General features: G+C 40.0%; 1 protein-coding gene across 1 annotated transcript; it reads right to left on the bottom strand.

Annotated features, from left to right (window-relative positions):
• Positions 1–19,792: 19,792 nt before the first annotated feature.
• TAB3 (TGF-beta activated kinase 1 (MAP3K7) binding protein 3) lies at positions 19,793–68,759 on the bottom strand. Its single transcript, XM_075719894.1, has 7 exons — positions 68,734–68,759; positions 40,291–40,479; positions 35,360–36,812; positions 32,006–32,166; positions 28,872–28,965; positions 27,200–27,283; positions 19,793–24,278 (listed from the first exon to the last, which is right to left on the bottom strand). The coding sequence occupies exons 2-7, from the start codon at positions 40,390–40,392 to the stop codon at positions 24,130–24,132; spliced, it is 2,043 nt and encodes a 680-aa protein (XP_075576009.1). The 5' UTR covers positions 40,393–40,479; positions 68,734–68,759; the 3' UTR covers positions 19,793–24,129.
• Positions 68,760–72,089: the final 3,330 nt, after the last annotated feature.

Below are 72,089 nucleotides of genomic sequence, written 5' to 3'. Positions count from 1 at the left end.
TATGCAGATCCAGAACAGTAATGCTTTAAACAATCGTCCTTTTAGGAGGCTTAGTAAAATATATAGAACAAATTTAAGCAGCGAAAATCTTGGTGTGTACCTCACATCACAGACTCTTTGAAATACAGAGGGCCTGAAGCAAAGTAAAATCAGTAAGGACAGGACAGCAGAACTGGAGTAAGAATTTTTCAGGAAAAAAAGAGTTTGAAAAAGTAATAAATATTTCATTGCTTTCAATTCTAAAAATAGTTTAATCAATAATGGGAAAGATACCAAAAATTTCTGTAACTCAGTATTGATTTTTATGTTATATTAATCCTTTGAAAGGCACTAGCAGGTCATTACTGAATTAGATAGAAGAACCCTGAAATGTTAAGCACTTTTACCACCCTCAAAAGCTACCTATTTGTTACTCGAGGTCACAGTGACTGCTTATTTTTGGAAAACCATTAGTTCCACACAGTGTGTAAGGAAGAACAGTTCTGGCTGCCAGACAGCAAACCTGAAGTTTCTATTACTGCCTGTGAGGGCTCACACATAGTCCTTTCTGTTTGAAAAGAAAGGGGGTTTTTTTCTACCTTAACATGATCATTTATTAAGTTCTATTATTTCAGCTTTTCAGTTAATCATTACCGAACATCATGCTGTCAGCTGATTTACGACCGCCCTTATTACATTTTTATGTTAAGCCCGTGGCAATTACATGTTGGACTCTGGTATAAATAAATTCTAGACTAACCAGACATGCTGTAAAAGAAAACATGCCAACCAAATACTGTCTCAGTGGCTAAAAATCCCCCCGCCCCTGAGGAAACTTCATAATTTCTGCATTTGCGAGTGTTCACTCCTTGGTTTCCCATACAGACCCGCCAGCCGAAGGACAGCGTGCAGCCTTGTTGTAGCAGTAGTTATGTGGTTGACCCTCGTGAGACTGACGGTTCTGCGCTAGGTATTGAATCCTGCTGGCTTCCTTCTCCGAACGAGGATGTTCTTGGATGCAAGTACCATGTTCTCCAACCAAAGCATACTGAAAGGTCTTCAAGATACAGTGTGGAAAGTATTTTCTTTCGCAGCTGTGTCGTGCCCCCAGTTTAGGTACCCTGAAGTTTCACAGCTCTGACCCTGTTGCCCTGGGCCCCATTTGTATTCAGCACAGAAAGTCACCGCCGGAGTGCAGTCGGGATCTTAGGTGATCCGAGCTAGCATCTGCGCTTGCCCCACATTCCCTTGCAGGGGGGCAATCTGGTCAGCAGAGGGAGAGGGACCGCAAGGCTGCTTACATAGCTGGACACCGAAGTGTCTAAAGTGAGGTGGAGTTAATGTGCATATGCTTTTTTTATATATTTTTGGGGTCTGGGTTTTGGGTTTGTGGTTTTGGGGGGTTTTTTTGTAGCTTTATTGATGCACTTACTACAGTTTCTTTATTGCTTCAGGGCACGGAAATACTTAAAAGCATTAATTTCAGAGTTCTGGACAATACAGGCACTAGTGCAATGTAGTATCAAACCTTTAGCTAGGAAATAAGTGTGGTAGATGCTTAGGCTAGCCTCTAGAAGGACAAGAGTCTAAGTAGTAACTTTATTCTTAGCGGTATTGGCAATTCAGACATGTCTTCATTTCTGGCGATGTTAAGCGTTGGGACATACTGTCTTTATTTCATCCATCAGCTTGGCTAAGCCAAAACACTTTACTGTTGTGCAATGTTTATTTGGCATCTTATCTAGATTAGATTGCCAGCCAGTCTTCTGCTTAAATACATTTTAAATTTAAATGTATGCTTTTTTTTAAAAAAAAAAAAAAAAAAAATTCTATATCCCCTTTTTCTCTTTCAATAGCTCATGTTCACTTCAGTGCCAGTTTTTCATTTCCCTCTCTGCTTCATGACTACACTTTTTCTTTAATTATGTTCTTTTTTTCCCCCTATATTTTCTATCGCTTTCTATTTCTTGGGGAAGAAGGTATCTTCTTTGACTATTAAATATACAGTAGGACATAAAGAACAAGGAAATCCCCAAATTAATCCTTCTACCTAGTTCTGCTTTACAGCTTTCCTTTCAGTTTTTCCTTTAATAGCCTACCAACATCACGATACGTTGCTCCAGATAACCCTTCTTCCTCAATACATGTCAAATGCTTGTGTTGGGGGGGAAAAAGAATTGTTTAGGGAATTTTAAATGTAAGCCTTGACATTTCATATTTTATTTACTAGAAATGCAGACTGCATAAATGAAATTAAGGGGAATGTGCTGGGAAAGGCTGTGCGGCGTTGCAGTGGGCCAAACCCCTAACACTGCTTGGGTGTAGCTGATAAGGTACCAGCAAATAGCTCCAGCTGGATCCTGTGAATAAAGGAGGACTAAATTGGCTAAATTAATTTTGTGTTATTTTGGGGACTTGAGAAGATTAGACCAAAAAAATAATCCTGCCACCAGTGGTTTACTCCTTATTTGTTCTTCTTTTCATGAGGTAGAAGATGATCTGAATGTTAAAAATAGCACGGTATGTATAATTTATTCAACTGGTTTTATTTCAGTTTTTGGTGTCCTAGTGAATAGAAATGAAATATGGTGTAGAGGCTTTATTTGAGGAAAAATCAGTACATGTCATTTGAACTTTCCCTGTAGATAGGGAATTATGAAAAGGATTTCGTGCTGAGTGTCTGCTTTAATAATTCTATAAACTGCAGTAAAAGAAACAGAGTTCCATTGAACCTGAAGCTCAACCACAGCATCTTTTATGTTCTTCCAGTGTCTAATTGCTGTATTTTGCACAGAATCTACTGTGGAATTTTTTCTACTTTCTCTTTGGGGAAAAAAATACGGGGCTTCTGCTCTTTCTGTTGATCTTTCCTAGAGATGATAGGTCTTCAGGTAGGGTTCTTTAAACAGTAATCACTTCTGATAGGAAGAAAGGGAAAATAAATGGACTGCTAGGTATTTGCTATTTACTTTGATGATATTCAGCCTTGTTTTAAATGCCTTGTCATTATGTTTGCGAGATAAAGTAACCTCTGTGTTTTGGCACCAAATTTTGCTATTCATTCTCTGTTGTGCCTGGACTTGTGTCTACAGTACCTTCCTCCTCAGTCCACAGACTGACAAAACAAGTAACAAATAGATTGAAAAGGGTGCACTGAAATCTGTGGAAGATGTGGACACAAAAATGCTTTTTCTTACTGAAAGGAGAACTGAGTATGTGAACACCAAAGAGACTTTTTCCGTTAATACTCTTCACTGAGTTTCCATTGTTGCAAAGGTGGTTTAGACCTGGAAATAAGAAATTGCACTAGTGTTAGAGCTGATTTTCCTGTAATTTTCATATTTTCCTGTAAAATAAAATTGCCTTCTATAAATAAATAAAACTGTATGTTCCAGTCTAATACTTCTTTACTCTACATTGTAATCTATTTAAGTACTATTATTCAGATGATTTGAGAATGTGTATTGAACACTGAATGCTGGACACCATGGTCATTGCATTCTCGTGAATATTCCTGTAAAGGATGTTAAGAATCGTCATACATCAAAATCAGTAGTAGGTAGTTCCAGTAAATGCTTTACTTGTGTTATGTGGATCTACATTGTTTTACGCGGAGTTACATGAATAAGATAAATTCAGATATCTTCAGATGACTTAAAAAAACCACTGGAAAAGGAGCAGTGGAAAAAGAAGGGTGTCTAAACCAACTTGGTTGCCCTGTTAAGGGCTGCTGCCCGCCATTGCTTTTTTTAGTGGACCGTTCTGTAACAGCCAGCCCAGCTCTGTGAGGTGCTGAGTTTTCCAGCGGCCCCTACACTCACTGGGAAGATGAAAGACGCCGGCACCTCACAGGATCAAACCCACAGACAGAAAGGAATAGCAGTATTTTCTCTGAGGCGTCTGACTGAATTATTATGTCCTGTGAACTATAGAAGTGTCATTTAAAATACAGCCAGGTGCTGGGTGTCCCCCGTACTAATTGGGGGGCAGCTTCTCGAACACACCGGGCAACTCAAGTTCAATTCCTTACTGCTGCACCCCCTGCATCAGCACCCAAGTACAGCTGCCAGCACCCTGGCCAGCTGCAGGGGTAAGGCTGCGGGAGCTGTGGGTGTACCTTCTCTTGCCGTGGCCGTACCCTCACAGGTAGACGCCGAGGTACCGCGCTCAATCAAGGCTGGGCGGAGGCTGGCAACACCTCGCTCCGGGTCCTGGCACTCGGCATGGTCCGACTTCCAGGAGGTGCTCTGGAGCTGTCTTCTCTGGTGGCACCTTGCGCACAGGTCTTAGCTTGAGATCTGGTTTTTTGTTTTTTTTTTTTCTTTGATACAGATCTTATTGCGGATATTGTTTTCTTTTTAAATGGGTGTAGGGAAAGTGTAGGCTGTAACATTTGAGGCCCATTTTTGTTATCAAGTCATGATCTAGACCTCGTAGTTGCATAAGCAGATGAAATGAGATTGCCGTTTGTTTTGCCAAATGCTCTAATTCGGGGCAGTAATGCAGAGTGCGTGCCTGTGGCAACCAGGATTTTGGTAGAAGTTTTGAGGGAATGGAGCTCTTTTTTCCTTTGTAGCTGAGTTTTGAAACTTTCTCCTTATACTTTATCCAGAGAATTTTTACTGAAATTGATTTTGTGCAAGAAGCCTTTTTTCAGTCTGAAAGATGCCATTGCAGGCTTGATGCTTAAGTTACGGTTTTTTTGTGAGCATAAACCCATGCACTAACAGTAATAAAATCATAGTTTAGTTGAGCCTGCTTTACACAGGCTCGATCCAAGCAATCTCACAGTTATTTCTGGTTGAGTTGATGTATATCCAGCGTGGGGGTTAACTCGGTTTGAATGGACTGAAGGCAAACATCTTTTACATTGGTCTTCTGTATTTTTTAAGATTTTCCACTTACCTATTTACATTTCATTAAAACTGGTAAGGACCAGCTAATGCATTGTAACTGTCCACAGGGAGGGTTTCATTTTCTTTTACCTTGGTACAACGTAAGAAAAGCTACGGTTTTTTTGTTTCTAATTTTGATGCAACAAAGGATATTTGCTTCCATTTCCAAGGCTTTTGTTACCTATATTGAACCTTTTTTTTGTAAGTTAACACATGTAAATCATAAAGTAGTTAATTTGTATTATACTGGCTTTCAGTGAAGTAGATTTTCCTAACAGTACCTAGAAAGTTGATGCAGGGGGGTTTTTTACCAATACTATGACTTGCTCACGATTATTTTTTTCAGCAGTCGTCTAATAACTTGTACTAAGAATGACGATTGTATAGTGTTGTCGGTTTAATTTTGCTTTATTTGACTGATTAAGAAAACAGTGGTGATGTTTTCCTGCGTGGTGGCCCTGATGTCAGGGCTGGGGTCACATCATGGGCGTAAGAGGTACGGATCCCGCTCCCAGCGGCACCGTGTGCACGCTGTGTGGCTGTGGACCGGTCGCACGCTTGTTTCTGTGGTTCACCCCTCGACGTGGGGAGAGCGGTAATGCTTTGCTGCTGGCGGAGAATATTGTGGGATTGACTTAGCTTCAATGCTGGCCTCTTGGAGGTCAGCTGCTTAACTTCTCAAAAATATTTTTCTTTGCTTGTTTTGTTAGAAAAGTAACTATTTCATTATCCCAGCTCAGGTTTGATGGAGCTGTTTGATGAGTCTGGTAGGCTTGGTTGTGAGAGAGGGAAAGACAAGCTTTCCTGGTACTCCTTTGGCTTATGGCTTATCTCGGCTTTACCGAGAGACTCAGCAGCGCAGTGTTGATCTCAAGAGAGGGCTACTAAGCATGTTTGTACTTGCTAATTTTGCTGCACCCAGCAAAGGACATGATGATATCAGCACGTCTGCTCAGCCTAGGAGCTGTGGCACATGGGTATTGATGAAGCTTGCATAAAACTAACCACTGCACCACTAGAAAGATGAGGATGTCGGCCTGAGTTTCCTCATTTGCTGTACCTGCTAGATCCATTGCCTGTCTGCGAATCTAAATTTCTTTTATGCAATGACATGATGAAGATGCATTATGTCACATTGCAGAAATTTAGCTCCTTTTGTTTTTGTTAGGATTTGGAATGGAAATCTTTTGCTGAGTGGCAGCTTCAGTGTTGCAAGCATGTATCTGCAACTGCCTTAGCATTAGCCGGGTATGGTTGATAGATTTATTAATACCCACTGTGGTCTCAGACGCTGAGAACACAAACACTACAGACATTATAAGCACAAGAAGTCAATTTCCAGAAGACAAAATGTTGGTTTATCTGCAGTTAGACAGAGGTGCACAAGAAGATAAGAAGTGTAGTTCCTGTATGCTCTTTTACCTAATCTTTAGGCTGTTAAGCAAATTTTGCAATGATCAACTCATCAGGCTTCTCTAGGCACTTGCACCATCTTCTATCTATCTTTCCAGATCGGTCTGTTTTTTCAGGATGTAGGAGCATTTATGTGGGCACTTGCTGAAATGGTGATCAGCTTTAGACACCTTCAGAAGCCGGGTGATGCTGCAGAGCAGACCATATGAATTACTCCCTAGGGCTTCAATACCTAAAGGCTTTGATACCTTCAATTCCTTTAAATGGTTTTGACCAAGGAAATCTCTGGACCTCTTGCAAGCCCTTTCCAATTCAATAAATCTTTACCAATACGTACTTAGGTTCTGCAGCTCATTGTGGACAGTGAAATGGAAAAGGGGGCGGCACCGGCTGTTCAGCATGGTGAAGGAGCCGAGGGTTGCACTTCTGCTCTCGGTGTGTAGGAAACCCACTCAGCCCAAACCCAGGTGGCCTGCCTTTGCTCAAAAAGAGTCTTTCCCCAGGGACCTTGTTCACTCATGAACCTCTAAATCTCATTTACCTGAATATTAAAATATATAAGAAGTCAAGCTGCGGGTTCTGCCTGGTAGCTTAGTATGTTACTGGTGTCTCCTCCCTTCTTTGTCCCCCCCAGCAATACATGAGTGAACCTAAATGCCTGTGGTCTGATCAGAAGGAAAGGAGAGTGGTGGGGGGAAGAAAGCCTGACCCTGCTTCTGTTTGTTTCCTTTTTGAAGCGAGCAGCGGGAGGGCTGAAAGGAAAGAGAAACCCAAGGGAGACCTTGCCGCCAGCCAGGCGGGGTGAGCAAGGAGAGGGAAGGGGCCTGGGTTTGCCGGGATGGGGTGACAGCAGCACATCCCCGCGGGGAACCAGCAGCAGCTAGGGAGGAAAGCAAAGCTTTCTGGGTTTGACCAACTTATGAGTCACAAACTAGTGATAACTATGGCTTTAGAAATGCTGTTGTCAAGCCTAGGCGGACAGCTTGGTGGATGTTATTAGGGTATGAACATGGGAGAGGACAAAGGACATCACCTCCAGATCCATGGAGTCAGGAAAAACAGTTCTTTATTGAGTAGCAAAAGAGACCATTATAGAGGAGATGTAGGATTTGTTTCTAATCTTATGTTGGAATCCGTTCCACTGCTTAAGCAGTGGGGTAAAGCCTGCATATTGGGTTTTGGGTTTTTTCCCCAGCCATTTGGAACTGCAGCATGTGATTTTTCAAACCTAGACAAGTATAAAAGGCACTGTGGCATGTAACAGCATTATACCAAACTTTTTGCAGGGGAATGTATCTGCTGTTTTCACACATCTCTTATGTCAGACTTCACCTTTGTTTTAGGATCAGAGCGTTGCCTCCAAAAAGCCCCTTTTGTACGAGCTGGCTGGCGTAGCCGGTGATGCGGGCTGGAGCTGCCCGCCGTCTGCAGCGGCTCTCGCCGATGCGTCGCCCGTCTTCTGCTTTCTCCTTCAGCGCCATGAAGGGGCGAGCCGCGCAGGTTGTGCCAGGCAGCGACAGCTCGGACCCTCTGGCACTTTGGCCAAGGGGCCACAGCTGCTGCCGCTGCCGCCCACGGCCCACTCCTGCCCTTCCAGCTCTTTAAAGCCTCGCACAAAAGGCAAGGTGGCTCTAAAGGCAGGCTGGTGCTGGTGCTGGGCGTGCTGGGTTTGGGTGCCTGGGCACGGGCTGAATGATTGGAACGGTGAAAGGAAAATGAAAGCGACAGCTGTTAAGGTGGGAAAGGGATTTTTTGCCTTTAGGCCAAAATACAGCCATTGTATGCAAACAATAGAAGAAGGGAGCCCTCTTAATGTCAGCTTGTCTAAAATAAGCTTTCCAACTACAAGGTGTGCTATTATGTTTGCATGACTATGCATTGACGCCTGGGTAGGATGGCCCTGCAGAGGGACCTGGACAGGCTGGACCGATGGGCCGAGGCCAACTGTATGAGGTTCAACAAGGCCAAGTGCCGGGTCCTGCACTTGGGTCACAACAACCCCATGCAGCGCTACAGGCTTGGGGAAGAGTGGCTGGAAAGCTGCCGGGCTGAAAAGAACCTGGGGGTGTTGGTTGACAGCTGGCTGAACATGAGCCAGCAGTGTGCCCAGGTGGCCAAGAAGGCCAACAGCATCCTGCCTTGTGTCAGGAATAGTGTGGCCAGCAGGAGCAGGGAGGTGATTGTCCCCCTGTACTCGGCGCTGGTGAGGCCACACCTGGAATACTGTGTCCAGTTTTGGGCCCCTCACTGCAAGAAGGACACTGAGGTGCTGGAGCGTGTTCAGAGAAGGGCAACGAAGCTGGTGAAGGGTCTGGAGCACAGGCCTTATGAGGAGCGGCTGAGGGAACTGGGATTGTTTAGCCTAGAGAAGAGGAGGCTGAGGGGAGACCTTATCGCTCTCTACAACTACCTGAAAGGAGGTTGTAGTGAGGTGGGTGTTGGTCTCTTCTCCTATGTAGTTAGTGATAGGACGAGAGGAAATGGGCTTAAGCTGCGCCAGGGGAGGTTTAGGTTGGAAATTAGGAAATATTTCTTTACGGAAAGGGTGGTCAAGAATTGGAACAGGCTGCCCAGAGAGGTGGTGGAGTCACCATCCCTGGAGGTGTTCAAAAATGGGTAGATGTGGCACTTTGGGACATGGTTTAGTCTAGTCTACCCTTGATTGGCTTAGAGTAGACTTGGTAATGTTAGGTTAATGGTTGGATTGGATGATCTTAAAGGTCTTTTCCAACCTAAACGATTCTATGATTCTATGATTCTATATTTGGCAGTTACCATCTAGATATCACACACACCAACAATCTTCCAGAAATACATATGTTTAAATTTGATTTATTTAGCAAGCATTACCTTCAGGACATTTTTGGTTCAATAGAATTAAGTGGCTGTAGAGATTCATTTGATGTGTTTCTTTGCTCTTTTTGCCTGCCTCATGTTAGTTAAACAGGCGTCTTCTAACTGTTGTCTCTCTTATTTAGGTTTAGTTCAGAGGGGTTCAAGAGATTAATCACAATGCAGCAAATTATGTAGCTTTAAAATTTACCATGCGAGCAACGTCAAAAGAAGAAGCAAATATAAATAATTATTAAACATACTCATTATTTGTTTCATTCAGAAATCGGGAAATCTGTATAGCTTAGTATATTTAGTCAAACATATTAAGCTAGACTAAGAATTATCTATACCATTTTTGACTGTACCTGTTTGTACGTTTTGCATAGTTTCAACACCTTAATGTATTTCTTCTTGTTTTAACACATGAATTCAATGCATGTGAGTGTACAGCTCCACTGGGACTGGCTGCAAGCTATCAGTAAACTGGGTTGTCCATTTTATTTGTGTACATATTGTGTACCATACCACACAGCCTGCTTACAGGGTAGGTAAACACCAGGTGAAACCATCAATATTTCCCTATCACATGAAAATAAAACCAAAACAGATACGAGTACTCATCTTGTGGTTCATATCATGAATACTCCCTTTGCAGGTAGTTTTTCTTTGCTGAATTCAGTGACTTAACTGCAGTTGAACACCACCACAGCAATTGCAAAACTCCATAAATTGGAAGGTGAGAAACAATAGCAAAACATTACGTGTGAGAAGTCCGTGCATCACACCAGTATAATTTGAGATTAATTCCTATTGTTGCTGCTTTCAAAATCTGTCACAGTCCTATCTCCAACGGATGCGTAGCAGGTTGTAACTGCTCCCCTGTCCACAGAACTCGTGCTCTCGGCTCCTCCTCCTCCCCTTCCTCTTCCTCCTTCTGGAACACACAGGCCGCTGTTCCAGGTCCCAATTAATGCAGTTGTTCTTTGTAGGGAATGGCTGAAATCTTTGAAAAGGGCTTTTGGGATTAACCTGTTAGAAATTTGGTACTACCGCAAAGTGGGAATAAATGTAACCTGAGGACTAAGAGGTACATTTTAAAGGAATAGCTGGGGGCTTACCAGCATCGTACCCTGTCAAAGTTGACAGGTAAAACTAAGTCATATAGATTTAGTGCTATTAGTGCACCTTTCTGCAGTGTTCAGAATTAGTGCAGCACATCAGGCCGCCTTAGCTTTTTTTTAAACAATGGATCAAAAAAGAAGGAAAAAAAATAAGTAGTGCGGTTTTCAGTGATGGTGTGACATTTAGAGCCTTACTCGAGATTGTATCTCTTCCTACAGCATATGAAGGGTCTTAATCTGCCACAGACTTTTCATTTCTGATTTTTCAAATGCTGGCAAGCCATTTGCTACAGTATGCTGCAATATATTAGACCAAGAAAGCACAGCCACTCTCTTCCTACTGTGAGCTGAGCTTGTCTCCCATGTCCAGTCTTAGCCATAAAATGCGTAAAATGCTTATGCCTCAAAAGCATTTCTCCTGCTTGCAGGTGATAGCTGAGAAAGTGTTTATTCTGTTGAGTGGCAGCTCACTGGGTGTTAATAGACAATTAAGTGCAAATAGTGGGAATAAAAATGACTTGACTGTCACTGGGCGTTGTGTAGCTGGGATGTTTCAGCACATTATCTACTGACACACTGTAATATTAGTCAAACTTCTTTTTTTTTTTTTTTACAAATCCTGAGTTTACTAAGTAAAATAATTAGTTTGCACTACATGGGCTTCATGAAATTCTAGTAAAATCAGGTGGGATTTTTTGTTTCACTTCCCTAAACACTGGACAAAGTCACCGGAGGACACGGCCACACCGCTGCCGATGCCGCTGGTTGGGAGCTTGGAGCCGCAGCCACACAGCAGCCGCAAGCGCAGCACTGGCTCCCTGCTGAATGCAAGCGGCTCAGAAAGAAGGTGAAGTGAGGTGTATTTCTGAAAGGGACTTTTTTTGTGTCTCCAATGTACAAGGTGTCTGGAGCAAAACAGAAGAGGTAATGAAGAAATGGTCTTTCTGGAATATTTCTTCAAATGAGAGGCAGTCAGACAACCAGGATGTAGACTGCTTTTTTTTTTCCCTTGAACAGATAACAAAATAAAAATATAGTTGTTCCTAATCTTACTTTCCCCGCTTTTCTACCTCATGATAGATCTATGACAGAACTGAACACAGAAAAAAATATAGCGCCCAGGGGGACTGTTTATAGATAACAGCTACAAGTAAAGAAGTTTGGTATCATTATGCTGTCAGCATTTCTTTGATCTGACGCATTCAGGGAAAATGGTTTATTGTTATCATGTTCTTAATAAGCAAACAGTTGCACTTAGGGTATTGGTAACACAAAAACCAGCACCCAGAAGTTACACGCATGGACCCCCACTACTCCTGCCTCACTCTGTTCTCCATTCCCACAGTCACTGCAAGCAGACATCAATAAATTGGAGTATTTCACACCTGTGCTCCTTGAAGCAGCAGCCTACAATAACAGGAATACAATTTAGTCTTAAGGCAGGACTTATCTGATTAAAAGTAGGTGGCTTGTTTTTCTACATGCAAAGGGAAAGAATCACTTTTAGGGTGAAATATGTTTTATTTTACAAGAGATACTAACACAGCGTGCCGGCTCCTCTCCATATTAAAAGAGGACCCAAAGTGAGTAGTTTAGATATAGACTTCAGCCATGTTGCTATCTAAGGTTAGGTGAGATAAACATCACCTTTAATGTCACTAGTTTGCTTTACTTAAAAAAAATCCCAAACACCCAAACCTCTGTTCTTCAGTTGCATGTTACCCGTTTCTATCCATTTCTCAATCTTCCCGTTGCTGCATCTGTGAGAAAGAGCATAAAATCTCCTGCACAAGCCCGCGTGGTCTCTTGCCTCTCACTGGTCTTAGGGGGTGCATCACTACCTGGGCACAGGCTCTTGTGACTGCAGATACGCTCAGATGACCATGGCAGAAATGACAGCAGCAGCTAAAGACACCACCACGATTTTTGTTCCTTGAGCACCAGCGTATGCTGCCCTCAGCTGACTTCCCAATCAGTTGTGGGCTTGTAACCTCAGAGTCATTTACAGCTGAAACTGGTGCAGCCATCCCGCAGCACCTGTCCAATGCAGTTTTTCTGCTGCAGTCATCCATCATCTTACCTCTCTTTTTGTTTAAAGTGTAAATATGCTCTTATACATGAACTGATATGTTTGCGAACACAGATCCTGCAGAGCCTGGAAGATATTCATTGCACCTCCATTGACATTTTATATGAGAATATGTGCAAAATCCATTTTACCTCTTGGTAGAATGTTTATGCTGGCTCATGTCTGAGAAACATAACCCCTCAACTAATGAACCCAATTACGCTGTGCACCCAATCAGGTAGGGAAGAAAAAAAAAATTAATAAGGTCAAGGTGATGCAAGAGAGAGAGACAAAATAAGGCTATTTAATTGCAATTTATTGCAAAATAATATTGAAAGCAGATGCAAACACTCTCTTGTTTCATGCAGGAACAGTCAATGTATTCATTCTTTCAGCTGGTGTCTCCTGCCTTGCATTTTTGTTTAGTAAGTAACCAGTCAAATTTGGTAAGAAGTGGGATTTGTTGGCGCTGAAGTAATGAACAGCCATGCAGCTAACAGCCCAACGGCAAACTGCCAGAGTTCGCTACTCCCTGACCAGGCTCTTTCAGATATTCCACAGGGGGAGAGTTTAATGTTTTAATATCTAATTTTAATATCTAATTTATTTACTTGAAAATATTTGACATTACATGGGATTTTGATACAGCAGAATGATACAACAATGTACTGAAATCACAACACAAGCATAATACAGCAATTGCAATATATGGCTGAATCACAATACGAAAGGGATTCTCATTAATGGTCTCTATACATTCACCATCATGATGCTGGGCATCCCAAATTGCTGGGAAAGAATACATGGCTTGAAGCCAGCTCAAGCCCGTTGCTCTTTTCAAAGTTTGTTTTGTTGGTTGCTCGGTTTTTCTACTGTGTTGGGCTGAGCCATGTAGACACTTGTCTCATGCTGGTCTGACTGGCTCGGGTTAGACCTTCAGGCTTTTCCAGTTAATACAAGCAAGGCCATTTACACAACATATTGACCCACTCAATGGATACAGCCATTTGTCTACAACAAAGGCCATGCTCTGGTTCCCCTGGCATCGGGAGGAGTTCATCTTCTTTTACAACAGCTGTACTCACTCCCTATATTCTTCCCTGAACTTCAAGAGCACATCATCCTTGCCCATCTCCTCAGAACCTTATTCCATTGTAGGGGTGTGTTGGCCAGTCACACAAACCTGGGACACTGGAGAGAAATGTTTCAGGAGCAGATAGCTCTTCATTCAACAGATGACAGCATTAGGAAATCATTAGATAAAAATACTCTTTATCTGCCAAGCTCAAATTAGCGCTGAACTTGGTCTGTGGTACAAACTCTTAGAACAGCCACACAACTGTACTGGCCAGATAACATGAGGAAATAAGGAGTAAACAAGAAAGGGGCAGGGGAGAATTAAACTTCAACAGAAGTGTAATACCAAGAGCGACAGGCAAGCTAAATATTTCTAGGAACTAATAATGTTTCCTTGGTGTTAAATGCTATAATGCCAAGTGAATGCTTTCATTTTTAGGGGGCAACGAGTGTCAATCAGGACAGCTTCCAGTCATGTCCCTATTAACTGCAGTTCATCTTTAATCCTGTGGCAGCAAATTAGTACAAAATGATGTTTTTTATAGGCACTCGTTGGCTCTTTTCTACAATGGGATACATTCACAACTTCTTTCTGTTTATCAAGACATATTTAATTGACAAACAGAAGGTGGGGGAGGAAAGGAAAGAAAGAAATCTGAGAGACTTTGCTCAATAGCACATTAGCACAAAATATGGTTGCTATTGCTACCTTGATGTTCATTCACGCTCCCCCGACTCCCACAGTCTTGCTGTGAGATTTTGTGGGAGAACATCAAACAAAAGGAAACACAACTTTGCAGCAGTCCTTGTGCTCTTGCATTGGGACCCCCTGGACAGCGGGGGTCTGGGAAACACACAGGGTAAGAGGCCAAAGCACGCCGGCTTTTGCGCACCTCTGACATAGCCAGCCAGAGGTGGCAGCCTTGGGACATGCTGAATATCTTGCTTCTTTTTCCATTTCTCTTTGGTCTCCCAGAAGCAATGCACTTATTTCTTCTGAGGCAGGTCTGTCTTGGCTGTTAGAACTAGAAGACCAGCTTATCTATCTTCTATCTGACCCTTTTTCATTAACTTTGGGAGGAGTTAAGAGATGTGAACAAAGGCACTGTTGCCACTGTGGCAGTAAGGGACAACCACTAGTCACAAAACTTGCCATGGCAATAAGGAAAAGCCCAGCTTTAGCTAGATTTCTCTATACTTCCTAAGATGCAGGTTTTTCAGTATAACTACTGAGAGAAAGACAGAGCAATGTTCAATAATTTTGAAGTCTGTCAATACAAGAAGAAAACAAATTGGTATAGTTGGAGAAAACTAGAAAGCTAAAAACTGAATGAGCTTTAATGTGATAAATCTTGTTTAGGCCTTCCAAATAACCAGGTAAGAAAATCTGTTTGTAACTGTGATCTCATATAACTGTTGTACATGATCAATAGTGCATGTCTATGATGTTTTAAGGTTGAGAGGAAGATGTTCTTGTCTCAAATCTCCCCACTCTCTTCGAGGTGTGTTTTTAACGTTGAAGGATAACCTTTACCAGTAAAAAGTTAATCACAGTGCCTTGAATACAGTATTTCATTTAAATAACTACACAAATGAAACAACATATTTTACTCTTGATGTTCCTCACCATCATCTAACTCTTCTCACACCTGAATACTCAATATCGTGAATAAAAATTGCAGCTGGCTGTAGTTTCTCACAAGTTCTGTTACTTAAAAAAGTTAATCTGTCAAAACATGCGTATGAAACTGGATCATCTCTTCTTCAGCAGGACCCACGCACGCAGTTGTAGAACTGAGCTCCAAAATACTGTCTTCTAGCCAGGCGCGAAAAAAAAAAGGCAAAAATCATGCATAAGGCGTTACACAGGCACTCTCAGGCATTCACATGTCTAATGATAATATACTGGACTTGTGTCAGCATGGTTTCAAAATGGGTAGTTCAGATTGGGTGCCCTAAAATCAGAGACAGGGAAGCAGAGGCTCTGAGAGATGACCAAGATCACGAGAGGAACCGGTGTCTGAGGTGGTGCTGGGATTTCTGAATCCTAATGGAACAGCACGAGTGGTGACCTCTTCCCATAAGAGACTGGCATGACATTTAATAAACCTATCTAGATTACACATGTGCACATCTCTGTCACAGCAGATCTTCAGCATCAGACCAGCGACCTGCAGGAGGCCAGCAAGGCCTTTACTTGCAACTGGCAAAGGCAGGAGAAAAAATGTGGCAGCTGAAGAATGGCACGACTTGATAAAGATCTGCCTATCTGCGGAAGTTAGAAAAACCCGGACAAGACAGAATTCTTCTCTGGGAGAGAGTAAGTTGTTCCTCTGGATAAGGAACACGTCCTTCATGTGTCAGGGCAGAAATTTTTTTTCAAAGCATTTTCTCTCACAGAACAAATTTGATGTCAATAGAATTTGTGAGCTGGAAAAAGAGCAAAGTGGTTATCTTTCACTTCCAGTTTTAAGGAACAGCTTTGAAAACTACTGGGAAACATTTACACACTCTGCATTTATTGCTGTAATAAAATTGCTTCCATTTTTAAAGCCAGGCAACACCACGGGGGAATTTCACACACTTGGTGATTTTTATAGCTTGTGAAAAACATCTGTATGTCCCTCCTTGGTGAACAGATGATTTGTGTCACAACGAGAATACACTTAAATAGCTTAGCCGTATTTAGCATAACCTCCTGCTATTCCTCTGTTGTCACTGGTACGATTCTGTGTCTTTCCTGGGGTTTATGTGCCGCATTCTCCTGGCCCACTGCACCTTCCGAAGTGCATTTCCAGGGCTACACACAGCCAGCAGCGCAGAGCTTCCAAATCCCGTAGGCTGATGGAGACAAGGCTGCACCTGCTCCCAGCCCCCAGGTCAGAGCAGCAGCGGGGCTGAACCCGCGTCCCCCACAGGCACACAGGGGTGCAAGCCACAAGCACGGGTACGGATGGCTGGGCACACAGACCCACACGGACAGACACACGCAGCATTTACATGAACGCCGACAGCACCGGGGGTCGGTCTCGCCCCGATCCCCTCTCCCGCGGATGAGGATGGAGGTCTGTTAGGGGCGGTACGCGCTCTCACGTGTCCAGCGTGCATCCCCCGGCAGCTGGGCTCGGACACGGGGTCTCTCCAGGGGCTGCCCCGGCCCCTCGCCCTCCCCTTTTCTTTGATCCACATCTCTTCTGCAGCAGTTTTCCTATATTATTATATTGCAAGTTACGCCATACGATGCTGACAGCTTTTTGCTAAGCGTGTAAAAAGGAAAAAAAACCCAAACTCCTAGGGCAGCAGGTTCCTGAGGGGAGAGAGAGCTGATGCACTGGGCTCTAATTTAAAAGATCCAGAATTTCCCTGTGTAGGCTTCCAAGATCTGACCATCCACCAAGATGCGCTTGCCTCTGACCCTCTGTCATACAGGGCCTTTCCAAATCTGCTGCCAACAGGTAAGACAGTCAATGGCAGTTTGCAATGGAAGCGATTGAGCTACTGTGAAGTTGCATCAGAAAAATAAGAAAGCACAAGACACCCACACCCCCCAACACCCTCCCAAAAGCCCTACTCTGGAAGGCCCTATTTTCTCTACCCCATTTCAGGGCAGCAGGACACGGCAGTGCTCCGTGACCTGAGTGACTGCAGGGAGTCTCAGCACTGCCATTGATACACGTAGATCAGGAAGACAAGAAGGAAAAATAGCTATTGCTTCTTAGTTCTAGATATTGAAAAACACATAGCTGGGATTTCATATAGTCAGCCTCTCCCAAGAACAGAATTCCTACTAAGGATTTATTAGAAAAAACAGACACTGTAAAGAATCACAAATGGTAGGAGTTTGCATCTCAGTTCCACTGAGGGACCCACCTCCCCACCCCCCCCCTAAAATTTAGGGATTAACTAGCAACCTAGGAAACAGCCAGTCAAAAAAGCACATCGATACACCTAACCCATTCTCTGCTTTGCTGAAAGAAAAATTGGGAGGGGATCACTTGAAGTTCTACATGAGCAGCGGCTCTTGCACTGGGATACAAATGGCATCAGCCGCTATTCCAGACGGAGTTAAGAACTCAGAATGTTTCAATAATGAAGATTATTTGTCACGACAGAACCTGCATGCACACAGCTGTTCAACGCTTACAGAGCCGTCTTTAAAAGTTCATAAGTCTACTTGGATTTTTTCCGTTTCTAAGAGTCTGCTTCATTTACAGAAGTGCTGCTGGAGAGAGGGCGATGCTCACAAGGTGAGCATTTGCACTAAGGACTGTTACGGTCCTGAAAGTCAGTAAAATTTTGCTATCCATCAGATAACCTCAGTCAAGGAACCATTGAATAATTGGGGAACCTCCCTGGCCACAGTAGCATATATTTCATCTTGGACTAGAACTGGAAGGCAACCAACTGGGAAAACATAACAAAACCAATCCCACATGCCTAAACTTTTTTCCTAAAACACTTCCAAAAACATGAAGCCTTTAGTCAAAAATCAAGTAGCACTTGTGTTGCATGTCCTTCAGTCAGAAGCTTTTTGGTTTTGTTCCTAAAGCAGTAAACAGAACTCCTTTTAAAGCAAAACTAGCAAGAGAGCCTTTATTAACTTCAACAAGATCACTATGGTTTGGGAATAAAGGACAAGTAATTTGTCAAAATCTTCAAAATGGAACTTGTAAAATCAACAAATACGTGCCAGGTTTTAAGTCTTGCCTAACTGGAAAGAAATTATCTGCAGAGTAGAGTTTTCATGTTGGGTTTTTGGTTTGTTTTTTTTTTTAATCAAAACATTACTGTTTTCTAGAGAGATAAGAGTATTTTGTAAAATAAGTGTCACTCCTGCAAGAGGCTTTTAGGGGTCTGGCCTGGTTTTTATTGTCAAACTAGAACATGTCACAGTCACAGACCCTCTCTCTAAAAATTAGCATAGCCCCTTCTTTAACAACTTTACAAGTTTTCCACAAAATGTCAGGTAACCCATTTCATACACAGTGATTCGAGTCCGGCTGTTTGGTCAAATTAGTTACCTGTCACCTCCTTCCAAAAAAGTGTATTTACAATGAGAGAGGGTGCAATTAAAGAATATACAGGACTTACCCAGCACTACGGATCATCTTGATTGATTAGAAGCAGTAGCACTTAATTCCTGGAATACTTACCAGGTCACAAGACAAATCATCTCTCTGCACGCCACAGGTTTAAGACATGGTGCGGTACTGTCAAAACCAAGCAATTCTTATGAATAAATCAACTAGTTCTATGCGCTCATTTCAGGCAGATCTTCCTCCTCGTGACTTCAGGGAAAAGAACAACAACAAACTAGTGGCCGCTGTCAGTTGTTAGACCTGCTGGTCTTTTGGCTTTGTGTGTTCCCCATTAGCATAATGTATTTTACAGGTACCTTAACATTTTTAAACTTTTTTTTTAAAGCTTTGAAACTTTTTTAAACAATTAAAAAGTTTCAATTGCAATGGTTTCTAAAGTGAAAGAATCGAAAGCTTGATTAAAATACAAACCTATCCTGAAATTTTTATAAATTCAATTTAGCAAAAGGAATGCAAAACTAAGTTCTTACACGTTTGCTGACAAAAGCTCAACACCAACGCTGCAGTAGGTTTGTGAGACCAGAATGTGTTTAATGACCGAACCTGTATGCGAACAAAATACAGCTGTAGCACAGTGACAGAGCTTTCAGATTTTAGATTACGGTGAGCTGATGCAATCAAGATAATTGAGAAGACATACTAATAAGTTGCCTGCATACAGATTTATGCATTTCAAATTCTCGGCCCTCTCCCAGAGCAGTGCCTTTCTGTAAGAGGTTACAGCAGAAGATGGACTTTCGTAATCCAGATACTCAACACTATGGAGGATAAGCAGGAAAGCCCGCTATCGAGACTACAAACAAAAGGTGATCGATCACCTGCTGTAGTAGGTAAGGCTTCTCCTTTAGTAACAACTTTTCCTTCAAAAATAAGAGAAGGGTGATGAGCTCAGCTCCACACTCTGGGCACCCAATGTCCTGTTTCTACACCAGAAGCCACACAGAATATCCACCGCCTACGTGGAACTCCTGCTTACGCAAACCGTCCACGTTCACAGGAAGAGGATTTGGACCCCAGTTCAATATTCAGCAATTGCCTAATGAGAATCATACTGATGACCAAAAACAAAACCCCAAAAGCCACTGAAACAAATTTGCTATAGCTATGGGTTCAAGTGGAAGACCAGAAACAATCGGACTATGAAAGCAAAAAGGCTGTATTTTAAAAATGTTTCCTACTACATACAAGAACAAATGCAGGATGTGCTGTTTGCTTAGTTTTATTAATTTATTTTTGCAGGAATCTGCAACTCGGAGTATGCACTTTCTGGAGGTACCATGCATGCATAGCCTCTGAATGCTTTTATACAATTTCATCTCTTAGTAATAAGTTCATTCACAGCATACACAAATCTAGAATGTAGACACCATATATACAGGATTAAACAAGATCGTGTCTTCTTTTTTAATGAAAAAATTTAACAGGGTTTCACACAGCAGGAAATATGGATTAGATACACTGGTGCCACCATAAATAAATAAGTTTCAAGAACACATTTTTTATAAATCGGTTTCAAAGGTACTGAAAATCCAGGATTATAATATTGCATTAACTCCATTGATTTCCGATTATTCAAAACCAAGAAAAATATTCGCATTAATATTTATGGACATAAACAGCAATGAAAGCCCCAAACTGAAGAAATCTGGCAAAATTCAGTCACGGCTAGCTTCATATAATATCGACGTTTTGAAACGAAACAAATGCAGCAGCACATAGAGACAGTACTGACTACGAGATGTGATATCTGTGCATGTCTTCTTGCTTTATGGGATTTAGAGTCACTGTAGTACAGAGCACGTAAATGCTGTGGTACCAAACAAGCTGATGAATTGTTTATGTCCAACTGTCCGCTTCTCGTCAGGACAGTCATTTTCACATTCTAGGGTATACCACTGAATTTTAAAACAGAAACTATCATCCTGATGACAAGCTTGTTTTTAACATATTAATATTCTCACATTCTTTTTTAAAACATTCTTTATTGTTTTTATTTTGTTTTTTCCCCATTTCAACTCAAGTATTTTTATTTCCATGTCAAGGGGTTTTACAATCAATATTAAATGTAAAAGTATTTAGAAATTGAAATGAGAGATGTGTAACTGGGACAGATAAAGTAACTGAAAGAAAAGTTGGGTTTTTTTTAAAAAAATGTGATTTAGTAGCATATAATAACCAGAAAGTACTGAGACCAGCTCTTTTAAGAATTATTACACCTTTTCACCACACCTCCCATTTTTCAAGGGAAACACACACATACCACAGACACACAGATACACAATTCAATCTGATCTAAGACTACATTTTACAAAGTATTTCCTTTTGCTTGACTTCCCACCCCCTTCCTCTTCACCCAAACAAGACTAATAATTACATCAAATTAAAAGTAGATCCAAAGTTCAGGATTTCTTTTGGTTTACTATGTTGTGAATCATTTTCCACAAGCCCCACTCTAAATAAACTTTTGAAGAACTACAGTAGTATTCTAGAATTAAAGGGAATTCATCTTAATAGCACAGTAAATATAAAATAAGCTTTATAAAATTTCAATGAACAGTGAAATAATTTTGAATATCTGAATGTCCAAGTCAGTTACAAACTCTACCACTCTAGTAGCATGGTTGAGGGAAAGCTCAGTCATTAAGGAAAAAAAGAACACACAAGTAGTGCATTAACTCAACACAACGGCATCAGCATCCCACCATTCACACACACACACGTTTTATACAATACAGTGCATTTTGTATGCCAGCTGACACATTAGGGTTTTATGTGCATTCAATAAATATTACATAAACCAATCTTTCTGGCATAATCTACAATTCAGTTCGGGTGTGAAAGGTGTCACCTGCTTTCAGAAGGAAAATGGATCTTCCAATATTCAAAATACAATTTACATTCTAACAAACTAAAAATATTGAAGCACCATGTAAAGTCTTTACTACTGATGTCTGAGTATGGGCATTTACAAGTAAAAGAATACAACACAAGGGGTTGTTTTTGTACAGGCAACAAATGAGAGTAATTGAAAAACTGGAGTAAAATTATCGGTATGAAGGAATCAATTTGCAATTTAATGACGCTCACTCAGTCTTCCAAAAAGTATCTTGCTGTCACGGCAGCCTTCCTTCTCTTCCTCTGGTGAAGCTATGACTAAGATTAGCAAGTCTCCGTTTATGGTTATTACAGTTCAGGGAATTATTGGACTGCATGCATTTCTCCCCACCCCCAAAGCAGCATCTATTCTGTCTGAAAATGGTACAACTGTATTGATGCACACCTACTCTCATTTGCTGACTGTCATTTCAGTTGCTATCATTTTGTAATTCCAGCAAAAACAAATGCTTCTAGAACTTCAACGGAAGTACAAAGGAACAGAAAGTTGAAATAATACAAAGGCAAAGGCATCATGACAGAAAAGTCATGAAGTTACTGGTATTGTTTTGACTAATTCATTATACAGCTGATAACAGCAATGGTACTGCTTATCCTAGGCATAATGCTTCTGCTCATCTGTTTTCTAGTTATCCCAGTTTTGGCAGGCTGTCCACTTACATGAACAAAATTAATATCTGCCTTCCAACTTCATTTGATCGTAATTTTTTTACCCCTTTCCACATGTGATGAGCTCTCCGGGGGGAAGGAGCGGGGAAGGAAGGAAGACTAGCTCTGATGCCTTTGACTTTGTTTTGCTCATCAGTGGTGCACACTGATTGCTGGAGATCCCTTAGCTTATTTAAAATTATGCTGAAGATTTAATTAGTGCAAGAACATATTGAAAAATGCCAGATAAAATATTGGTTCCTCATCTAAGATCACAGTTTGGTTTTTACTGTTATCTTTATAAACTGCAGGGCGAGAAGACACCAGATTGAGCAATGCAGTCAAGATGAGTTTTCCTCCACCCACCCCTTACAAACGCTGCTTGATTTTAAATAAGGTTTCAGACGTATGATTGTTCTACCACAGCTTAACATGTTATCACACATCAAGTGAGTTGTGGTAATTGACCATATGGATGTGGCTGCCATGAGCTAAGAACAATTTAAAATGAAGTAGTTTAAATCTCTTCTGGTAAGGTTTAACTAGCACATTTTGCCTCACAGTTGCAAAGCCAATTACCATAACTCAGCTGACATGCTTGGTCGCGTGTCTGAATCTTGACAAAGTTATACCATAAAAACCTCAAATGCACTGTACCAGCTTCTGACCAGTACACAAGAACATCCTACTCAGTTGCACAGTTGTGTAACATAATCATTCAGCTGCCCAAACCCAAGTTCAATTTCACAAGTATTGAGTGCTTTATTACAGCAACCTGAAGCATTCAAACAAATTGAACATCACCTTTATAATACAGTATATCATATGCATAAAAGTACCAGTATGATTTTCAGTTGCAAGTCTTGTGTTCTTCAACCTGCAGCAAATATTTCCTGATCAAAATAAAAAGAATGCAGTGTGTAGTTTTTCAGGATCTGACGTCTGCTATTTTATACAGGCTGGTTTATTAACAATGTGCAAATAAACCTTTACTGAAGAGCTAATTGAATAATTATTTTTCAGCTAACTTTGAACTGGGGCACAAAGTACCTTCTGTGCTGTAAACTTCGTGAATTCTTCACAAATTGGAAGCTGAAAAGGCCTAAGGAACTGGGTACAAACTCTTCTCATACACAACCATGGCTGAGCTCAAGTCTTCCAAACTGAATTTAGAGTAGTCTGTGTTTGGCATATTTCACTGTGCTGCTACAGAGCACAGGCTTAGAAGATTGTTGTATATAAAAGCATACTTTTAGCTTTGAAACACGACAGCCTAATGAAAGCATGCAGCAGTATTTTCATCTGTAATACGGTAGAATTCATTCTTAGTTTATTACCAGTGTTGACACAGCCAGGTGAGCACTGTACAAGCAAAAGGGATTGTAAAAAATTACCTCTGATTAAACTCTCTGTAACACTCATACGGTATCTCATTTAGTCACCTTGGGTTACTATTTCAAACAGCAATTTTCTGTAGACATAAGTTACCCTGAAAAAAAGCAGCAATTACAAATACCCTTCTCCTTGTTTTTTATACATTGCAAAATTTATCATTGCATTTACCGGTCTTCTTTTTCAGTAGCTTACAATCTAGAAGCACAGGGAGCCTTTGTTTTCCAGCTAGCTGTGGCCAGGGTAAGTCAGCTCTGGCTCTTCAGTTTTTCTGGTTAAGTGTAACATTTCACAACATTACTAAGAGTCCTATAATTCCTTTTTTTTTTTTTTTTTTTTAAAAAAAAGAAAACAGTATTTTTTCTTTTAGCGCCACTAAGCAGTAACTATAACCACAGGACTAAATACCAGTAGTTACTTGCTTTCCTGTATACATTCTTCCCAAAATTAATCCTTTTACATTTTCAGGTTTCATTTTCTGCTTTGCTCACTGCAATGGGGTAAGAAAGAATTTCACCCTTAATTTATTTATTTTTAGTGTAGCACAAGCAGAAACATCTTAACACATTACTCCCACCCCTTGCAATATGAAGACTGTTGACTGGCAAAGGCTGGGCAGATGGACTGAAAGGTTCCCCATGTTTCCTTCTCCTACAGCTGTCGGCTCGAGAGCCTGCTTTCAACCCAATGCAGCCCCTTCCTGATTTTCAGGTGTATCGTGGCATTTCACACTGCTCACAGCGATTTAGTGCTGGGTGATTTAGAAAGGTGCAGCTATCACAATTCCATGGAGCCCCTTCAAAGTCTTCATCTCTTGGCTGAGTCCGTGGAGTCTGTTTAGAGCTGGTTTGATGCTCTAAAAAAAAGCCAAAGGAAAACATTTTTTCTTATTTCAGAAGAGAAGGATGATAGGCAAGATCATACTACTGGTTTGTCACCTCATTAAACATTCTATCTTAAAATAAATGTGGAAAACTTTCCACTTCGGTGACATTAAAGGTCTTTTGTTAATGCACTTCTAATTCAGTTTGCAAAATCTGAATATTTAAAGTATTTCACTTCTGTAAAGAGTCACTTAACCATACGACATTAAAAACAAAAAGAGCAGTCACTGCTGTTAGGTCACTGATACTGCTAAAGGTTTAATAGCTTAAAATGTACTGAAAAGTTTGTTACTGGCACTGCAACACCACCCTGTTAAGGAATGACTTCATAGATTTATGTACAGCAGTCTATTACCAAATTCTAAATTCCAATAACCCTACCTTACCTGAAGTGAGAGACTACTTCTAACTTAAGTTCCTTCAAACAGTCTGACAGATGATATATTTTCTGCATCTTTTTCTAGCATTTATCCAGGCTAAAGAAAATACAATATAAAAATAAAATGGTAGGCCTGTTTCAAAACAAGATGATTGTTTTTCTTTCTCAGGGCTTTGCAGCAGGGATGTCTGTACATGAAGCAGCACTTAAGTCTGTTTTCATTCGCAAAACTAGTATGTATGCAAATCATACATTAGGTATCAACCCACGGAAAGACTCATTTTTCTGATGTCTCCTACCACCACTTCAAGACCTCAGGTTATCTACTAAAAGTGACTCCTAGGATGTGGAAACACAACATTTTACGAAATGTTAATATTTGAAACAACATTAGCACACACACCTAGAAGATAAGGTTAAGATACCCATCCGCTACACAAACGTCTGTAGAACAGCTTAATTAAAAGAGAACTTACACTGTAAAAAAGGACTGCAATTTGTAATTCAAAGTGCACACATTGCTGTCACCTGCTAAGAAATCTAGCAGATGGCTGATGACAAAGTTAGTGCAAATAGTACTTAGGTTCGTCTTCAGAGACATACTTAAAGAAATTAAAAGTAACCTCCTTGCTTAGATGCAAACCCTCTCTAGTCCAGAAGCTGCACAGTCACATTAACAGTGCTTGGCCTCAACAAATTCCTTCTAAGCAAGTAGTGTGGGCACTAGACTGCATTCATGTTGACTAGCCAGATGGCAGCACAGAGCAGACCCTTGTCTGCCCATACCTGTCTGTCTGCCTACACTTTCAACAGCTGAATATTAAGGAAATGGAATTTTTCAAGGAAAAAAAAAAAATTTGATGACTCGATGGTAAAAGCCAAGCTCAGAATACAGTACACCAGCCCTAAAACTGACCTCTAACAAGTTGACAGACAAAACCAGGAAGCTAGTCATAAGAGTTGTACAAATCCTTACAAGACACTATCTTTCCAATTGTGAAATAAAATCACTTATTTCATGCAAGTTTTGCATGCTATTTTGCTTTGAAATATTAAATCAAATAGACAAGTGCAATTAAGAGAATCTCTTCAAGCATCACAAAGTAGCAGTGCCTAAAATCAACCACATGACCACTGCAATTTAACATGAATCCAGGCATCTGCCTTCATGCCACTACTCACCTGCTGCTACTGTTTTTCTTGGACACTACCACCTATGCAGGGAACACATCCCAATATCGTTTCCGTTTTGAACCACGAGCAGTAGTTCTGGGCCTTCTCTTTCTTTTAAATTTCCACATACTAAGCATTTGCTTAGGGTAAAATACTTGCTTCAAAAGTGGGGGAAAAATTTCCTTACATGAATTCAAAATTCAACTGCAAAAACCTTTGTGAAGTGCTTATCAGCAACTAGAACTTATTTACAAAATTTGGATTTTTCAAGCAGACTGTACAATTACTGAACCAGAATAGTGACTACTTTTCCACTAACTTTTAGTACGTGCTAGTTACAGTAAGAGGAGACACAATATTATAAACCTTATCACTCATAACACTTTCACTAACATCTGAAAGCATTCTTTTAACAGATTTCAGGAAGAAAAAAGAAAAGGTCCCAAAATACCCGAGACAAAAGGTAGGATCCTGCTCCAAAATCACCACTAAACGTAGTGGAGTTCAGAGAGCTACCGAGCTACACGGCCACTAGATGTCTACTAACGGTGCGTTGAGTCGCTCTGGGATGTACTGACTGAATCTCCACTGGGCAAAAAGTGAAACTAAATACATAGCTCCTGTGCTCACACAAAATTTAAGTGTCCTCAGCTGGCTATGAATCCTAGCTACTATACAATTAACACAGAAAATTTTAGAAACCAGTAACGAATTTGTGCAAGTGGGACACTGTTGTCTCTTTAGACTGACATGAGGAAAGGTGTTCTGTCTTGGTCCTTAAAATGTCTGAAGCTCTTCCTGTGCTAAAAATTCAGGGCTACTGTGAAATTCACACTGCACAAAAAAATAGTTAAAGCATGACCAGTCAAGTTAAAACATAATTAAAAATATAAATGCAAATTTTAAAAAGCTGCTGTGACCAATTAAACTTGCATAAAAGATCCCAAATAAACTATAAAATCCTAACAACACATTAGAAGACAGCTAAACAAACTGTAGAGCTTTTAACCCCGAAGTATTTTTAAAAAACATAATTAGGAAGCTCAAGTTAACACGTAAAAGTTTGTACACTTTCAACTCTTTTTCTAATAGTGCATAACAGTATTTACAAACAACATATTGACAGAACATTCATTTGCAACAACCTGCCTGAGGAAAACAAGTTGTAGCCAGGATTACTGCACTTATACAAAAATGTTCTGTTTTGATTTATGTATAGAGAAAAGTCATAATCATTAGAATTGCTTCCTGTCATCACAGGGGTTTTTAAAAAGAGAAGGGGAAAAAGAAAAAGCTTTCTCGATGCAGATTACGTAACTTGATGCTTGTTTGTTGACCTACCCTTTTTATATGGCTTTGGTGGCACAACAGGACCAGGCTCTATGTTATCATAGAAGTTACACGTGGCTTTCGGATCAAAGTTCCCTGTCAGAAAAGAAAAGTAAGAAAGCATAACTCCAAGGTTATTTACATGCCTATGCCAACAACATGAACATCCAGAGGCTTCAGAATTTATATATCTTTTTATTATGACATGATATATCAGCTTTTTCCTAAGTAGTCTTCTGTCTCATATTTTCAGTTTTGCAATTTTTAGTAGGCTAATCCCATACTGAAGAATCAACTCCAGCTCAATGCTCTGTATTGCCTTAAAAATACGTGAAAACGTGTATCTTCCTGTAGGACATATTCTTGGTAAAAAAGGAGGACTATGCGTATTCTAATCTATTTGACTGTATTTATGTCAAGTTTCTGTTGCAGAAAGAGGATTTTTAAAGACCTAAGTAGATTTCTGTTTGCCAACTTCTTTTTTGCAACCTGTACTTCTGTTTCGTATTACCTGGTCAGAGCCTTTGCCAGCAAAAAGTTAAAAATTTAAGTAAAGAACCTTCATTAAGGAGTATTTTTTTTTTTAAATTTGCTCTTGACAAAGTCACTTTAAAGTCACCACTTTCTTGGTAATGTAATTTAATTTGGCCAACAAAAAAATTAGCAAGTCAAGTTTATCAGGTTGCAACTGAAAAAGACACCTTCTAGAGGTAAGTTGATAACTGGTCATCAAGATTGAACTAGAGTCCAAGTATCCACATTTAAGTACATACTATATTAGAACCATGAAATCATTTAGGTTGGAAAAGACCCTTAAGATCATTGAGTCCAACCATAAGGCTAACACTGCCAAGTCCACCACTAAACCACGTCCCTAAGCACCACATCTACACATCTTTAAATACCTCCAGGGACGGGGACTCAACCACTTCCCTGGGCAGCCTGTTCCAATGCTTGACAACCCTTTCCGTGAAGAAATTTTTCCTAATATACAATCTAAACCTCCCTGGTGCAACTTGAGGCCATTTCCTCTTGTCCTATCACTTGTTACGTGGAAGGAGGGACTGACATCCACCTTGCTGCAGCATCCTTTCAGGTGACCGTAGAGAGCGATAAGGTCTCCCCCCGAGCCTCCTTTTCTCCAGGCTAAACAACTTGCGCCCTAGACCCTTCACCAGCTTTGTTGCCTTTCTCTGGACACGCTCCACCACCTCAGTGTCCTTCTTGTAGTGAGGGGCCCAGAACTGAGCACAGTAATTGAGGTGTAGCCTCACCAGTGCTGAGTACAGGGGGACAATCACCTCCCTGCTCCTGCTGGCCACCCTATTCCTGATACAAGCCAGGATGCTGTTGGCCTTCTTGGCCACCTGGGCACACTGCTGGCTCGTGTGCAGCCGGCTGTTGACCAACACCCCCAGGTCCTTTTCCTCCAGGCAGCTTTCCAGCCACTCTTCCCCAAGCCTGTAGCGCTGCATGGGGTTGTTGTGACCCAAGTGCAGGACCCAGCACTTGGCCTTGTTGAACCTCATACAATCGGCCTCGGCCCATTGATCCAGCCTGTCCAGGTCCCTCTGTAGAGCCTTCCTTCCCTCAAGCAGATTGACACTCCTGCCCAACTTGGTGTCGTCTGCACCACTCCTGTCCATATTTAAATTACATTTAAAAAAAAATGTCAATTCTATACCTCTAGATTGAAGGAGATCAACTTCTTTCAGCGTACAGTCAACATTTATCTGGAGCTGTCTGTTGAGGCTTCTCAATCTGGTCATTTCCTCAGGCTAGAAAGAAACAACCCAAAACAGTAATTGTGGGAAAGTCAGTATCTTATCTGACATAGAAATAACATTGCTGTATCTTTGTTAACAGCTTTATTAGAAATTGAGTATAGATAAGGCACTGAAAAAAAATAGCTAAGATTCCACTGTCTGTCCCATCCCCTCTACTAATTTATTCCCTCAAAAACCATTTTTCTACTAGCATTTGAGGAGGAAAACGAACCAACAAAAATGAGCCAGTTACCCAATATTAAAATTCATTAGTAAGAAGACATAGCTGAGCTTAAGTTTATAAAACCATACACCTTATAAAATTCTGTACATATTGATGACTTGCTACATGAGTTTACAACAAGATGTTCAGGAAACAGAATATGAGCTGCGGTTCACATTAATTATTACTTATTATAACTGAGTAAGGTCAGAAGTTTATTTATTTGCATCACCCCAAGGAGCAGCAACATGCCAAACCTTCTAGCCTAGTATATTTAAATCTTTCAATGCTGCAAGAAGGTAATTATTCTTAACAGAATAATCAGTTATTTAAGTCCATACATTTGCATATCATTAAGAACCCCCAAGTTACTGGAATACAAAGTGTTCTTAATGCTAGCAGCAGTAATTATTAACACATATGTAGGAGTAACTATCCTATCCTAGGATACATTCCAGCATTACAGAGTCACAAAATCACAGAATGTTTGAGGTTGGAAGGGACATCTGGAGGTCATGTGATCCAACCCCTCTGCCCAGAGGGCAGACAGCTTTTGAATATCTCCAAGGACGAAGACCCCACAACCACTCCGGGCAACCTGTGCCAGTGCTCAGTCAACCACACAGTAAAAAAAGTGGTTCCTGAAGTTCAGAGGGACCCTGCTGTGTTTCAGTTTGTGCCCACTGCCTCTAGTACTGTCACTGGGCACCACTGGAAAGAGCCTGCCTCCAACCTCTTTGCACCCTCGCTTCAGGTATTTATATACATTGGTAAGATCCCCCTTGAGCCTTCTCTTCTCCAGGCTAAACAGTCCTAGCTCTCTCAGCCTGTCCTCACAGGAGAGATGCTCCAATCCCTTCATCATTTTTGTGGCCCTTCACTGAACTCTCCAGTACGACCGTGTGTGTCTCATACTGGGGAGACCACTCCTGGACACCATACTCCAAGTTTGGCCTCACCAGTGCTGCTCTCTCCCCTTGCTGGCAACACTCCTAATGCAGCCCAGGATACCATTAGTCGTCTTTGCCACATTGCTGGCTCATATTCAGCTTGGTCTCCAGTAGGACCACGAATGCCTTTTCTGCAAAACTGCTTTCCAGCTGGTTGACCCCAGCTTACATGGGTATGTGGGGTTGTTCCTCCCCAAGTGCAGGACTTAGTGCTTCCCCTTGCTGAATGGCAGCACAACTCTCTCAGTTTTGTGTCAACTTGCTGACGGTACACTCTGCCCCGTCATACAGATGATTAAGGAAGATGTTAAACAGGATCAGATCGGTATTGACCCCTGTGGTACACCACTGGTTACTGGCCTCCAACCAGACTTTGTGCCACTGATTAACACACTCCTGGCCTGGCTGTTCAGCCAGCTTTAAATCCACCTCACTGTCTGCTCATCCAGCCCATACTTCATCAGCTTCTCTATGAAGGTCTTACAGGAGACAATGTTGAAAGCCTTACTAAAATCTAGGTAAACAATAACCGCTGCTCTCCCCTCATCTACCAGGCCAGTCTCTTCATTCTAGGAGTTTATCAAATTGATCAAGCTTGACTTGCCCTTGGTGAATCCATGCTGACTACTACTAATCACTTTCTTGTCCTTCATGTGCCTGGAAATGGTCTCCAGGATTAGCTGCTCCATTGCTTTCCCAGGGATCAAGGTGAGGCTGACCAGCCTGTAGTTCTCTGGGTCCTCCTTCCTGAAGACAGGAGTGACACTTGCACTCCTCTAGTCTTTGGGCACTTCTCCCACACACCATAATCAATCAAAGACTATCTAGAGTGGCCTGGCAATGACATCTGCCAGCTCCCTCAGCACTCATTGGTGCACCCCATCGAGGACCATGAACTCATGTATGCCCACTTTGCTTAGGTATTCCCTGACCTGATCATCTTTCACCAAGGGTATACCTTCCTTGCTCCAGACCTTTCCCGGGGTCACCAGGACTCGGGATTCCTGAAGGCCTGTAAAGACTGAGGCAAAGAAGGCATTCGGTAACTCAGCCTTTTCCATGTGCTATGTAACCAGGTCTCGTTGAGCAACAGACCCACATTTCGCTAGCCTTCCTTTTGTCACCTATGCACTAACAAAAGTCCTTCTTTGTCTTTGACATCCTGTGCCAGATTCAACTCCAGTTAGGCTTTGGCTTTCCTAACCTCATCCTTGCACACTCAGACAGTGCCTCTGTATTCCTCCCAGGAACATACCTTTCAAATGCTCCACTGAGACAGGTGAGACATACAGCAGCTGTACTAGTTAAGCAGCTAACAGGTGCAAGTCACACAGCAGGTGGAAGTCACACAGATAGGAAGAATCAACAAGGAAAAGAGGAGAGAGAGGTGCCAACTGTTTGAGCCAACACTGCTACTGAAGTTACTTGGCACATCCTGCACATACCAACCGGGAAACAGATTGTCTAGGAGATGCAACTACTCAACAAAATACCTCAATATAACAAAATACCTTTTAAAAAAAGATGTGAAACCTTGCTGCATGAACACCAAGCTGTATATGGCTCAGGCTCTTCAAATAGACTTGGACATACACTTTTATAGGTTGTTAGGAAAGTAACTATCTATTAAGTTCTGTGATCCAGAAAAGCACATGTATACAAGTTTCAGAAATTCTGTGAACACTGAGGAAGTTGGACACATATCTGTTCCTTAAATTATAATAACTGCTTTACAACAAGCCAAGAACTTACAAAAAAATCAATCTCCAAAGATTGAAGATTTTATACCCCAAAATATTTTTTTTGTATACTTCTTCAGTTCATGAAAACATAAAAAATAAATTTGTATCCTGAATTAAAATACTAACAAATTGCTTACTGTTGGAATTGCAGTTGTACAGCTAACTCTTCGAAGCCTCCTCTGCATTAGATCATGCTCCATACCATTGACTTCGGCTTTCAGGCGTTCAAGCTCTTCTTTCTCAAGCTTCAGTTCCTTTGCTAACCTCTCCATCCTTGCTCGTTGATGTAACAGCAAGGCTAATGTTTTACATGGAAGAAATAGTTACTAACACACAAAAAACCTGGAAAACTGAGTTCTTAACTTATGCGTAAGATTCATGAGTGACCTTTCTGGGAAAAAAAAAAAAGTGATCATAAACATGCAGCCAAATATCAGTGTGAAGATGCTTTCATGCCAAATGAACTACAATTTAGAACAAAGTTCTTCCAGAATAAAAACACATTTTAGACAGTAACTTGAAGTTGATATTACCATTTTGGTCAAAGCTTCTTTTTTTGCATTTGGTCTTTCTCGTCTCAAAAATACAAAGGCACCTGTACAAGGAGACAGCTTCTCAGGATGAAACAGCAACCTAGTTATATTAATACTGTACTGACAAAAAAAAAATTAATACCAGAGGTAAGATCAGAAGGTAACACATACTTTATATCTGCTGCTCAATAGCAGCTGACACACTAGCCCTGAGACATTAGCCAAATGTCAGTCCCGAATTGTTTTTCCACTGCCATTAGAGATTATGCTAGAATAACTTTAAGTAGTCTTAGCTTTTCAGAGAGTAGTGTAATTCTCAATACTGTAAGTTCCCCAATGCTTAAAGGCAAAACTATAGAACTTGAATAAAACAGACTACAGAATCCAGAAAATAAGAAGTGGGGGCAGCTCATGTACTTCAGAGTCTTTAATTCTACAATAGAGCTGATTCACTGTCCTCTAACCTCTCTCTGCTGTTAATCATTCTCTCATGTTTTTGTCATGGTACTGAAATTTATGACTCTCAGTCACAAGCTGATGTTGGGCTCCCAGAGCAGCCAAAGAAAGAATTTTGACTAGCTAGAAAACAATATTCAGTTTCTGCAGAAAGAGCGTTTCTCAGTATTTCATCATGATGCAAAACTGGCCAAGTTAATTAGTGTGATGCTTAGTACTTTCTGATCTGGCTGTTTTTACCTGATTAAAGTCTACCAGGACAGAGAAAAGTAAATTTGCTGTGGGTATTCAGACAAGCATGCTGCTCATATAACAATGTTCCAGCAAACTGTTCAAATGTATGAAGATGTCGTAGAATCTGCAAAATGCTATTTCATACAAAGCACCAGCCCTTTTCTTCACCCCTATCCAACACAGGCAAAGGAAAATCACATATCATCTCAAGAATATTTGCATACTAGGTAAAAAAAAAAAAGTTAGAAAAATAAGCAACAATGACACAGCTTACTGGGGGAGGATAAAAAACCCAAACAGTGAGGAGCATAAAAATGACAGTGTGTTTTATCAGATGTCAGTATTCTGTGCAAAAAAGTAGCATTATACTTTGGATTTTGTATGGATCCATCAATTCACGGCCAAAGAATAAACACTGAAAATCCTATCTAAGAATAACATCAGATGTTTTTACAATACAGGCACCAGTATTACTGAACAAAACTGTTCTCTACTTTTTGAAGTAGCATAAGTCATCCAAGTAGAGTTTAAGAGATCACAAAATTAGAAAAAAAGTACAGATACCAGGTTGTATGATTTTCCACAATTACTATCAAACCTTGTCTTTTTGTGACTCCTCCAGTTTAACATCTGATATTACTATATTACATAGCTTCACATTATACTCTAGTACAACTCAAACATGACTCATGCTACAAAGAAACAGTGGAAGTAGAGACACCAGAACAGATTTTTTGATAATGCTTTACATAATGGTTCATATTCAAAACAAAATTAAACAAACTTGTTCACTATATTAAGCTGTTAAATATACTCTTCTTTAGGACTTCTTTGTAGTAGTAAGGAATATAACGTTTATTCTTCTACAATTGACTTCTATCAAGAGTTCAGAGCAGCAATACCAAAGGCTATAATAAAGTCCCAGCTGTGGTAGGTACTGCCACAAAAGCAGACGCCGGAAAAAACATACTAACTAGTTTTATTGGTTTTGTTTTCCAAATACGCAAATCTAGTCAAAGATACAAAGGCAAAACCAGATTTCTACGTTTCAGAATATGTTCTTCCTCAGGCATGTGGAGGTACTTAGAGTTTTCTCACATAATTGACAATCTTTAATGAAGCTGTAATAGGAACACTATCAAACAAAGCATACGGCCTAGGAGTTACAGACCTACTAGCATTCATTCTCTCTAAATAACATTTCTAACTGGGTCTGCCAGGTACAGAACATCTCTTTGTTGATGAGTTAGAATAGCTCAAAAGACACAAAGTGAAATAAGAAGTCAAAAACTACAAGGCAGCATTATAACCGTTATTTCAGCTCTCTGAAGTGAAAGGAAGGCTAGAAGGAGCAATGGAGGAATAGGCTCTCTTTCCCAAATACAGATCCAGAAACAAAGCACATTCTTTAAATAATTGCTGCTGATTATCATTCTGTCGTTACCCCAAATGATCAGTTTGAATGCTTGCAGACTGATTCATTTGCTCAAGTTTAAATGTTTCAAATCTATGAAGCAGATCACTGAGAAAAGCAGTTTTCAGCTAAAGGTTAGATTTCACTTTTTTTTTTACTAAATTACTTAATTCTTCATTTATACATGTCATTAAGACTATGTTCTATCCCTATGCAGCAGAACACACATCCTAAAATTTGTCTGCCAATCTCTTCCTCCTCTTTGAAAACTCTAAGTAGAAGTGAACTTCTGATTAAGTTCTTCAAATTAATTATTTTAATACCTTTCAAAACAAAAATATGATTTATATTGACACCCGAAGTAATTTTAGCTGCAATCCTACCTCTCTCTCCTCTTTCACTTAATACTCTTCAATCTAAACCAAATAAATTGGATTCAAATTCCCTGCAGAAGTTAGTGCTTCAGGTTTTATAAAGCACCTGAGTACAGAACAAATACAAAAAGTAATAAAATCCACATGTAAATTTATGACACAATTCCTCAATGCAGAATTTACAAACTGGACACACAGTATATGAACAAACCACTTACTCTTGTTAGCTGCTGTGTTTTCTTTTAAGAAATTCACCTAACATCAAAAGCATAGCAATTTTAAGAACCTTGGAAATTCTTTATGTGTTAGACTGAAATTTGGCAAAATTTTTAAAAAATCAGAACAAACTCTCTCATTCGATGATTTTTGGTGCAATTTCTAGTCTTCTCTGTACAGGTTCAAAAATTCTCACTCAGTAAGTAGCAAAATCAGGCTGAAAATGCGTTTTATAATAATACATTTGCAGGGTAAAACATTTACCTTGGGTGTAAGCATAGTCGTCTGATCCAGAACTAGAACTTCTCTGATACTTATGGCTTCCTTTTTCTCCTCCAGATCCTGGGATTACAGAAATAGGCTGAATAGGTTCTGGTGCTGCAGAACGCTCTTCTTGGTCCACTAAATTTAAAAGATTCTCAGTCGGTGCTCGACCTACTGTGATTTTAAAAATGGTTGGGTTTGGCTGAGATACCATTACCCGAGGAGACTGTGTTGGTGCACCTGTAGGTCCAGTTGGTTGAGTGTAGGTAATATATACTGGATTAACACTAAATGGAGGTTTGGGTTGACCTGACATACCTCTTGATGGAGAGCTTGAAGGAGGAGTAGTGGCTGCATACAGTGGGTGCTGGTTTCGTTGAGATGGTTGATTACTTATTGGTGAAGGACTTCTGTTCATTGCAGTCCCAGGTCTTTGTGGTGGCTCAACTGTAATTTCTATTTTATTCATGGAACCTTTGGATAAACTAGGTCCAGCAAAAGGAGGAAGATACGATACAGAGTGACCGCCTTGTTTTTGAAAAGTTTGGGATGCTTGCTGATATGGATGGGGTGGGACAGTTGAAGGACTAGGAGGCATGAAAACATGTGAACTCTGATGACTCAGCTGAGGAGGCTGAACTTGGTGCTGAGGAGAGCCAAAGGGAGAGGGACACTGGGATGCCGGTGGTGATCGAAAAGCTGACTGAGGGATCTGGGGTTGTTTAGGAGAATACTGAGAAGGTTGGTAGTTCTGTTGATGTGGATACACAGGTAGAGGACGGGGACTATAATGTGGAACTGGGCCCTGTGGCGATGAATGCCACTGTGCATTCTGAGGAGTCTGTCGTCCTGAAGAACTTTGAGATGTTTGCCTTATATAAATAGAGCCAGGAGTCCCATAAAGATTGCTTGGAATCTGTGGAAGAATTTGTAGAGCTCTGGGTACACTCTGTCCAGAGGGGAGGTTTTGTGATACTGTAACAGTAATGGGATTTGTACTGTACCGAGGTATGTGCATATACGTAGGAGGAGGGCCTTGCATAGCAGACGTGTTCATTCCTGGTTGTATGGAAGATGGCTGTGGAGGTGGCTGTGGAGGAGGAGTAGCTGCATTTCTATTCTGGTCATTCATGAAAAATGGATTGTAACTAGGAGAAGCTGCCACAACAGCGGGAGCAGAATGTGGTTCTTGAACTAAGCATATCAGCTGTTTACCTGCTGTGCGTTGTGGATCAATATGTCCATCGCTTGAACTGTGTACCAGTGTACGACCACCATTAAGTTGAGCTCCATCCCCTGCATGATAGCTGGTGTGAGGATGAATACCCAGATTAATGTGCAAAAGGCTATTTCTATTCATTCTGGTGTCATCAGGGCTATGGTACTCCATATATAAGTATTTGTTGCTCTCCTGCGCGAGGGCTCGACAACAGGCATCTAGGTTGTTGTTGTTCTAGGAGTAAGAACAAACACCTATTATTGTCAAATAGCAAAAGAAAAAGCCACTGCTCAGTGTTCAGCAAGCATTCAACTGAAACTGCAATCAAGCCTAGCCTGAACATAACTAGGGATAACATTTCACAGACACGAATTTTGAAATAAAGATTATACCTAGCATGCAAGTGGTAGATAGCTCACATTGCATCTAGCAAAATGCTATGGTAACACTAGCTACAGTATGACATATTAAAAAAATCAAGTCCAGTTTTGGGGAAAGCAATGGTTAGAACTCTTGGCATCTTCTGCAAGGATATGCACAATTTACTTCTAATAACACCACAAATCAAATTAAACTAGATTAAAATTGCAAAACTCTGGAAAGTCAAAACATAAATGCAGATGACACTTTAACATTTACCTGAGTGTTTACTGTTTTCACCTTTATTTTACTGTTTACCTGGGTATTCCTCTTTACCCAAAAGTTTAAAAGCCCAACATTTTAAACCAGCTTCTCTTGGTAGAACAGAATTCAGTGCCTTGAAAATGAAGTCAGAATAAGTATTACTTGAAAAAGTACTGGCAATTCCATAAAGCACTGTACTACTATGACATAATTTCAACTGCCTTTAAGAATTTCAGGCTTAAGGCTAAAGAAAGGTTTATTCATACATCAGTGAAGAAACCAAATAATCCCTGTAAATGTTTGATCTGTTCTGTGGTGCCAGCAGCTGAAAATACACAGACAATAAGTTATGAATCAAGTAAAAAGTATAACGGGGAATTCCCTTTCCCTTCTTCCCCTCTCCACTCATTTTAGCTCAATCTAGCCTTGTTAAAAGAACAACATGAATGACAGCTTTTCCAAAAGACTAAAATCACTAGAAAGCATTCCAGATTGTGGATTCATTTTTTTTTAATCCCCATACAACAGCCTGTGTCAGCTGTGGTTCAGTTTTTAATTTAAACAGTAGTTAAAGAAAAAAAATTAACTTCAAGTCAAGTTCAACTACATCTGGCCCTCAGCACCTAACTTCGTTATATGTGATCCAAGACTGGTACCTTCTGTGACATACAGCACCTCCTATTAGAACAAGTGTGTACATATTTATATATACAGACATATACTCTCACCTTCCTTATTGTGCCAAGATTACCATTCTAAGGAATATACATTAATGATAGTGTTTAAAATAGAAGTGAAACCATTACTATATAAAGTCTGTATACATATTTGTCCTGATTTCGTCTGGGATGGAGTTAATTTTCTTCCTAGTAGCTGGCACAATGCTGTGGTTTGGATTTAGAATGAGGATAATGCTGATAACACACTGATGGTTTAATTGTTGTTAAGTACTGCTTACACTAGTCAAGGACTTTTCAGCTTCCCATGCTCTGCCAGGTGCACAAGAAGCTGGGAGGGGGCACAGCCAGGACAGCTGGCCCAAACTGACCAAAGGGCTATTCCATACCATATGACGTCATGCTCAGTATAGAAACTGGGGGGAGTTGGCCGAGGGGCAGCGATTGCTGCTCGGGGACTGGCTGGGCATCGGTTGGCACGTGGTGAGCAACTGCATCCTGCATCACTTGCTTTGCATATTATTATTATTACTACTACTATTTTACTTTATTTCAAATATTAAGCTGTTCTTATCTCAACCCATGAGTTTTCTCACTTTTACTTTTCCAATTCTCTTCCTCATCCCACCAGGGGGTAGTCAGCAAGAAGCTGTGTGGTACTTAGTTGCTGGCTAGGGCTAAACCATGACAATATTCATACTCATGTGGCCTTGCCATAAATTTTCAACAGCCTATCCAGCTGGTTGAAACGTCACAGTTACATTTCTTTTCTAAAGGACTGATACCTAGTCAGTCTTAATAATAAAGTGAAGATGACTTTACCAAAATTTCGTATGATTTCACAATCAGATGAACACACATATTCAGCATCTTCTCAGATGAAGACTTACTCCTGAACATGACAGAAGACAAAAGAGTCCAGCACTTAATTATGCACGGCTCTCACTCTATGGATACTTCTCCCTGACTACTTCCCCTTCATGCCAAGCTCCCTTTCTAGACCCCAATGGTCAATGGGAATATCCAGAAGTATCAGAAAAATTTAAAACCAGAACATGTGGGAACCAGACCTTATAATAATAACAACCAGCACCATAGTGCCAAGACAGCAGTCTCAAAAAAGTTAACCACTACTATCAGCCACTTGCCATCTAAACTGGACCTCATAAAGAGACTCCTCAGCTTCCTTAGGTCATTTCATCAGGGTGGAGGTAGAGAGAACACGGACAGGACAAGCCCTAATCTGATTTTCTCAGGGTATGGAATATATTTGCCATTTCAAAGGACCCTCAATTTCTAATAGGTCCAAAACTCACACTATTTTAAATCTAGAGCATGCAATAGGTTAATGGAAACCAGCTCATGTATCTTAAACCAAATATAAAGTAGGTTTGGAAACAGATTCTACACTTAAAAAAAAGTGACAGATATTTGCAATGTAATGTTAAGTAGCTATTCAGAACCCCATAGGCTTCTGCAGCATTAGGGGTCCTTTATCAGTTTAAAGATGTCTATGACTTAAACATAGTTCATCAAAAAGGTCATGTACTTAACAGTACAGAAGAGATGACTGTCCGTATAAGTAAAGCTTTATATTGCAAGGCTTCCCCTGCTTTACATTTGTCTGAAAGCAATTCATTTGTATTTGTATGGCTTCAAAGACACACAATGCAAAAATTACAGCCACAGTAGCTTCGCTACTTTCATATGCAGCAGTTTATCATATTAGGTTCCATCTTAGCCACAGCCGCACAAGGCTAAACCAGATTGTACATGTTTCTATTCTGCTCCTGAATCTTCCCATTAACAGAAGGTATTCCCAGATGACCACTACTTCGGAAAATGATTATGTGCGGTCACTTACCACTTCCAATTTGTGATTTTAGGTGAGGGTGGAAGGAAGAAATGGAAAAGGGGGGAAAAAAAAGGGGGGGGGGGGGGCGGTGGGGGAAGAACTGCCACCTGACCTGGAAACTGAGAAGTAAAAATAAACCTTTGGACAGCTGTGGCAAAAAGATGCCATGAAGACAGAAAATCTTTAGATTCCTATCTAAAGCCAGTTCCTTACCTTGGAAGAGCGAGTCATTGTTTGCTAAAATCTCCTCCAGTATATGTTTATTATTTATGCAGCCATCATCAATAATCATACCATTACCCACTTTCCTTATTTCCCTGTATGCATGCAGTCACAGGTCACACAGACAAGGAAGAACAGTCAGCAGAAAAACCCGCACAACTGTAAGTGAAGAATGATAAAATCTTTGTACACAAAAGACAGGACAAAAATGCAAATAGTGGAGTCTTCCACCCTTTCAAGATAAAACCAGAAGAATGAAAATCTATGTTCCATGTGTACTACTAAAAAGAATTTTCATACTACAAAAATAAAATACACAGACGCTTTACCATACCTGAAGCATGCACTGAGATACCACCCCTTCAGGTATCTCAGGGAAACGTTGTCGGAGGTCATGGAGTACCTGCACATCGAGTTGTTGACTACCCTGCGCCATGCCAGATTGGTGATGTTCCAGATTACCAAAAAATGGAAGTCAACAGGCCTTCCAATGATTACGGTCTTCTGAGGCTTCTGGCATTTTCTGTAATAAATAAAACACAATCAATTACCTTTTAAGCCATCACAACAACTTCTCCTCCATCCCGCGCTGCATGTGTAAAAGAATTACTGTATTATATTTTTAGATCTAGATATCAAGAGAGACAACAGTTTAAACACAAGAGTGGGAATCATCATGTCTCAAGTTCTAATATTAAAACAATGTATCACAGGTATGTCTACACGACTTTTCACTAGAATGTGCTAGTTCAGGTCTTGACACAGTCCCATTGTGGTACCATGTAGGCATGACTTAAATTAATCTGACCTGCATAAAACTGAACTGTGATATATTTACTCCCAGTGAAATTCTGAACAGTGCGTAGAAAAGTCTGAAGTTATCACAAAGCACGCGTGTCTTAGTTTTCCAGCCTGTTATTTCTAGCATGTTGTAAATAACAAAGTAGCACAATTATCCAAAAACACTCCTCCAGCAGTAGGGCTTAAACTCCTTCCTCTTTACATCACTACAAATGCAAGAAGTTGGAAGCACTTTTTGTGAAACACAGCAAGAGTTAAACAATTTAAAGAGTATTTTTTAGGATTTTGATAAGCATCTGTAAGACTTTTGTAAAGCACCTATTATATTCAAACTAACATGATTAGGGGTAAAAAAACCTCTATCCATTTCAGGATTCTTGTATTCAACAGCAAAAAGATTCTATCTAAACTTCAATACGCAAGGACTACTAGAAGGCAAATACAGTCTGAGTCAACAAATGCTCTTCTCCCTCGTGGCTCATGGTCACAGCAGTAATCAAAAGGCAGCTAAGTCTAAGTAAAGATTCACAAAGACTCTGCATGAAGGTGGTGCATGACATAGCCCCTGCAACACATCTATTATTGCTAAGCTTCAAAAGCCTTTCCAACATTATTACTCACTTGAATTTTTAACTGCAGAGAATGTTCAGAAATGAAAGTCGAACACCAACTCTGCTGGTATTTAAGTAATATATTAGCTACTCAAAGTCCCAATGTTAAATCATGGTTATCTCAATTGTGGGTGTCACATAGTATAGGTATTCCAGTCAGTTTTCATTTGTTAGCTCAACTTCTAATAGCAGTCTAGAGCAGTACAACAGATCAGCACAAACATATACATATCTTTATGCACTAATGAACTCCAACAGTTTCCTGTGCCCTTCCTAAGAAAGTCTCTTAGTTTTCATAAGCAAGAAAATAGAACCTGTATCTTCAAAGAAACAAAATGTCAGCTTTAGGGTAAAAAAAGCTTTGGATTGTGGTATTTTTTTACTATTTTGAATATTTAATAACCACGCCTTTCTTTCTTCACCTCTTTCTAAATAGTACTTCCTTTCTCTGAAAAGGGGCAAAACAACAACCACCACCACCACAACAAAAACAGAAGTCAAGTCCACTCCATTATCTGGCTACTTTGTGTGTGGACAGCTCTTAACTGACATTAGCATTTATTAAATAACACATATGCTTACCGGAAGGGTTGGTCTCTGTCATATCTGATATATTTAGTATGATAATTCTAGTGAATTATCCTGCTTTAATAAACTCACACTGTATAATCACAGTTCAGCTCTGCCCACTGCAGTAATGCTGCAGACCCCTTTTATTTTAAAGGGAAATGAGTTTCCACCGACTACCAAGAGCCAGCTGAAACTTTGTATCTACACTCACAGTAGGGAATCTTTTACAAAATTTATTTTCATAAATGACAAACAAACCTCCTACTCTGAAAGGCAGACCACAAGAATTCTCAAAGAAAACGTGACAGCAATCAAACTCTATGTGTTTCTAGACAACTCTCCTTTTACCAGGAGGCAGGGTATGAAGTGCAGTAATGGAGGCATACCCTACCAGAATAAATTGCAGTTAAAAGCCCTGTGGAATGACAATGACAGTATCTGAAAATCTGAAATAGAACATAATAATTTTAAGAATTTCATTTGCACAAGCAAAAGCCTTTGCATTGCTTCTCTCTTCAAATGCAACATGGGTGAGCAGACTGGTGATCCTTCATCAATACATACTTTTTCTACAATGCTTTTATAATAATCTAAATTGGTAATTTCTTAGATGTTTTTCTAACACTTTCTGAATATGTGTGGTGAGTAGAGGTGTAACACTCAAAGGAATTGGCAATTTTGGCCACCTATGAATTTTATCACAGATTTCTCTTCTAAACACAAATAACAGATAACAGAAATTTTCATTCTCATTTTGAAGAGTTGAAGCTTCTAGCCTTTACAGTTACACAAATAGCCTTGAAAAGTCTACAAGACACCAGAAATAATTGTCTTGAGAAGCATGAACACACAATTATTCAGAACTCCTTGGATGCCATAGCTACAGTACTGTGGAAATTTGTTATTTTTCAGACAACACTACAAAATTCACTACTGCCATATCTAGGAGCCCAGCATTTTGTCCTGCTTACAACTGACTGCACATTTTCCACTCTAAGCAGGCACAAACTGGCTGGAATACAATACTTGCTTCCCATGTTGCTCCACAGCACCAGGCAGGTGGAGGAGCAAGTTGTTCAGAGAAGAGAGTTTACATTGCAGGACTACACAGCTAAGATGCTTAGCCGACAAGAGCTCCTACTGAGCCACAAGAGACTAGGAAAGCAATCCTTCAAAGCTTCTTTCTTTCACAGCACGCACAGGGTAAGCGACATGCCGAGGTGCACTACACTACCAGCCTTATAATTACTGAAAGTTCACAAAGCAGAACACATCAAAAAAATAACCCAAAGTCACAATGAAAGCAAGCCACTTCATCTGTAACTTTAGTTAAATTAGTTGAGGATACCCAAACTCCAGTTGAAAGTATTTCATGAGGATGGAATAAATTAACATTGCTACATACACATCAGTTCTATTGGCAAAACCAAAGGATATTGTTGCAGAATTGGTCCTGCTGTGTTAACGCAGAGATGTGACTTCAGGAGCCACTGGTGAGTCTTGGGGATTATGCAAAGCATGACTCAAGTCCTAAAGAAGTACACTAATCAGTTTTTCACACCTTTTACATGCCCCAATTACATGTACAGGAAAACGGTATCTAAAATTTAATCTTCTTTCCTTAAGCCATTTGTGTACCTTGCATCAACTGATGCCTCTTTTCTGAAAGAATGAGACGTAGAATTACTGTAGTCTTGATACTCCCCACAGATGTGTTCAAATATATACAGAAGGAAAACCATTTCACTACTGTTATTTTTGAAGTACTAAATCACCTAAAATGAAGATACATGAATCCTCAGTAATGAGATCCAATTGAAAAATAAATTAGATCAACACATACTATCTGGAAGTTTATAAATTACTTACTCATGTGCACTTATGCAATTACAATATATACAGCAACTAAAATAATTCCTGAGTGAATTTCCAGAAAACAGGTTACCTGGAAGACAGTTTCTCAGGCCTCATCAATTTAAAGGTAATTGTTAAGAGTTTTATAACAACAACAGTTGGGCCTTGAAGGATAAGAGGGAAAAAAAAAAAAAAATCAAGACAAAACAAAATAATAAACAAATCAGTTTATAAAAGCAACACCTCAAAGGCATCCTGCTTCTATAAGTTTTATGTAAATTCTTTCATCTTAAAAGATTACTTAAATCTTTAGATTACAAGGATGAGAAAACACAGATGGATTTAAGTACAGTCAGGTAAAGAACCTCAACTTTTCCTCTGAATATTACAAAAATGTCATTTCTAAATATCATTGTCCTGACTTCTAATCAAATGCATGTTGACACCTACAGATAAAAAGTGGATTTATTGAATGGCATTCACATGAACTCAACCCAACATTTGTAAATTAATCTGGGTTTTTTCCCCTCCTTGTTCATCTCTGATCAAAGTGTTGAGGATAAATTTTGGCATTCAGATTCAGAAATGCAGTAGGAATTTTTTTACTTAAGTACTCATAGGGCAATTCCTTCACACACTTCACACACTTGCACTGCACTGACAGGCTTTTAGCCAAGAGGTAGAAAAGCATTCAGGGAAAGCTAGCAAAGCTGGATATCCTATTCTGTCTAAACATTACAGGAACTGAAGTATGAAGATACCATGAAATTTAGGTGGACAAAACAGTAAACCAATATCAACTTCTTAGTTATGGAATCTTCAGAACAGAAAGAACAAAATTAATATTATATACAAATCAGTAAGCTGAAAGGAAAATGAACATAACATCTCCACCAAGCAAAAGTGAGTTTGCCTTTAGAGACGTGTAAACTCATTTGCAGTAAATAGGAAGTAGCAAATCCAATAAACAGTTACAAAATCCAAACTCATTACAGTAATTCCTAATTGATATGTGTTTAAATATCATTTGCCAATACCAACAACTCATTCCTGTTTATATTTGCTACTGGCATTTAGACATAAAATTTCTGAGTAACACTGATTATCAGTGCTACTCAGAACTTTATACCTGTTCTGAGCCAAGCAGAAGAGCAAAAACAGTCTGAATACCCTCCCTGAACTGGAACTTTCCTTATTTCTCTGATAGTGAAGAGGGAGAACTGTGAAGAGTGAGGACAGGAACTGAGGAAGCAGGAAAAAAGATATGAAATTCTAAAATTCAGTTTCATTAATCTAGATCAGTACAGAATTTTACTTTCACCAAAAATGGCATGGTGAATAAAAACAAGATCATGTCCAAAAGAAAAATACAATGTTCTTTAAGTGGAAGAACAACAATAAAAGCTTAAGACCCATTTGTAATCGCTTTACTAAAACATGCCATTTTGTTTTCAAAGCCATGCTAGACTAACTGGCTGCACAGCATGAGTTCTGAACCCGAGTGACATTTTAAATCTTTTGTTCTAAACTTATTTATTAAATGGAAAGAAGTTGCGAGTGCATCTTATGAATTATATTCCTTCCTGAAGTCATTTCAATCCATGAGACGTTTCGGTCATGTTAGTTACAGTTCTTGAAATTACTTTTTCAGTTTTGTCTTTGCATTTTTCCTACTCATTTATTTTGTTGAAGTTGGTCTCAAGAATAAGTTATTCTATCTTTTGGAAAAAAAATCTGCTCTAGTCTGAAAAGCCTTTTAGAAGAACATGGACCATTCATGCTTGAAAAAAACTAGCATTACTAGACTTGCTCTACAAAGTAATATTACTAAAGTATTCAGCAAATGAAAAAGTTTTATATAGATCACAACTTTTTCTAGGTAGAATTGAAAAAATTAGTTGCTTATTAATAACATATATTACATTAGACATTCATGTTTCATGACTACTTCCTTCTAGATATCTAAATTCGAGATGTCTTATAGTATGGAAATAATCCTAACAAAAAGTCATCCAGGTACTAAACTACAGTGTTCTCCTTTACCAGGCACAGTGCATAACAGATTCTGCAAATAATCTATTATTTTCCCAACTGTGAAAATTATTTCATTGTACTACTATAACAGAAACAAAGATTTAAGCTGCATTTAAAAGATTAGCCTACTTACTAGAAGTATCTATTAAACCCTATGGCCCAAGAAAGATGGTGAAAACATTCTACCTCTCACAAAAGTAAAATATCACCTATTCCAGCTTCAGCATTCAAATTCAGCAAGTAGTCCAAAGCATTTATTATTATTTGGGAATAAAAAAAACCAAACTTAGGCAAGTTAAGTCCCTAGAAACTGTCTTACTGGGAAAGGATTTCAAGTTTTTTATTTACATGTAAACATATATAAATAGAAAACTATTCAGTGAATTACACATTTGTTACAGTTTCTTGAATGAAGTTACCCTGTAAGTAAGGACTGCTTAGGGGGTAGATGTCAATTTAGCTTCTAAAACAGATGTGGACAAACTTCCACTGCCTCCAGAGTCATCTAGAGATTTGGCTACATTCCTCCAAGGATGCCAAGATCTACTGCATATAAGACAGCATGAAAAAGCAGTGAGATCAGTTGCAGCAAGTTACAACTCATACACAACTGAACAGCTTTCTCCATCTTTATTCCCACTCCAGTCAACTCAGTTGAACTAACTCAACCTGCTAAACCAACTAAAAAAAAAAGAAAAAAAAAACCCCAAAACAGGACCAGGAATAACACCTCCCTCTTTTCAGCACAGGTAAACCAACTGATCGGTTAAAGCCATACAAAAATGTACCTTCACCTGAAGCGGACTCAGAACAAAAGAACCGAAGCTATTCTTGTATGAACAGCACTAAATGAGGATGGAGATTCTGCCAAGTACTGTCAATACTGGAGTTAGAGAACATGCTTGTGGCACTGCAAGAAAGCTGACTGTCAGCTGAGCTCAGAACGTACACCACCGGCAAGAGGTCAGAACTGAAACTGTGCTTCAAACTCGACATCACTTCCCCACAGTCCATGCGATACTGTTCTCTACAAAAATTCTTTCTGAAACCTATGATGGACAAACTGATTATAGGCAGCCAGCTCTATCACTGATATGATTATACCTTCCACATCTCCGTTGACACATTGGTTACACGGTTCCAAATGCTAGAATACCCTCCATACGCTGCATGCCAATAGTAAAACATGAGAAGACAAGAACTGAATTAGCTCAGCCGACAGATTTAGAAAGCACTTTATTAGACAAGGTATTAATATCTTTTGGTTTTTACCTAACACTGTGGTTTTAACAAATAAATATGATTTCAGCCAAAGTCTACATTACTACATGATCACATTCCAATTCCACTTCTGTATTTCAATACTGAAGCAGATGTTAAGGTGTATAATTACTGTGGTGCTTTCTACAATGACTGCAAACATACAGCAGAAAAGCTGTTAAATAGCAACATTTTTGTAAATAAGTTTGTATAAAACCATGAAATTTGAAGAGGATGAGTCAAACTGAGTTGCTTTGCACAAAGGATTAACTAAGCAGAAACACCGCTTTTAACATCCCATCCCACACATACCTACTATTTAATAGGCATCTGCACCCAATTATAGCCTTGTAAACATGCCTGGCATGTGACCTGGCTGCAGATGCAATCACGTAATCTCACCTCTAATCCTTGAGCAGCCTCTGGAACCACTGTAGGATTAATTCAAAGGTGTCTGCAGTAGAATATTAAACTGACTGTAAATGGTTTAAAGTCATCGCACTATACTGATACTGGGAATAATAAAGAGAACAATTTCGTACACTAAGTTTCCATTTATTTAACCATTCAAATAACCAAAAGCAATTAACCAACTCATCCCACAAATGTCAGAACACTCACATCAATCCAGCTAAAGACTTTGGATTGCTCTTGCAGCAAAAGGAAGGCAAATACCTTTATGGCAATGTGACACCTTTATAAAGATTTGCTAGCTGGAAGATCTTAAAATCTCAGAAATATGAGAAACTGAACTGTTTTAACAGTGCCAAGAGAGCAATTTTTCCTCACAACCATCTTCAGTTACACACTCATTCTGTTTAAACATGATGTATGACAAAAACCAAGGATTACTTTTCCCTGCAACAGTCCAGCTAAAATAATTTTTAGGACTACATATAGCTAAGAACAACTCTCCCACCTCACAAATCACAATGACCGTTTGTTACAGAAGTTTGTTATTTACAGGGCGATACATCCCACAGCTTTGGGACTGTACTGCTTCACAGAGTAGGAAAGACAAGTACAATAGAATTTAAAGATGCTTTGTCAGTTCATATGGACATATTAAGTTCAACAAAGTGAAAGAAAAGCAGTCAATATTTGAAGTTGAGCTCAGCATGCTGAATGCTCTGAATAAGTGGCTATGTGACTAAAAATGCAACTTCATGGTTTGGCAAGCTGTCTTCTGATGAACATTCGTTCACTTGTATAAAAGAAGATCAACAGGTTCATAGAAGCTCCTGGATGGTAGGAGGACAATGTGAAGCACAATAAAGAGGTATACAGCAAAATAAAATTAAAAATAAAGCTGATAAGCTACCACTGCTGACCAATTGGCCTCTTCTATTATGGTAAAGTTGCACAAGCTTACCTGACAGTTCTTGGTTCGATATCCCTGACCATTTAGCCATACAATAGTTACACAGCCATACAATAGTTAAACAGATGTGTCATTTGATGGCCTAGAACAGCTTGGAGTACTGAAATGGAATGCAATTCATTAAAACCAGCATGATGAGAATACTATTATCTCACATTGATGGAATGGGAGTGTAAAGCAACGAAGACATTCCTTCTCTTTTTTTCTCCCCATCCCCCATTAGCTTAAACTTAAACAATGATGCGTTTTATCCATGTTTGAAACTATTTCCACAGATTCCATAAATGAGGAATATCATGATACAGTGTGGTATGTCTTCATCACACAAAAGCAATATGCAATTCTGAGGTAAGAGAAACCTCGATGGAGGAAATCCATTTTTGGCACAACAGTGACACTGCCTAGAAATAGGACTTAAGTATAATAAGGTTTCATCTGTGGTCTGTGGGCAAGCATGTTAATAATACACGTTATTACTAAAATTCAAAAATCATAATCAACCACTATTTCCTCTTAGGCATGTATTTTGTGTTGCTTTGTATGCTTTGGCATTTGCTTTGCTTTTTTCCCCCCTTTCATTACAGTCCGTCATCCTTATGAGCCATCAACATCATGTAAATGGACAAGGGCTATCTTTCTACTGTTCTTCTCTTCCACCTATGACAAAACACATTAAAAAGTCACAGGAACAATATAAACAGCTTAGTGTTTACACAGATTAAAAAAAAAAAAACATCAGGCACTGAGACACCAAGTTGCCAGGCAGAAAAGGAGTTAGAAGCATTGCTCTGTAAAGATCTAACATTTTCAAAACAAGTCACACATTCTATGGCCTTAATCACGAGTAAATTTCTGTCTGTTAAGGTAGGATTAGTATTTGACAATAAGAGACCTTATTTATTCCACTGCTTTGGAAGGAAAAGAAAAGGAGTGAAAATTATCTCTACCCTATATACAAGTCAAAGCTTCACAAAGTATAACGTACTTTTAATAGCTACATGGTACATTACACCAGGAGATATTAAAAACTGTATGATAATGAGACGACTACTTAACTGGAACAATGATACTCATTTTAGCAAGTAGCTAAGACATTCTTGGCCAGTAATTCCTCTACCAAGTAGATCACAGAATCATAGAATGGTTTGGGTTGTAAGGGACCTTTAAAGATCATCTAGTCTAACTCCCCTGCCAAGGGCAGGGACATCTTCCACTAGATCAGGTTGCTCAAAGTCCCATCCAACCTGACCTTAAACACTTCTAATGATGGGGCATCCACTTCTGAGCAGCTTGTTCCAGTGTCTCACCACAACAAATTTCTTCCTTATGTCCAATCTAAGCCTACTGTCTTTCAGTTTAAAATCACTGCCCCTCGTCCTGTCACTACAGGCCTTGGTAAAAAGACTCCCTCCGTCTTTCTTATAAGCCTCTTTTATATATTGAAAGGCCATATCAGATACTAGTAAATACTTTGTTAGGAATTTATGGTTCTCCCACTCCAAGAAGCAACTAGAAGCAGCTCTTGCTACATAACAAAGTTAAAAGAGAAGTAAGTTTTCAAGGCAGTGAGACAGTTCAGGAATGATGCTACTATGCAACAAGTACCAATTTCCAGAAGAGTTCTCCAGAATACTACGTGAAACTAAAAATTGTAAACACAAGTGAGTTTGTATGCCTCTCAGATAATCCTGAGATTATCACAAGTACCACGTTAGTACCAAAAGCTATGAGGACTATGAACTTCCTTTCTTACCAGGACATACAATCTACGATTACTGACTGAACGTTTGTGAAATATAGCCTGTGGCTGGAAAAAAACCTGCAGTGAACAAGCACACTGTCGGATTTCCCAATTCATAAACTCTAAGCATTGGCCCTGCTACAAGCAGTTTTATAATGATACAAAAATTTTTTGACCATTATATGCTATTTTGGGAATCAAAATGAGCCAGAAAGGATACAAGAAAACATGAAACCAAGTATAAACTATAATGCATGGGGAAAAGGTCTACGATCCATGGATAGTAAATGTCAGCTTTTTTTTTTTTTAAGTACAGTCTGCTATTCATATTTCCAGGTGTAACAATTACTAGAAGCTGAGGTTTATACTAGAGAGATACTTAGCTAACAAACTGCAAAAAATACTGGACTACTGTTTAATACACAGATTGTTCCAGAAAGTTAGCTTCCTTCTCAGAAGTGCAAGATTAACACTTCTCGAAGAAGACATGTCTCGGAGTATTGCTATGGAGGAAAAGTTATCTGCAGGTCACCAGTTTGAATCTCAACCAGCTCAACAGGAATTTAACGCTGTTCCAGCCTAAGAGCTGTTTGATAGCTCCTACACAAGGTAAGTGATTCTCAGCATTAGCTCCTGCTCTTACATCACAAACTCATTGCTATGCTTTGAACTCACTTGCAAGACATTCAGAACAAGCTTTGTTGCAAGATATATTTATTTACACCAGTCAAAATACAATGAGTCCTTCCACAAAAGACTTCCATAAAATGAAACACTGTATGTACTTTTGCAGGAGTTCAGAGCAGTATTCAGTAAAGCCAGAAGTTTCAAAAAGACTGAAGACAACAGTCATGATTTAAAAAAAAATATGAACCAAACTGTCATTTGGTTTACCACATAGAACTTGTAAAATTTAAAATCACCTACACTCATAAATCAACTGTTACACATTCAAATGGCTATTCACATAATTAGCGTAAATGCCTCCCTCACTTTTCTTCACCTTCTCACTTTGATTTGGGCTTCTCCCCATTAAAAATGTTTGCTCTAAAAAAATTAATTGCTATCAATAACTCTGAAGAAACTACTGTCCATTTGCAGAGTAAAAGCAACATAATCACGTTAGTCATTTGAGCCTGTTGATACTTCCATAAAAGGCACACTGCTGCACTTGATGCATTCAGGGCTATACCCTTTGAATTTTTATCAGTTATTTTATTTACTTGGGTGCCTAAGCAAACAATTCACAGTGAAGTAAAAGCTCAGCCATCCTCTCAGAATCAGCTGAAGATGTGCAAGAACTACAAAATTTACATTCACTCCTTTTAGTCAGTCATGCTATGAGTTAGCCAAAGGATAGGTGATTTACCACAACAGAAACTTTTAAAAAATAAAATTTAATTGTTTATGCTACCAAAGAAAACTTGAACTATTTGAATTAAGCCATTCTTAAGGCAGAAAGAGGAAAAAAAGTTCTAAATCAACTGTTTAAACATCAGGTTTCCTGCTTCTGAAATATCCCTGACAGACCTTAGCAATGCCTAACAGTAATTGTTACAACAGTTAAAAATAACCAGACTTGTACGATTTCTCTGTTAAGTCTCCGATGAATTTTTATATGAGAAACCTTGAAAATACTCTGTATTGAATACACTGACTGAATCAAAGATTTCTGTTTTGTTGGTAACTGTATATATGGAAAAGCATTATAGGATAAGACACAGACATTCTCTGTAACACACCTTAAACTTTCACATTTTTCCTGCATCAATAAGAAAATGATTGCAAAGCATATTTATACCTGTAAAGAAGTATTCATTTTCCTGCAGAGATAAAAGGAGATACTAAGTAGCATTACTTTCAATTTAAATGACCCGTATAAGTTTATTAGTGGCCCATATAACTGACAACAGTGCAAAAAGCAACATCTGTTGCAAAGACTGCCTGCATACTATATTCACAACTCTTTTACCCAAGATGACCAGTTGAGAAAGAAAAGAAAATGGTACTGGGAAGCACAAACACCTATGCAACACTGTTTCTGGACTGCCTACTACTAGCCTCTCCTTACTTTGGCTACCTTAAACTAGAAGAAAAACCCTAGAATAGAAAGAAATGGAGCTGAGTGAGGGGATGAGAAAACCTCATTTCAGGATCCCCAGCAAACACATACCAATGGAGGATATGACTCTACACAGAGGAAGGAAGTGGACAGGCGCATATAAACGGGAACAAAAAATAAGACAGAAACAAGGAGAGAGTAGACACAGAAAAAACAAGGAACAGACAGGAATCAATACAGAGCAATGCAAAAGATTATCAAACAGTACAGAGAAATACGAACCACGTACTCCCTACACACCAGAAACATCAACTTCCACTTTTGAAGTTGTGAATTAAGCTTTGGTGGCCTGAGCCTGACTGCATAAATTTCTTTGACATTACTAATCACTATGAAATATGGTGGATAAGTTATGCAGCATGCCTGCTTCTTCTATCACTCCAGAAGAATTTGTTAAGATAAGGAACTGTAACACGAACCTTACCTATTTTGTTGTATCTTCTGACAAGTCTTTGCATGAATACCCACCCATAAGGGTGTCACAAAAAGAGATCATATTAAGAGGTTACAGATAAAATAAATACAATTAATATAATGTTATCTATAGATATTAATTCCAACATAATTATAACATATTAATACATTGAGGTTGTCTGTCATCATACGTGTACATCTATAGATGCTTGAGTGTGTGCCATAGTTGAGGAATTCCTGTATCCAATTTCCAAGCAAAACAGAAAAGATACCTGACAATAAAAACATCATGTGTCAACAACATGATATATATACAGCCATATATATACACTTAAATATATGTATATATACAGATGTCATATAAAACCTAGATTGAGCTTTTTATCTCTCTCTCTGCCCCCAAAGCAAGAGGAAAAAAAAAAAGAAAAAGAGTGCCTTAAAATTAGATTTTTGTTTCTCCAAATTTGTTTTCTTTTAAAGTCACATTCATCTTCTATTAACATTATTTTAAGATGAAAAACTTTATCTCTGCTTAGCCCCAGACTGGCTATCTGGGGAGATGTGCCTTAGATACTATAAAAGTGCAGACATTTTAAAATGTTTTCATTGATTCGGCACTGGCTTCAGCCTTCTCTATAAAAAAATACTTATAGGATACAAAAAAAGCTGTGGAAGGAAAGCTGTGAGTTTCCGTCTTTCCGTAAGCAAAGTCTATGTTATAACCGTTGCAGAGAGAAACCTTGGTAGTGTAAGGTAATGTTTACACAACTGACAGATAAAGCTGTAGCTGCCCTGTCTGTGGAACTGCTTCAATAGCAAATCTCCATGAGGAAGTCTAGATATTTCAGACCCTCTTGTTCCATAATCTTAGGCCAGAAATAGGACAAGCCAAAACAGATAATGGAAAGACCAGAATATGAATACAACTGTTCATCCTAAGATGCACTGATGCATTACTGCCAAAATTCTTGTACAGCTTCAAAGGACTTGAACAGTATCCAGCAGCTTTACCTGATAAAAGCTTTAGAGCATCTCTTCCTTACAGAGAGCCTGGCAACAAATCAGGTGTTTTAAGACCAGAGAGGGCAGGCTGAGAAACTACAGATAGCAGCAGTAAAAGGGCAGCCACCAACACTGAACTTTTTCACAAACGGTATTAATTTCCGCTTCATGTTGCCAAGTAACTTTCATGGTCTTCTGTGTGCACTGGGCAGAAGACAGGCTTGGTAACTGATTTTTCTAACAATGTAACATTAGAATAGGAGCTTTATGAATTACAGTCACTCACAGGTCGCTCATAGCTATATAACAGCACAAACTGATTCCTAAGACCCTGCTTCACCTCTCTCTCAGAGGCTTTCAGTCATGACTGGTAGGTTAAGGAAAACTGTTTGCAGTCCTGACACCTTGGTTACTCAGCGACATTGTCTGCAAAGGCAGGTTGTCAGTATTCAGGTCACCAGTCATAACATTCGTTTATTTTTGTTGGTCTGGTACCAGGCCAGAAAATTTCGGATCCAAGTGATGAGATTAACACAATTCCTGGCTGGAGCACGCATGACTTTTTTACATACAGCTGGGTATAAAAAGACAGATTTTGTGATGAAGGAGCTAGAGCCCTCTTTCACAGAGCCTGTGATCACAAGCTATAGCAGCAACATATTAAACAACTCTGTGGCTTTATAAAGTCAGGCTTACAGTATAAAAAATTAAAAGGAAAGAGGACCTTTACTACTAGCCAGTCTTTCCACAGTTGCCACTGCATGGCTGTCTGATGGTGAAGTGATGCGCAGGTCATCTAGTACAGCTACAGAAGAATATAGGTATAAATCTGAATATGGGACAAATGAATGAAGCAGACTTTCTGAAGCTTTCAGGAATAAGTAGTATTTGGCTTTTCAAAGCATTTCACCCAAAAGGCTGTATTCACAACTTCATTTTTTAAAATACTTTATTTTTATTCTATATGACAAATACTCTTCCAAATGTAAATTAAACATGCATGTTAAACACTTAAAGCAATCAGCATCTCTCTAAAGCCAGATCATTTCCACACTGATCTGCTCTACTGTACTCTATTAAGGCTGGTAGGATAAACTGCTCTGATTTCATTTCCCTTTTAGGAAGCTATCCTCATAATCCTGCTTTAGAACAACAACAAAAAAAAAAAAAAACCCAAAAAATAGGGCTTAAAGACAGCTTCAACTTAAAATAGTTACTAACTCATTCTACCCTTAAAGAGGTTCAGATTATTTCACTTCTCTAAAACAAGATGATGCTGTGCAGCAGCTCAAGGTAGGTGCATCCTCCAAAAGCACTGTCCTTTTTTGTTTTAACAGACCTCTCCATTCTTATGGGATATATGGGGTCTTGTGGATAACTTGGTAAAGGAGTAGCAGAAGAACCGCTTGAAACATTCTTTACACTACACTAAAATTGCCCTAGTATTTGTGCTGTGCTGAGTGCTATTCGCCTTCAAAAGAACAGAAGAGTGCAACAGATACCCATCCAGGAGTTTGAGTGGTTGCAGATGCAACCTACAAGAACTTGAAGGTCTTTCACCTGATATGGTACAGTGGTTTCTTTGCTTAGATGCTGCAGCAAAGGAGGAGATGTGGTATTAAGTTAGTTCTCTAACCAATCTCCCAATTTCTTTACTGTTAAGAAGTGGCAGTGTCCATATGTTTTGTAGAGTAACAATATGGAGCATGCCCAGCTCTTCATTTAGACACTAAGAATTTCAAACTGAAACACAGGTCTTTTGGTCTAAATCCCTGGAGTCTTAGAAAAGCATCACTTGCTGAGAACAGAGGAAGAAAATCAAGGTCTTGTATCTCCCCACAAATCAAATGCTGTCTTGTACACAACAGGAGGTTAGACAGCAGAAAAATCTAAACTTTAAAATAATTTTAAGTCATTCCCCTGCCAGTCAAACACACTGCCACCAGAGTATTGCCCTGAAGCCAATGAGTGTCTGCCCTAGACACAAGCAGCACAGTGACCGATTTTTACATTTCAGAACCAAAAAAGCAGTTGAAAGCAAAAATATGTTAAAATAACATTGTAATCTGATGCCTTGATTCCAAAATCATAGTGTGAGTAGTCACACCCTCTGCTTAACCAAACAGCCCAGTGACTTCTTCAGAATTCTCACAACTCACAACTCAAAGCATTTGCATGACCTGGACTCAAGTGTATGCTTTGAGTTTTCTCTGCTTTTAGAAGAGAGGGAGGAGAAGGAAGGAGCTGAAAATCTTTGACATTTATAGTGCTGCTTAAGCACAAGCCTTATTCAGAAGAGTATCTATTTTGCTCTCCCATGTCATTCTTTCCCTACAGGATGGAAAGCAATGCTACACTTCTGGACAATAAAACACTATTACTGTATTTTGAAACAGAATTCAAACCTATCTGAAAATTAGATATAAACATACTTCTAAAATGCTATGGATAAGTACATTTTAAGAATAATTCTGCTAAATAGGACTGCGTATTCAGAACTTGGTTTTCAATACCTGAATGGCCAGATGAAATGAGCAATACTTTAACAGACCTGTGAAGTCAGACTATAGAACACATGCAGATTCTCTTGTTCCTTCCTATTGCTGGATAAATATGCAAATTAAATATTTCCATACCTCTGTAAGATGCCTGTTCCTTTGATTCAGCATCAGATTTAAAACACACACACAAAAAAATTTACTTTTTTAAAAACCCTTATAATACTCAAGTCACTGATTCTTACCTTAACAACTATTTCACATCACCAGTTTTCCATTATAGTACACCAAATTCAGTACTGTTTAAAGTTTGGGTTTTTTCCTTGGCTAAAAAGAGAGTGGAATGTTTTTCAAAACAATATTCACCTGAGAACCAGAATCCCCAGTTACCAGATTTACATAATAGTATAGTATTTTAGCAAATTTTTCTGCCAAGGATTACTAGGCTCCATTCAGGGTATACATGAGACCTTGGATACTTTAGGCCCACTAATTCCTCATCATTGTGTAACGGTTTAACCTGTGGAGTTACTCTTAATTCAACTATCTTATTACATATTTTGTCTAATTTTCAAGTTAATTAAAAATAAATTTCACACAAATTTGAACACTTGTAAAAAAAAAAAAAAAAGTACATTCAACTCTGTACATACTTGCTCAAATACAGGATCCCTGTTACTTTGATGATTTGTCAGGTTTTCACACCAAACCATTCACTTTGATCAGATGAGCAACTTTCTACATATTTGAAAAGTAAATTAACTGGACACAGACAAAATACTCTTCCAATGAGACACTGCTTTTATAATAAACACATTTCAAAGTATGCTTATGAGTAAATACATTCTTTATGTAGTTATACGCACTCAAATCAACTCAACTGATTCCAGAATAAACAGAAACTGCACATAAAGAAAAACAGGCATACATTTAAGCTACAAGATCAAACACTGTAGTACTGACTATCTGTGTACACCAAACTTGTCAATAATTGAACACCATCACGAAAGAATCATAACAAGCATGCTTAAATTGTATGCAAGGTGAGAATTTTTAGTAATTTGTTATAAAAAGCAACTTTTAAAATTCAAATGATTACTTTCAAATAAGAGCCAAAGCATTAAAGGAAATCTCATTACTCAAATTCAAAATTACATGTTCCAAATTTATGTAATTGTACATACAACTGCTTTTACCTAAATAAAATTGAACTTTCAAATATATTTTACATTTTAAGTCAGTTTTTAAATTACTAGTGTTAACAACTATGTCTCTTTTAGAGAAGAGCATATAATAGAATAGACATAACCTAGACTAGTCTGGGAGTCAGTCAAGACTTAAATTACCAGTAAATTCGGTAATATTAGAACTTCTGATTAAGGTGCTATTGAATGCTATTTCCAGAAAAAAGGGGAGAAGAAAATAAATTCTTAAACATCAGAAGTGCAAAGTAATTAACAGAAGAGGGGGGGAAACCCAACAAAAATTACAAACATAACTACACCCAAATATCAAGCTTTTTTTTTTTTTACAAACTTTTTTTTTTTAACAAACTTTTTTAACAAGGATCATAGGGCTGCTGTGTACTTCCCTTCCATGCAGAGAGACAGAAATAGGCAGTTACAAGGGAAAAGAAATACTAAACATCCAAATCCATCAATTTTTTCTCCAACACACGGTGTCACAACTGAGAACAAACAAACAGACAACAGCAATCTTGCTATTGTTGTTGAACTCTTAGAAATTAAAACAAGTGAGCATTAGGCACAAAACCCCTTTAACTTCAGGAAATAAGTTTTGAAGGGAAAAAAAAAAATATCGTTGTCCAGAGAAGTATTTATCAGCATAAAATGCTTAGCTATAGCACAAACTCTGGGTGTTTCCACAAGAGAAAACTATCACATAGGAAGTCTTGCCTGACTGTTTCATAATCACTTTAAACCAGCAAAAATACAATATTTCTGAAAAAAGAATTTGCTTCTCCTTTCTTTTGAATGCTTGCTCCTCCCAATGCACTAGCACAAATGTTTAGGGACCAAATGGCGAACTCAACATCATTAAAGCTGAACTTTGATTTACAAACCCTAAATACTAGCTCAATCTGGATCAGTTCCTTGATTCACCTCAAAACCCCATGAAACCTTGTGCTATAATCGGATACAAAACATTGAAACAGAAGCAGGCAGCCAGGGGTGAGAGGGAGAAGTGTTACATCAGAATGGTCACAATAAGATTTCACAAGCAGATTCTCCCTTTAGGTAAGACAGAAAAGACTATTACAAAATACAGTATCCCACTATGACAGCAGTCCAAGTCATAAATCTGATTCTGTTTAAGAGATTTCCTTCTGGGACACACAGGCACCTCATAGATGCAACCAACTATGCAACCAATAGTTCTGGTTGCAACCAATATATCTGGTTAGTCATACTTCGTGTTTTAGACACTAAAGAAAAACTGATAACATTTCTAGAAGTCTTATTTTCAAGGTTAAATGACAGAATAGTCAGTAACCCTGTGAAATCCAAATGATCTACATTCAAGCAAGTCAAGAACCTAAACGTTGGAGAGGGGTTGATTGTTCTCAACTTCCCTGAAAACCTGCCTTTCCAAGTCTTCATTTTCTTTTTTATTTGGAGGAATCAGGAAGAGTTCTTAGCTTTGATGACAGAAAAACCAAAGCTATCCATCCAGACTAGTTGTGAATGCATTTCAGGGATTAGCAAACCAGAAGAATCACAGAACAGAAAAAATAACCCAAACAGTAGGGCAAACGATGCAAAATACCTATATTGCACTTGAAAAATGTTAGTATTTTAATATGAGATGCATCGAAGTGATATGAGTTTAATCTAGTGTCACGAAAGAATTAAATCAAACACCCAAGAAGTTTTCAATCCTCACAGATCCCTCCTAAAAAGTTATTTGGCAGAAATTTTTACAATTATATTAATATATTCAGAAGTTACTCATCTTTGACTATCCGTAACCTATTTCATAAAAAGAGCACAAATTATATGTACTCAAATACATGCATAATAATAAACTATTATAATTCCATCTTGAGGTTTACACCTTAGGAAACTCATTTAATGTTTAAGCATTCTTTTTTTCATAGCCAGCAATGTAATTAAACCGTTAAAGGAACCCTAGTTAAATACTGTTTAAAACAATTGCAATACAACTATTTAATGGCTTTTTAAGGATGCATTCCTGAAATAACCACCACAACTCTTCCTGAATATTGCAAAAAGTCCAGAAATTTTTTTGTAGAATACCTGTCTACTGAATAGTCTTCTAGTAGCATTCTGTCATACTATACATACTATCAGGTAAACAAGGAACTAAGATGTTCATACTACATAACATGGGATCATAGGTCATAGAATCATTTAGGTTGGAAAAGACCTTTAAGATCATCCAGTCCAACCACTAACCTAACACTACCAAGTCCACCACTAAAGCAGTTAAGGGTAGAGTAAGAATTAACTTTATGTTTCCTGGCTTGGTGGCTGGATTATTTTTTAATGAAAGTAAAACTAGAATAGAATCATTAAGGTTGGAAAGGACCTCCAAGATCATCAGTCCAACCATCAACCCAATACCACCATGCCTACTAAACCATGTCCCAAAGTGCCACGTCTACCCATTTTTTGAACACTTCCAGGGATGGTGACTCCACCACCTCTCTGGGCAGCCTGTTCCAATTCTTGACCACCCTTTCCATGAAGAAATTTCTCCTAATATCCAGTCTAAACCTCCCTTGACACAACTTGAGGCCATTTCCTTTCATCCTATTGCTAGTTACTTGGGAGAAGAGACCAACACCCACCTCACTACAACCTCCTTTCAGGTAGTTGTAGAGAGCGGTAAGGTCTCCCCTCAGCCTCCTCTTCTCCAGACTAAACAACCCCAGTTCCCTCAGCCACTCCTTGTAAGACCTGTGCTCCAGACCCTTCACCAGCTTCATTGCCCTTCTCTGGACACGCTCCAGCAATTCAATGTTCTTCTTCGCTACTCATGAACAAATAATCCTAAACATCAAGTTTTTCTGATTGCTTGACTTTTCTTATAGTTTAATAAAAATTCAGATTATTTATGATTATGCAATAGGTTTATATAATTCACAAATTCTACTACACACAGAAATAACTTGCCCTACAGGTTTAAGTACAGCATACACTTTCTGGGAAAACAAAACAAAAAAAGAACCACCCCCAAAAAAACAACTGCAGGGAAAAAAAAAAAAAAAAAAAAAAGCAAGACTCAGGGAAAACAGACAAAAGAAAGGTCTAAGCAAGCCTAAATGCATTCCCCCCCAAGGATGTAGAGTTTTCATTTTCTGAACACACTAAATAGCCTGCACCATAACTAGTTTCATTTTAAAATGAGTGCAGCTTACATAAGCATGTGGCAGTCATCATAACCATTTTTACTGATGGCAATACAACCAACAGTGGTAAAAAATTTATATAAACATGCTCAGTTCAGAAAGCAGTATTTAGGAACTAATTCAAAATATCAGTAGCCTTTACTATAAACTACTACTGACAAAGCTTAAACTCAAATATTCTGTGAATGGACAAGTGGATACAGAAGACCAATGACTATGCTTAGGCAAATTTATTCAGAGTAGCCCCAAAGCAGAAATTTGCCACTGTCATGAGGGCACAACTCCTACCATAAGACACATTTGTACTTTCTGGCATCTGTGTTCTATCACATAATAAAAACATAAGAACAAGAGATACTAAAATGTTAATGCCATAACTACTTTTTCCCTCCTGAATCAAAGAAAAAATACCTAAACCTCCCCCCCCTCTTCTTCTAGCACTCTACTTAAGTATTTACAAAATCCTTCTCTTTTGGACCTTTCAAAAACCAAGATAATTCTTTAGATTCCTTTACAGAAAGATGGACTAAACAATGATCTATGATGTAGATTTTAATAGGAGTCAATGGAGGGGGAAAAAAATAACCCAAACAGAAAAGGACTGGTTTTTTGTTGTTTGGTTTTGTGGGTTTTTTTTAAACTGAATTCACAGAAGAATAGAGTCAAACCTCTTTTGATGCTTTCCTGCTGGTTCCCTAGCACCACTTCCCCTTCATCCACCTCTTGGAGATATCAAGTCCATGAACAGCAATCCCCACAGGAACCACTTCAGTGAGCCCAAGACTAGGAATAAGAAGTTTCTTCCACCACCCCCAACCACCAGAAGAGTAAGCAGAATTTTCTCTTTGAGAAGATATGGATTCCTTAAAAGGTGGGAGAAGTAGGAGCTCTTCCCTCATCTTTTCTGTTGTTTCCAGGAGGGGAATCCTCCATCAGACACCTGTCCACTAACGCTGCGTTTTGACCTCTAACAGATGTACATGAGAACAAACTGCACCAGGACTTCTGAAAATGAAAAGCCCAGAACTGAACTGTATAGCTAAGAACCAAACAACACAAGCTGCTGCCTCTGTGCCCTGATCACATCTTGGGTAACATATGCTCTTAGGAGACCTGTCATGCATTTTTGTTACAACTTCTACAGAAAGTGGTCTCAGTTAGGGAAAAGCAGCTTTCAAGTGACTGGGTGTTCCTCCAGAAATAGAAGTACTGTTTGTCACAGTACCAGCAATGTCTGTGTTGTTGGTACTAGTGCCTCGCTGAGTAACAACAGGAAAGATCAGTGAAGATCCCTCAATGTCCACATTGCTATAGGAAGATGACATCCCGTTAACGGTACTAAAAACATCAAGACCTGCTGTACAGAGTTGCTGAGAGCAAATTTCTTTCTTGTCTTTGGAAAGCTTAAAGTTGTGCTCTACAGAAGCCACTATTAATTCATCTCCCTCTCACAGACCCCTTACTCCTAGATGAAGGAACTCTATTTCAACACTTTGGCGACTTTTTGACGCTTTCTCTCTCTCTCTCTTTTTTGTTTTTTAAATACAGTAGAAGATCATTTCTAAAGACAGATCAAAAAAGCTGATCTTACTTAGGGCTCTCTTAGGCCTAAGGCTACCTTCAGCCTCATTTACTCCCAGATCTGGAAAAGGATTGGCACGTAGAACATTCACTTGACTTGGAACTTCCTTTAAAGCAAAAGAAGCATTTACTGTATCTATAGAAAGGGCTGCAAAAGCAGAGAGGCAGATTTCATTTAAGAGGGTCTACACTCTGACATTTATAAACTTAATTCTGCTGCAACAGGTACGGTAGAAACTGCTTTCCCCTTCTGTCCACTCTTCCTTTAAAATGACTATGCCAAGAAAACAACAGTAAAAGAATATGTTTGTTACAAAAAAGGCTAATAAGCTCAAACCAACACAGAAGGAAGCTGGATGTGAACAGGGACTTACCTCGCCATCACTACCTGCTACTGAAAGCGGTACACATCGAAGGCTAACGTCTTCAAGTATAGAAGCAAGAGAAAGTATGAAACTGCGCACATCATCCTGAACAGTTATTCCAAAAGCTCATAAACTCACAACACATGAAGCATTTGCAGACCAAGTGAGGCCTGTTTTGAAATACCTGCATAAAACACTGATGCTCATGAAGAAGGAACAGCAAGAAACCTTCTATAACCACATTTTCACAATGCTGTCCTAACAGCAGGAAACGAAGTAGAGACCCAGACTAAAATAACTGTTACCCCACGCTGTCCATTTAAAAATTACAAATGAGTTGCAAAATCCATGCTAATCTACAACAGCAGTGACAAAAAATGTCTGGTTTTAAATGTAATTTCATGTAAGTGTTCTGAGTTCAGTTACAACACTCGCTCAGCAATTCCAGGATTACTGAAGTCACATCTGTACACTACCAGGTCACCTAGCAGCAAAAACTTGATTTGTACCAGGAAAGGACATAAAGTGGCATTTCAGCAGAATTACCCAGAAAATAATAAAAGGTTTTTACCACCTTCAAGCCATCAGTGGGAAGAAAGATGATATTTGATGTAGAAATGCTTCCTAGTAGAAATGTATCCTATTAACAGTTTTTGAGAAAATATGAAGCAACAGGGTGAAACTGTACCAAAATTAACACTTTGTCTTATCTAGACATGTCATTTTTGATCTGACATTAGCAGCATTACAGTGAGAATTACTATTCCATCAATATAATCCTAAGAATTTCAGGAAAGGCAGGCAGACACATTACAACAGGAATGCTCCACTAAAGACCTAGTGCCTGGCTTACTACTTCTGCAAGCTGATGTTCAAGAATATCAACATGAAAGCCACATTTTACGTTCCTTTCAGAACTTTCACAACATCCAGGTGAAAAAAGAAAAAAACCCAACAAAAAACACCCCCTCTGCTTGCTCTGAACTATTATTGATCCCATGTCCAATGCCAAAAAACAAAGAAGAAAACAAATCCATAACTCTTTCAAGTGCTAGGAATAAATGTCCACAGCTTGCGTTAAGCCGAAGTATACAAACTCCCCGTGGAACAAAAAAAATTATACTTGAGGATTTATACCAATGTGACAAATGCTATGACATACACAGAACGAAACAAGCCTTTTGCCAGCTATTTTCAGTAAGTTGTGACATTGTAAACCAGCACCAATTGTTCAAACAGATGAGACTTCAGGACAAATTACATTAGAACATAACCAAGGAAGGGAAAAATGAAAGCTTGAAGCTGCAACGAGATTAAAATACTAGCATTGCTATGGATCTTGTTACCAAATCTGATAACAAGAAACAGTCAACACTGAATACATTTCAGAAAAGTATCCAATTTTTTCTGCCACAACTGCCAAGACAAATACTGATACCATTGGAATTCTTTTTCTAAAAGGATCCCTAGATCAACCATGATTTCACAGAAATTGATCCACTTTTCAAATTAATATACACTTTAGTGGATATACAGTTTCATTTGAAAGCAAGTATTTCATTAAAGTGCATTGAGTGTGGAATGTGATTGATTGAACAAAATTTGCTGAAAGGTGTTTTTAAGAAAACACTCTTAATTATCCACCGGCAAGCCCACATGCAGGTAGGAAAACATCTACACTTAAGCTGTAACAGCCAGGTTACTGAACACTGCTACAGGAGACTGACCTTTATCTCTATTCTGCAGCTTTACTGTTTGCTTACTAAGCCATCCTGCGTTATACGGCCCTCTGGAAAGAGCAAAAGGAAAAGTAATTTTCCTTACAATAGAGCTAGGTTAGGGGGCAGCCTGGTAATACACTGAATATGCTTTTAAAATACCACTACTTTAAATTCAGGCCCTGAATAAAATAAAGGCCACCTGGAATTCAAGGACTAATGCTGCTTCTTAAGAAGAGAAAGCTGTACATTACCTTAACAGAGATGGCATTTTTCACTTTTACACTATCATGCTTTGTTGGCTATTATGAAACAGCACTTGAAGAGGGAAAAACGTTCAACATAGTAATTAATGGGGTGTATAAATATTGAAATGTTAGTTCCACTCTGACATTAAACTGAGACACACGCACACAGTGTGATCTAGCTAGTATAATTCATCTTCAAAAAGAGAAAAAGAACAAGAAAAACCCCAAACATTAAGAACTCACTGCCCATCTTGATCTGTATGGTTTATTAGCAGCATTGTAACCTTGTCTCACCTTCTCATTACATACTGAATTTCAGCTTCTCATGGCAATAAAAAGGCTTCACTGATGTTTCTTCTGGTAGTTGTGCACGAGTCTTCTGGATACTAATACCACAGTGCCATCTTTTAAGCACTGACTGACAGCACAGAAGTTGCTGACCAACCAACCACCTCATACAGAATAAGAGATACTCAGAACAGATACTCAGTACCACAGAACCACCCTCTACATTGTCAGGTCGGACTTATATCGTTTGTCTGAAGCTAGAGAGACAAATTTGCATAGTATTACTAGTATATTCACAATTTGAAAGCCTTTCAAAGGACAACTTTGATACTTGAAGGTTTGGCAGAGTACAAGAATCTATTCTGGAAATGTTTTCAACCAACACCTTCAACATTTGCATACATGAGTCTAAACAAGTATTTCCAAACTCTCATCTTTCCATTTAGAAAGAATGCTTCACACATGCAAGTCGGCACCATGACATCACCACACATTCAATCTCAACAAAATGATTCCTGGTCTTTCAGAAGAACAAGACAGCTAATATCGCCCTTAAGACACTATTTTTGTCTATTATTCCCATAGAGAAATAACAGTCTACAGAAAATTTACATTATCTAGGTAACTGAAGGATAGCTCCAGCCTGCAAAAAAAGACAAATAATACCAGAAAAGTTTGGCAGGGATTTGAAACTAATACCCGACTATCAGTATACTGCACTAGGCAGCACCATCAATTTCCAGTTTAGCTTTATTTTTCTGTTTGAGTAAAGACAGTAACAGGGACAGGAAAAAATATTGCAAAACCACAAGTCATAGATATTTCTACCTTGTAACTTGAAACACTTGCATTCAAAGGTAGTCCAAAAGGTGCTTACAAAAAAGTTTGAGGCTTTGTATAAACTCTCTCCTAGTTTCACTCTCCATTTGTCACCTGCCTTTTAACTGTATCGTACAACAAAAGTAACTCACTGAAAACACCTTTACTTACATTTATACGTGCACACACAGGTACATACACACCAGGCACTGCACCTACTTCAGCTCACAACAGCAGGAAGAAGAGCATCATACAGACACTCCTAGAGCAAAACGTGTCATACCATAGTTGAGTGGGATGACTAAGCATACATTATAGACTTGAGATTATCCCAAATTTACTAGATTTCATCATTTACTCAATGTTTGGATCATTACTAAAATATCTTTGATGTCAAAGAAGTAAATCAAAGGCTTTTGCTTGTATTGTTAGTGATTTTGCTAAAACATTGCAGCTGTACAAGTAAAGATTTGAACTATCATCCCACTTGAAGATACAGCTCTTAGAAAAAAGCTCAATAAAACATCTTCTTAAGTTTAATATTTATTATGTACTGCAGTACATAAAGAAACATATAACTCTGACCCTAACCAAGAATACTTTGGCAGGTCATACTTTGAGGCTACTTGCGCTATTTAAAAATACAGACAAAATGAATCATCACAGGATTAAAGTCAGGGGAAAGCATCCACAGACCAGCACAAACAAAAACTTAACTTCATGTAAGCACTACATAATTTTTGAGAGGGGACAGAAAGAGACAAGCTATTACTGGGTAGCCTTAAGAATCTTATTAAATGTATTCTCTTGGACAACTTCAATGGAATCCTTCACCATTAGGATTACCATTTACCATTACTCCGCTGCAACTCAACGGACAAATATCAGCACAGACATATCACCACAGTTGGGTGGAAAAGACGCCACATTTTCACACCACCTGTTCAACTTATCTTGTCCTCCTTGAGATGACGACTAATGGAAGGAAAAAGGAGCCTCAGCGAGATCCAGGAAACAACAAGGAAGAATGGACACAGATCTCACGATAGCCTCTTTACATTTATCTGCAATCACTTACAGTAAAGGTTATGAACTGAAGCCAGATAAAATACATCATAAAAGTACAGTTTCGTAATATGCATCCATCACTCTTATCCTACTCACTGTACCTAAACCAGAAGACTTAAGATTAAAGGCAGACTTACATGCTGATTTTATTATCCTAACGTATCAAATTTTACACACATTAGTAAAGTAGTTTTATAGATGAACTGAGACAGTCTATATATACATTAATACAGGCTGTTACGGCATTCTTCAGATTGCTGCTATCAACTGACACCATTCACAAGACAGGACAAAGGGCAGGCTTTAACAAATGTTGTGAAATACATTATTTTTAAGAATCCTGTTCCTCTCTCACTACTGAGAGGAAATGAATTTAACATTTCTTCTTTTTGCATGGAATATGTTAACTGAAAATATACTTGACAAGGGGCAGAAGAAAGAAGTGCTCTTCTCACAGATCTGGAAAACAAAATTAAAGCTATCAGAACAGACACTGACCTTTGACCATGCAGGCTTTACCTGTAAGTTTTAAGAGTTCTTTTATACTAAGCCCTCTGAAAACAGAACTGGTCAAGCAGACCTGTTACAGAACATAAGCCTATAAACAATTACTACTCAATTTGGTAACAGTGAACACCAGCACTAAAAATAACAGGCACCTATCAATATATCAGCAGGATGGGTTGGCCTATCCACTCTCAATATTTATTTCGAATGGAAGAAGAGGGGAAAAGGAAAGCTACTGCACAACATCAAGCTGAAAAATCCTGAAATGTAGTTATTAGAAAAGCATTACAAATAGCTATCTTTTTAGCTAATATTTACTGCATTCATTAGCTATAAAGATATGAATAGACTACTAAAAGCATCATCCAATTAGTTACCACCAAAGCCTTCAAGGGCAGTTTTACGCATACTTACCTGAACATAGTGTCTTGCTTTAAGTTTTTCCATTACCTTCCAGTGTGGCATACCTGGGCCATTCCATTTTTTTGGTGACAGGGATTCTCTACCAAACTCCAAAGTATAGTTACTCTCAAGCCATCTAAGCAACTGCCTTTCCTTTCCTTGTTTTCTCCTTGCTAAAGCAAGGGAGAGAACAGCCAGTATTACGTTACAAGTCATGTTTGAACGAGGGAAAAACACACCAACTGCACAAAGACTAACGCTGGAACAGTATCAAGCCATAAATAAGAGTAGCATCCATCCACCATATCCACCTATATTAAAGAACAAGCCCAAAGAAAACCCAAGCTATTCTTCCCAACAGCTAATACAAACAACCGATAAGATCTCAAATCCGACCCGAGGACAAGACTCTGGACAGAGCACAACTAAGGCCTTGTTGCCTTTGGGGGCCTTCTATCGCCAGAGCCAAACCACAACAGCAGCAGCATCATACTGCAGTCAACATGTCGAAGAGGCAGTAGCAGCTCTTTTACCTGTGAATTTATTTGGGTTTTTTTAATTTTTTTTTTTTTTTTCCACACAGCAAGGGCAGCATCTGTGGCCCAGCAGACACCACAGCCCCCGCCAAGCGGACACCCGCACAGGATCTCCGGGCAGTCAACCAGCCCCCCCTCTCCAAAGGGCTCCAAAAACAAAGACCAAAGTTTTCTCTGCTCGGTGCGTGGGAGTGCGGCAGCAAAACAAGAGCCAGGACCAACACCAGCACCCTCCCATCACCACACCCCGGCCCCCGCACACCCCGCAGGATCACACCCCCCCCCCCCCCCCCCCCCGTAGGGTCCTCTCCTGCGGGGCAGCCCGCCTCCCCCCGCACCGCCAAAGGGAGCGGCCGGCTCCAGCCCGCTCCCACCCCGCCGCCCCCTTGGCCGGGCGGCCAGGGGTCACCCCACCGCCCGCCGGGAGGCACGGGGGGGGGGTATCGCCCCCCAACCCCACTCGACCCCCCCGCTCCGCCCTGAGGGGGCGCCCCGCCAGCGGGCAGCCCTGCCCGCCCCCAGACGCAGCCCCCCCCCCCCGCCCCCGCCGCTGTCCCCCCTCACCGTGCTGCGCTGGGGGCCCGGCTCCGGCGGCTGCATGCCCGCCCGCCCGCCCGGCCCCTCGCCCCTGCCCCGGGCCTCCGGGACGGCGGCGGCTGGAGGGGGGCGGCACGCGAGGCGCCCCGCGCGGGCCCCCCCGCTCCTCCTGGGGCGCGAGGGGCGGGGGGAGAGGCGCGTGCCCCCCCCCGGTGAGGGCGCGCGGAGCGGAGGGGGGGCCGGGGGGCGCTTTCCGGGCGGCCCCGGGTCTCGGCGGGAGAAGGGGGGGGAAGAGGGGGAAGGGGGGGCCTGGAGCGCGGCGCGCGGCCGGGAAGCGCTTCCGGGATAGGCGGGCGGCGCCGCACGCTCAGCGCGGGGCGCTGAGGCCGCCGGGCGCGCGGCGGGGGGAGGGGCCCGGCCTGCGCCGACCAGGCTCCGACATGGCGCGGCCCGCGCGCGCCGGCGGCCCCCGCCCTCGCGAGACTTGGCGGCGGCGGGGAGGAAGGGGGGGGGGGGGGGTTGGGGGCGCGCAGCAGCCGGCGGCGGGAGGCGGGGCCGGTGCGGGGGAGGCGCCGGGCCGTGGGGTGGCCCCCGCGGGGTGGGCCCTGTGCGCCGCCCCCGCGCTCGTCCCGCCGGTTTTTCCTCAGCTCCCGTAAGCCGGGGTTTGCCGCAGGCGGCTCCGGGAGGCTGGAGGCCGCCCCGGCCGCCGGGCCCTGGGGCTGGCGAGGGCGCAGCCTGCCGCCTGCCCCGCACCGGCCGGCGCAGCACAGGGGAGGGGGGGGAGGGCAGGGCGAGGGCGAGGCGTGCGTGGCGGCGCCCACGGCAGCGGTGACCGCGGGTGGGCCGCCGCGGTGCTGCGCAGCCCGGCACGGCGGGCGGAGGCCTGCGGCGTCGGGCGGCCCGGCCCGGCCCCGCCCGGCCGCGGGGAGGGAGAGCGCTGGGCGGCCCAGCCCGCACCCCGGGTGCCGGGGCCGTCGGCGGGTGGGAGCGAGCATCCCCGCCTAAGGGCTTCCCCCTTGACAGAAACCGCTTTCGGAGCATGGTTAGGCGGGGATCGAAGCTATGGGGCGTTATTTTCCCAATACTGACAGCAACAAGAAGGTGGGCGGACGCAAAGTTCACAGCACAGCCCTTGCTCACCTAGCCGGGGGTAGCTGTTAGCGTAAAACCGCCCGCGTGCTGTGGTCCTGCCCTAAGCTCTCATCGTCCCCTGCCATTCTGAGTAATGTTTTTGTGTCCCTCTGCTTGCAGGACAGACTTGAGGCAGTTGTGATGATGCAGATTGATCCAACATAGGCTTTTCATTGACTCCAGCGGAGGGTGAAATCTTCCTGTCGAGGCAGAGCCTTGCAGATGGTTTAGCGGGTATATGTTGGTTTTTCATCCACAGACTGGGCCTTAGTTGGAGATTACGTCCTTCTGCTTATGTGCCTGCATAAGCCGGTCTAAAGCGTCTCCTCCCAAATGATAAAGACCATGATTTGCGTTTCTCATTTCTTTTTCCATTCAAATATTTTTCTTTGTTTAGCCAGCATCTGTCTTACATAGATCTTTTTATCCTCCTCTTAGCGCTTTTCATCAGAGCCGCAGAAACATCATTGCAAATAAATTAATCAGGGCAGATGCAGAGTTCCTGTAACCACCTTCTGTCCCTGGTAGAGATCGGGGAAGTGCAGGGTGAAGGGGTGGAAGGAGGGGCACATGTCTTGTATTGCCATTACTGACTCTCCACATCATTTTCCGTATGTAGAGGCCTTGGCTCCTGTGTCAGAGATTGCGTGACGTTAATTAAGGAATTCCTGTGTTCTAATCCCTACATCGGAAACAAGCCAAACCTGACTAGCATTTCTGGAGAAGCAAGATGCAAAAGCAGAAGTAAACAGGATCTTGGTGCAGCAATACTGTTACCTAACAGAGACTGGTTCTTAAGATTGGAATTAATATCAAGATGCTGCGGTGCACATTCCTCAGCAAAAATCCATAATTTCCAAATATAAATGTGTGCTTTTGGACTCAATCAGTAGTTCCAGTAGCTCTGTCTAGTCTCTCACTTTCTTAAACTGTGAGGAATGGCCCTTTGTATAGCTGTTGATCCTTATGCACGTGAGTGTCTCTGTGGCCTGGATTACACGTACTGGCCCTGGCTTGTTCAGCATTTTTTGTGTTGTCCTGCTACTGTCTTAATTCACCCTGTCATTTGTTGCTTCCAGATCTTTCAAATCAACATCCGAGTCAAACCCTTCCTCTGCTGTTTCTCACTGTCTGCCTGTAAACTCCCTGTAGTACAGCTCCAGGGGGTCTTGGCTAGCCCGCGTAGCATCATATAAGTAAGCTCCATGGCTCCATCTCAGTTCAGCAGCAAGCAGTCCTTTATTTTTCTTTGGAAATTATGCTTTTCCTCTGCAATAGACTGTAATGGAAGACTATCATCTAGCAATTGCTTGATTTATTTGTACCCGTCCCGCTTTCAAAGCAGGGAGTGTTCCAACAGAAATTGTGGAGACTTCGTATTTTTCATCTGCCCTTAGCTGGTTGTAGATTTGAGAGCAGGATTGTGCTACTGGCAAATTAATCAGTCTTGAAACTTCACAATTAATCATAGCAGAGCCAGTGCTCTGCTCAAGAATTCAGGAAAAAATCCTTATGGGTATTAGGTGCCTGATTACCCCAGAAATCAAAGATTTTATATGTTTTAACTCTGCTGAACATGTCTCTGAAAGGAGTTCATTTTATTGCTGATCCAGTTCTTATGTCTCCTCTTACCCATATGACAACTACAACAATTGATTATATGGAAAAGTAATATTAGGAAAGTATTTAATGTATTTTTAGCTGCTTCTAATGGGATGTAGCAGCTGGAAACAAGAAGAGCTGGTACTGAGTAATGAGGGCAGTTCTTAGACAGCTGTGTGAGAACCAATGTATCAGACAGGGCTCTGAAATACATCACCATTTTTTTTTCTGTATTTTGAAAAATGTAATATGTGCAGTGAAAAATTTGAAAACTAAACCTCAATACTTGCAGTTAAGACAGTTAACTCAAAGTAGAATAGAATTCATTGTTAAATCCAGTTCTGTAATAACTTCTAGATGAAAATGCCCCTGGGTTTTGTGTGATTTTTTTTTTTTTTTTTTTTTTTTTTTTTAAATTTAGTGCTTATGGCAGTTATTACTACCCATCTTTGAAAGGCCTCAGGTCGGGATTTAAATTCCTTGCTACATTCATTTTTAAGCAGAACAAAAATGTAGTTATTTCTGCTCCCCTTTTCTCTTTATGAACACCAATCTGAGAGACCCATTTTCCTATTTTGGAAGAAAGCAATTTTCTGCATGTTTGTGCCTAAGAATTGCAGCCAGAAAAGTATCTTGATAAAATGACCCTC

Source organism: Pelecanus crispus, chromosome 1 (assembly GCF_030463565.1).
Source record: "Pelecanus crispus isolate bPelCri1 chromosome 1, bPelCri1.pri, whole genome shotgun sequence".
In the NCBI taxonomy this organism is placed as follows: Eukaryota; Metazoa; Chordata; class Aves; order Pelecaniformes; family Pelecanidae; genus Pelecanus; species Pelecanus crispus.
Note: the sequence above shows the minus strand (reverse complement) of the source record. Positions and strands in the feature narration are given on the sequence as shown.

Coding starts and splice junctions, on each gene's coding strand:
- TAB3 (XM_075719894.1), bottom strand. CDS start 40,392: ATGGCGCAGGGTAGTCAACAACTCGATGTGCAGGTACTCCATGACCTC. Junction 32,167..35,359: donor CGACTATGCTTACACCCAAG/GTAAATGTTTTA, acceptor GTAAAACATTAG/CCTTGCTGTTACATCAACGA. Junction 28,966..32,005: donor GTACAACTGCAATTCCAACA/GTAAGCAATTTG, acceptor GTTTCTTTCTAG/CCTGAGGAAATGACCAGATT.